The 72,089-nt window shown below is 47.1% G+C and overlaps 1 protein-coding gene and 1 pseudogene across 1 annotated transcript; one reads left to right on the top strand and one right to left on the bottom strand.

The window, feature by feature from the left end:
* Positions 1–29,324: 29,324 nt before the first annotated feature.
* Positions 29,325–31,801, bottom strand: LOC141042694 (uncharacterized). Its single transcript, XM_073511571.1, has 2 exons — positions 30,655–31,801; positions 29,325–30,550 (listed from the first exon to the last, which is right to left on the bottom strand). Exons 1-2 carry the CDS (start codon positions 31,799–31,801, stop codon positions 29,325–29,327), a joined length of 2,373 nt encoding a protein of 790 aa, XP_073367672.1.
* An 818-nt stretch (positions 31,802–32,619) lies between these two features.
* LOC120975539 (uncharacterized) lies at positions 32,620–52,464 on the top strand (annotated as a pseudogene).
* The last annotated feature ends 19,625 nt before the right edge of the window (positions 52,465–72,089 follow it).

Raw genomic sequence — 72,089 nt, 5'->3', positions numbered from 1 at the left:
CCCATAGTTTTTTCATGGGAGGGCAAAGACTATCTTCATGGATATGGATATGGATTTGGTATTTTTCAACCGGTCCAAACCCGACCCATTGCCATCCTTATGTAGGCTCCTCCTCAGGGCATTGCAGAATATTTAATTGACTCAATTAATATCAACTTAGCATGAGCTATGGAGGCATCCATAGGGTATACCCAAACTTTTAAATCTAGGCTGATACGACTGATATATCACTTTTGGGGCTCTACTGATATAAACATAACATATCATTTTGTAAATATCATTTTCAAACATATCATCCGATATGGACCGAAATATCAATCGATATGGCCAATATCTAGCCCGATATGTCCACCGATATAAAACGTAGATGGAATTTTTGAATCTAGTGATATAAGATTATGCATTTACAACTTCATTATATATTATCAAAGTCATGCACACTGTTTCGTACAAATGCATATATATCTGATACGTATTCAGCGTATCTATATTTTTTGATTGTTCCATGTTGTTATATTATCATTCTTGGATGTTTTACAATCATTTTATAGCAACTTTATATCATTTTTGGGACTAACCTATTGACATGGTGCCCAGTGTGAGTTGCTGTTTTTTGCTTGTTTTTTACTTCGTAGAAATCAATATCAAATGGAGTCCAAATGCAGTGAAACTTTTTGGAGATTTTTTCTGGACCAGAAGACACTTGTTGGGCCAAACAAGTACCAGAGGGGGGCTCCGAGGGGAGCACAACCCACCAGGGTGCGCCTGGGGGCCCAGACGCGCCCAGGTGGGTTGTGCCCACCTCGGTCACCTCCCGCACCGCCTCTTTGCTCTATAAATACCCAGAAAATCCAAAAACCCTAGGGGAGTCGACGAAACACAATTCCAGCCGTTGCAAGTTTTAGGAACTACATAGCCAATCTGGACATCATCACGGAGGGGTTCATCATCCTCATTGTAGACATTCGGGTCCGTAGTTAGTAGCTAGATGGCTTCCTCTCTCTCTCTCTCTCTCTTGATTCTCAATACAATGGTCTCTTGGAGATCTATTTGATGTAACTCTTTTTGTGGTGTGTTTGTTGGGATCCGATGAACTTTTAGTTTATGATCAGATATATGTTTTTGTCCATGAAAGTTATTTGAGTCTTTTGATCTCTTATATGCATGATTACTTATAGCCTCGTATTTCTTCTTTGAATCTTTTGTTTAGTTAGGCCGACTATATCAATTTTTCTTGCCATGTGAAGAGGTGCTTTGTGATGGGTTCGATCTTACGGTGCTCAATCCCAGTGATAGAAGGGGAAATACATGTATGTATCATTGCTATTAAGGATAACAAGATGGGGTCTATTCCTAAATGGATAGATCTTGTCTACATCATGTCATCTTCCTTATTGCATTAATCCGTTTTTCCATGAACTTAATATACTAGATGCATGCTGGATAGCGGTCGATGTGTGGAGTAATAGTAGTAGATGCAGACAGGAGTCGGTCTACAAATCTTGGACGTGATGCCTATATAATGATCATTGCCTGGATATTTTCATAATTGTTTGAAGTTATATCAATTGCCCAACAGTAATTTGTTTACCCGCCGTATGCTATTTTTCTCGAGAGAAGCCACTAGTGAAATCTACAGCCCCGGGTGTATTTTCTCATCGTATATTTTCAAATCTATTTTGCTATTTGCCTTTTATTTTATTTGTCACTTTTATTTCAGATCTATATTATCAAAAACCCAAAAATACCTCGCTGGGTTTTATTTTCCGTTATTTGCATCTATCAATCTATTACAACTTTCTCCCGTCCACGTGACAATTTCTGGCACCGTTACCTGAAAGGGATTGACAACTCCTTTAACACGTCGGGTTGCAAGTATTTGTTCTTTGTGTGCAGGTACCGTTTACATAGTTTTTCTTGGTTCTCCTACTCGTTCGATAACCTTGGTCTCATCACTGAGGGAAATACCTACCGTAGTTGTGCTGCATCATTCCTTCCTCTTTGGGGAAATACCGACGTAGTTCAAGCCGCATCAAAAGTAATTTATGGCGCCGTTACTGGGGAGACATCATCAACATCTATCAGGTTCCTAATCACAAATCTAATCTCCTTGCAATTTACATTATTTGCCATTTGCCTCTCGTTTTTATCTCCCCCACTTCACAAAAAATTGTCGTTTTATTCGCCCCTTTTTTCGTCCGCTGTTTTCTCGTCCGATCTGTTTTTGAGTGCAATCTTGTTGGCGTAGTCATGATGACTCAAGAGAACACCAAGTTGTGTGATTTCTCCAATAATAACAACAAGGATTTTATTAGCACTCCGATTGCTCCTCCCGCCACTAGTGCAGAGTCTTGTGATATTAATGTCGCTTTGTTGAATCTCGTTATGAAAGATCAATTTTCCAGTACACCTAATAAGGATGCTGCATCCCATCTTAACACATTCGTAGAATTATGCGATATGAAAAATAAAAAAGAGGTGGATAATGATATTGTGAACTTGAAATTATTCCCGTTTTCTTTGCGAGATTGTGCAAAAAATTGGTTTTCTTCTTTACCTCGCAATAGTATCGATTCTTGGGATAAGTGCAAAGATGCTTTAATTACTAAGTATTTTCTGCCAGCAAAAAATATTTCTCTTTGGACTCAAATCATGAACTTTAAGCAACTTGAGCATGAACATGTTGTGCAATCTTGGGAAAGAATCAAATTGATGCTAAGAAATTGTCCTACTCATGGTTTAAATCTTTGGATGATCATACAAATTTTTTATGTGGGATTGAATTTTGTCTTTAGAAACCTTTTAGATTCTGCCGCAAGGGGGTACTTTTAGGGAAATTACTTTGGTTGAAGCTACTAAATTGCTAGACAATATTATGGTAAATTATTCACAATGTCATACCGGAAGGGGACCTACTAATAGAAAAATTAATTCGGCTGAAGAAATTAGTATTTTGAGTGAAAAAGTTGATGCTCTTATGAAATTGGTTGCTAATAAAGGTGGTTCTATTGATTTTAATGATGTGCCCTTGTCTACTTTGATTGAGAAAAATAGTGATGCCGTAGATGTGAATTTTATCTCGCGAAATAATTTCAATAACAATGCTTATAGAGGTAGTTTTAATCCTAGGCCTTTTCCTAGTAATTCCTCTAATAATTATGGTAATTCATATGGTAACCCTTCTTACAGTAATAATAGGAACACCTCTAATCTTGAGAATAATATTAAAGAATATATCAATACTCAAAAGGTTTTCAATGCTACGATAGAAGAAAAGTTGAATAAGATTGATGATATGTCTAGAAGTATTGATAGAATTTCTCATGATGTAGAAAATCTCAAGAAGAAATTGTTTGTTCCTAAGGTTTAGGAATCAATTAAAGCCTTATATGTTTCTATGGATGAAATAAGAAAAGAACCGCTATACCTAGAGCTAAAAGAGATTTTTTTTTAGAAAAAGCAGTTTTTAGTGATCGATTTCATAAAAGTGATGAAGATCTTAAAGTGATTGGTGTTTCCTTTATTGATTCCTTGTTTAGTAAGATTAATATTAATGATTAAGGGACTGGAGAAGATTCAACTTAGCTAGAAGGCGTCCCAATGATTCGGAGGGTGAAAATCTTGTTGAGAAAATTGATAAAAGTGAGTTTGGAGAGGTCAAAACTTTAACTAGTGATGTGCCCACCCTTTTGGATTACAAAGACTTTAATTATGATAGTTGTTCTTTGATTGATTGTATTTCTTTGTTGCAATCCATGATTAATTGATCCCATGCTTATGAGCAAAATAAAGCTTTTACTAAACATATTGTTGATGCCATGATGAAAGATTTTCAAGAAAAGTTGGAATTAGAGATTTCAATTCCTAGAAAATTACATGATGAATGGGAACCTACTATCAAAGTCGAGTAAAAATTATGAGTGTTTTGCTTTATGTGACTTGGGTGCTAGTGTTTCTACAATTCCGAAATCTTTATGTGATGTGCCTGGTCTCACCGATATTGAAGAATGTTCTCTTAATTTGCAATCTGAGCATTCTACTATTAAAAAGCCTATGGGAAGAATTATTGATGTTCTTATTCTTGCACATAGGAATTATGTACCAAGTATAATTGGACAAGACAAGCCATGGTAAAGTTATGAAACAGTAGATATAATGCAATAACAAAATCTGAATGGGTTTTCTACAATACTTAAAGTAAAGATTGGTTTTCTTATACTAACAGATCTCACGAAGGTTTTGTTGAGTTTTGTGTGATTGATGTTTTCAAGTTTTGGGTGAGATCACGATGGATGAAGGAATAAGGGGTAAGAAGAGCCTAAGCTTGGGGATGCCCCATGGCATCCCAATCTTGGGGATTCCCCATGGCATCCCAATCTATTATCTAAAAGAGAAGCAAGCAACTAAGCTTGGGGATGCCCCCGAGTGGCATCCCCTCTTTCTTCTAACGATCATCGGTATTTTACTTGGAGCTATATTTTTATTCGTCACATATCATGAGTTTTGCCTGAAGCGTCTTGGATTATATGAGTCTTTACTTGTTTTGCTTTTTATTTAGTGTCATCTATCCTTGCTGGACACACCTATTTCAGAGAGCCAAAATTATGTTATGATTTGTTAGAATTGCTTTATGTGCTTCACTTAAATTCTTTATGAGGTATGGAATTGCGCTAGTGCTTCACTTATATCTTTTTGAGCACGGTGTGCTTTAGTATTTTTTTGAAGAAATGCTCTCATGCTTCACTTAGATTTATTTGAGAGTTAGTAAATTTTTAAGAAATTCTCTCATGCTTCACTAAAATTATTTCTGAGAGAAGAAATTTTTTATGTTCATGTTCTTCACTTAAATTTGTTTGAGCTATCAAAAGCAACTTACAAAATTAGTCCCAAAGTGATAGATATTCAAGAGGGATATAATAAAAAAATTCATGAAGATCATTGGACAAAATAAACTTGATTCTTTGTAATAGTTTTGTGATATGATGATATAATATGTGAGTCATGTTGATGAGTAATTGTGCTTCAGTAAGAATATTGGTTTTAAGGTTTGTGATTCCGTATGCAAGCACGAAAGTCAATAGTTATGCAATGAAATTACATCCTACTTGTGGTGCATTATTCGGTGTTAGTTATGCTTAATGCTTGTTTATGTGATTTTTTGTTTCTTGGTTGGATGCTTCTCAATCTTTTGCTAGCCTTACTTATACTAAGTAGAAATACTACTTGTGCATCCAAAATCCTTAAACCCAGTTTTGCCACATGAGTCAACTATATCTACCTATATGCGGTATTTCCGTGCCATTATAAGCAAATTTGTATGTGCCATCTCTAATTTTCAAAATAAATTTCCTTTTTGTGTGCTCGTATCGCTCATGAAGTGGCAGGGGATGGCCAATATTTTCCATGCTAGATGTGTTATTCTCAAGATGAGTGTTTATTCACTTGTCATTGCACAAGAGTACGACAAAGGTATTAGGGATGCCCTGTCCCGAAATGAAAAATGAATTTACTTTATGTTGTCAAATAATAAATTCCTTGGAAAGTGTTGGTATGGACAGCACTCGTGGATTCGGTTAGCTGTGGAATGTGAAAGTATGGTGGAAAAAGGAATAAACTTTATTTTCTCTTTGGGAACCGCCTATGATGTATCTAGCATGGAAAGTGTTGGGAATTACTCGGTCGTTTTCATTTACAGGAAAAGCATGCCACCCAAAATGTTTTATCTCTATCTTTTTCGCTTTGAGCTCTGGCACCTCTACAAATCCCTACTTCCCTCTGCGAAGGGCCTTTCTATTTACTTTATGCAATTTTTATTTTTATTTGAGTCTCCATCTTCTCTAATAAAGCACCAACTAAGGGGCACAATGATCGTACTTGAGCATTGAGTGTAGCTAATATGCGAGTGTGTTTCATGAATGGGTCAATGATTGAACATAATGGGCTAGGGATAACTTGCTTTAGTGTTGATATTTTGAAAGACATGGTTGCTTGTTGATATGCTTGAGTATTGAAGTCTTCATGTCAAAACTAGAGTATTGCTTTGAATCATATAAAAGTCCAAATGACCATGCTACAAAAGAAAATAATATGTGATGAACATGTTAGGCAGCATTCCACATGAAAAATTCTATTTTTATCATTTACCTACTCAAGAACGAGCAGAAATTAAGCTTGGGGGATGCTGATACGTCTCCAAAGTATCTATAATTTTTTATTGTTCCATGCTATTATATTATCATTCTTGGATGTTTTACAATCATTTTATGGCAACTTTATATCATTTTTTGGGACTAACGTATTGACATAGTGCCCAATGCCAGTTGTTGTTTTTTGCTTGTTTTTTACTTCGCGGAAAATCAATACCAAATGGATTCCCAACGCAGTGAAACTTTTTGGAGATTTTTTCTGGACCAGAAGACACCTGTTGGGCCAAAGAAGTACAAGAGGGGGGTTCCGAGTGGAGCACAACCCACCAAGGTGTGCCTGGGTGCCCACCTCGGCCGCCCCCGCACCGCCTCCTTGCTCTATAAATACCCTGAAAATCCAAAAAGCCTTGGGGAGTCGACGAAACACAATTTCAGCAGTCGCAAGTTCCAGAAACCACAGATCCAATCTAGACACCATCACAGGGGGGGTCATCTTCCTCATTGGTGCCTCTCCGATGATGCGTGAGTAGTTCATTGTAGACATTCGGGTCCGTAGTTAGTAGCTAAATGGCTTCCTCTCTCTCTCTCTCTTGATTATCAATACAATGGTTTCTTGGAGACCTATTTGATGTAACTCTTTTTGCAGTGTGTTTGTTGGGATCCGATGAACTTTGAGTTTATGATCAGAACTATGTTTTTATCCATGGAAGTTATTTGAGTCTTTTGATCTTTTATATGCATGATTACTTATAGCCTCGTATTTCTTTTTCGAACCTTTGGTTTAGTTAGGCCGACTAGATCAATTTTTCTTGTCATGGGAAGAGGTGCTTTGTGATGGGTTCGATCTTATGGTGCTCAAACCCAGTGACAGAAGGGGAAATAACAAGATGGGGTCTATTCCTACATGAATAGATCTTGCCTACATTATGTCATCGTTCTTATTGCATTACTCCATTTTTCCATGAACTTAATACACTAGATGCATGCTGGATAGAGGTCGATGTGGGGAGTAATAGTAGTAGACGCAGGCAGGAGTCGGTCTACTAATCTTGAACGTGATGCCTATATAATGATCATTGCCTGGATATCGTCATAATTATTTAAAGTTCTATCAATTGCCCAACAGTAATTTGTTTACCCACTGTATGATATTTTTCTCGAGAGAAGCCACAAGTAAAATCTACGACCCCCGGGTCTATTTTCTCATCATATTTTTTTAGATCTATTTTGCTATTTGCCTTTTCTTTTATTTGTCACTTTTATTTATAGATCTATATTATCGAAACCCAAAAATACCTCACTGAATTTTATTTGCTGTTGTTTGCATCTATCAATCTATTACAACTTTCACCCGTCCATGTGACAATTTCTGGCACCGTTACCCGAAAGGGATTGACAACTCCTTTAACACGTCGGGTTACAATTATTTGTTCTTTGTGTGCAGGTACTATTTACATAGTGTTGCTTGGTTCTCCTACTGGTTCGATAACCTTGGTCTCATCACCGAGGGAAATACCTACCGTAGCTGTGCTGCATCATCCCTTCCTCTTTGGGGAAATGCCAACGTAGTTCAAGCCGCATCAATATCTTATTGTTTTTAATCATAGAGTAAGGTTTTGTGAATCTTTCCTTAGTAGTTTCTTAATCAACAAGTTAATAACTCGAAATAGGCTTTCGCCCCGCTTTATAAATAAAGCAACTTAATAACTAGGAATCCAAAAGTGTCATGTTAAAGCATTGACATCATACATTTTGTTTTACTAAAAATAAATGTTTTGAACAAGAATAATGAAAAGAAACTAGACATGTTTTCTCCAATATATCTACATATCGTCCGATATATCACCCGATATCTGACATCCGATATGTCGAAGCCAAACCAATACGAACTCGGTATCGGATATTTTGAAGCTTGGGTATACCCCCATCCTCTCCACCAGTAGTACTTCAAAATAAACACTCAATGCAATAGTTGTATCATTAGGGTTTGTACTCTCTCTCCCTTCACGTTATTTTTCATCGCATGGATTGAGAGTTTGCCTACTTCATGCCAGTACATGCTCAACTTTCTCAGCTCCCCCTCCTCCTCTCCCCCGCCTTTCTCGCCTTTTTGCTCCTTTTTCAAAGCGGCGTCGGCCTCCTATGCAGGCATTGGTTTTTAATCCGCAGAAAACACATCGAGCTGTTTTGGACCACCTGAGTGGACGTTGATAGCTGGAGCAGCTGTCCACAGTAGAGCATTGGCCTTGCCCTTATAAACAACTAGATAATGCCCCGCGCGTTGCTGCGGGAACCTTTGTAAAACATATGCATATAGATGCTAAGAAAACTAAGGCTATTACAAAAACAAGTTTCAGAATGCCCTCGGGATATATTTTGGAAACAACAAAGCATATGAAGCATATCACAAAATGTTGTATGAAAAGATAACTCTATTAGATTGAAGTCAAAAGGGGTGCCATTTTTAACAAAAGTGTGTAACATGACCTACATATATTTGCTCCAAGTGTCCAACATACAAATATATGTAGTCATGCTACAAAAAATGTGTAACATGATAGTCTATGTTGCTGCCCATAAAAATTAGTGAAACAAAGCTATGCATGATTGTTGAGGTGGGCATGGTTGCATGAATAGATTAGTGCACAAATTGTAACTGATGACCGCATCCATGACTTGATGATGTGGCATAGTTGCATAAACAGAAAAAATAGGTAGTGGTTTGCAACTATGTAAGAATAGAGGATAAAGGTGCCCAAGAAACCGGAAAAATGAGGTCACGAGACAATGCTGGCTATTTTCAGGCTGGCTTGGTGAATGTCTCGCATTCCATCACAATTGTGCGACTGCGCGCCCGCGAGCTAAAATCACGGTTCAGACCGTGCCGTGCTCACTACCAGAATAACTGTTTCTACCGACGGCCCCCGTCGGCATAGATGGCGGTATGCTGACGGCCACAGGAAGACCGTAGGCATAGAAAAGCCGTCGGCATACCTCCATCTATGCCAACGGGGGCCATCGGCGTAGAAAGGCGTCAGTGTATCTTCCGCTATGCCGACGGGGGCCGTCAGCGTAGAGAGACCGTCGGCACATACATGGATAGAGAGAGAGGGGGAGAGAGAGAGAGAGAGAGAGAGAGAGCTCGTTCTCTAAAGTTTCAGAAAATGAATCGAAATGGAGAATTTTTTTACGCAAAATTGGGTGTTGATGAGAATTCAGGTCGAGAAACCCCAAATCCGGGCTTTTTGATGGAAAAACAGTGCGGCTACTCCATAGGAATGCCCTATATGGCCCAACTAACGCAGCCCCAAAACCCTTGCTGAGTCTGTCGTCTTGATCGCTCGCTAGATCTCCTCTTTGATCGCCAGTAGGCGGCACTGGCGGGGGTCGAAGGCAACATTGTGAGCGACATCCTCTGAATCCACCGTGCTCTGCGTCGCCTACTTCTCCCTGTCTTTTGCTTTTCAATCTGCTCCGGCTGGGTGTTGGGTTTCGGTGCGAGGCTGGGTAGATCTACAAGAGGATGTTGATCAGTTCACGGTGGATATCATCATAATCATAACTGAATGCTTACTGGTGCCTCGTAAGATAGGAACATAACAATGTTATTAAATGAGTTTGCCCAAATCTTGTCTCATATACAAACATGCAGTCCTACCTTTTGATATATAACTAGCAGAGTCGTCTGTGGCGGCGCTAGACTCACAACCTTGTGATGCCATATCATCTGAACTCTTGGTGTTTATATTTTGTCATAAATATACAATTTGGTAAGAGGGGTTGGCACACTATGTGATGCGTGTTGACATCGCAGACATTGCAAAGTATGTGTAGCGCCGTCACCGAGGAGAGTGGTCTGCTGCATATTGTAACATATCGACTTTATATTGTGATACTTGGTATTTGTTAACAGGTTGAATTTTAATTCTCTGCTACACTGACACTGCTATATCGTTTGAAGTATATAAAAAGTTATACTCCCTCCGTTCACTTTTGTAAGACGTATCTGAAATGTACACAATGGTGGAAAAAAATGCAAGGTTGGAATTTGAGATATTTCTTTCGGTCAAATGTTGCGATTACTTTGCATATCATCTAAAGTTTTCATTTTGATTTAGTGGAACTGCTTGCGTGGTTGTGCAAATTACCTTGTGGTTTACCCTTCACGTTTTCAAATTGACCACTAATCTGCTGAAGTTACTGCCATATGGGGATCTCTTTGCTAGTGGGTACAATCTACAGAAATGTTGTTGTTGTTCCATCTATGAGAAACAACAAACAACTACTGGAAAACTTTTTTTCCTTACGAAACTGATATATGCATATTTCTGGCCAAGTTCTGTCATTTTGTAAGAACTGAACTACTGGAACAGCTGTAAAGTCTGAAAGTATAGTTGACTTCATCTTACTCCTGGCAGGCAGCAAGAACCAGATAGTTGAGAAGAAACATAGGGAACTAATCAATAGCATGGCTGTTGGCCCGAACTACTAGTGGTGTACTGATCTATATGAACGATAGTGGATCGACCAAAGCACTGCAGCTAGTGCAGTCTATAAAATGCACACACACAAGCACCAGAGTGGAGTACTAGAGGCTGATTGCCTTGCTTTGATTGGAATGGGATGAGTTACAACCGAGGGGGCTCGGGTCCTTCTATAGATGATTCAAACAGACTATAGGGCTAAGATATTTCTACTAGCTGGCCACCTCATCTCACTACCGGAAAAGAGTCCTACCCCGACGGCCAATGCAATGCCGACAGCCGCCGTCAACCTATTTTGAGCTATGCCAACAGCCACGTCCTGGCCGTCGGGCTAGCCCTATCTAAGCCGACGGCACCCGTCGGCACCAAATGGCCGTCGGCCTAGCTGAGAACACGCCGACAGCTGCCGTCGACATAAACTAGCCGTCGGCACACCCGTGGGCCCGGCGACCCCGCCCGTGACCAGCGGCTAACGTCGTCAAATCTATGCCGACGGTGGGGACGGGCGGCCGTTGGCATATCTCCGTCTGCCACGTCACCGATCCGCGGCGCACCGTCCAGCAAGTATGCCGACGGCGGCCGTCGGCATACACGCCATGTCAGGGATCCGCGACACGTCGCCCGCCTAAACCCTGCCGTCTCTATGCCGACGGCAATGCCGTCGGCATAGTTATTTTTATGCTTTTTTATGTTTTATTATATTAACAGACATGTAGCATATGCTTTTTATGTATTATTACATGAATATATATGTAGTTTTGTAAATTTATTCATAGATTATGAATATATATATAGTTTGTATTTTTTTCGAGCACGTTAATAATGTGCCATCATGTTCTTTTGAATATAGGTCCTTATATTTTATTAAAATCAAAAACAACTATGCCGACAGAAGTTTTGTGGCGGTTGCAAACGCCTGGCACCCGTCTCCGGAGTGTGACCCCCTCACGTCCGTGGTGTGCCCCCCTCACGGACGGCGCCGCCACCGGCACCTAGAGGGCGGAAACAGCCGCATCGGGTCTATACGGAGGGGACGTTGCTCCCAAGTGTTTCTATGGGATGACCTACCACAACCGGGTGCTGTTGTGGCATGTCCGAAGAGGCGGCACGCATCTCCGGGGCGTGGCCCCCCTAACGGACGGCGCCGCTGCCGGCACCTGGAGGGGGGAAACAGATGAGTCGGGTCTACACGGAGGGGATGTACCTGTGGGTGTGGCCCGGATGTTGCTCCCAGGTGTCCCTTTGGGCTGACCTGACACAACCGGGTGGAGAGGTCCACTGGTCAAAGCCTGTCCGTGGAATGTCAAAGGACTAGATCTCGTGGTCAACCGCTCCAGGGTTAGGCGGGACGGGGCCCTGGGGGTAGCGATGCGACCGGAGCGTTGCACCGGCCCCTCATACATGTGGGGTGGTGTTGTGGCATGTCCAAAGAGGCGGCACGCATCTCCGAGGCGTGGACCCCCTAACGGACGGCGCCGCCGCCGGCACCTGGAGGGGGGAAACGGACGCGTCGGGTCTACACGGAGGGGATGTACCTGTGGGTTTGGCTCGGATGTTGCTCCCAGGTGTCCCTCTGGGCTGACCTGACACAACCGGGTGGAGATGTCCACTGGTCAAAGCCCGTCCGTGGAATGTGAAAGGGCTAGATCTTGTGGTCAACTGCTCCAGGGTTAGGCGGGACGGGGCCCTGGGGGGGGGTAGCGATGCGACCGGAGCATCGCACCGGCCCCTCATACATGCGGGATGGTGTTGTGGAATGTCCGAAGAGGCGGCACGCGTCTCCGAGGTGTGGCCCCCCTCACGGACGGCGCCGCCGCCGGCACCTAGAGGGGGGAAACGGACGCGTCGGGTCTACACGGAGGGGATGTAGCTGTGGGTTTGCCTCGGATGTTGCTCCTAGGTGTCCCTCTGGGCAGACCTGACACAACTGGGTGGAGAGGTCCACTGGTCAAAGCCCATCCGTGGGAAGTCAACGCGCTAGATCTCGTGGTCAACCGCTCCAGGGTTAGGCGAGACGGGGGCCCTGAGGCGGTAGCAATGCCACTAGAGTGTCGCACCGGGCCCTCATACATGCGGGGTGGTGTTGTGGCATGTCCAAAGAGGCGGCACGCGTCTCCGGGGCGTGGCCCCCCTAACGGACGGCGCCGCCGCCAGCACTTGGAGGGGAGAAACGGACGCGTCGGGTCTACATGGAGGGAATGTAATTGTGGGTTTGGCCCGGATGTTGCTCCCAGGTGTCCCTCTGGGTTGACCTGACACAACCGGCTGGAGAGGTCCACTGGTCAAAGCCCGTCCGCGGGAAGTCAAAGGGCTAGATCTCTTGGTCAACCGCTCCAGGGTTAGGCGGGACGGGGGCCCTGGGGGTCGCAATGCCACCGGCGCGTCGCACCGGGCCCTCATACATGCGGCGTGGTGTTGTGGCATGTCCGAAGAGGCGGCATGCGTCTCCGGGGCGTGGCCCTCCTCACGGACGACGCCGCCGCCGGCACCTGGAGGGGGGAAACGGACGCGTCGGGTCTACACGGAGGGGATGTAGAAGTGGGTTTGGCCCGGATGTTGCTCCCAGGTGTCCCTCTGGGCTGATCTGACACAACCGGGTGGAGAGATCCACTTGTCAAAGCCCATCCGTGGAAAGTCAAAGGGCTAGATCTCGTGGTCAACCGCTCCAGGGTTAGGCGGGACAGGGGCCCTAGGAGGGTAGCGATGCGACCGGGGCGTCGCACCGGCCCTTCATATATGCGAGGTGGTGTTGTGGCATGTCCGAATAGGCGGCACGCGTGTCCGGGGTGTGGCCCCCCTCACGGACGGCGCCGCCGCCGACACCTGGAGGGGGGAAACGGACGCGTCGGGTCTACACGGAGGGGATGTAGCTGTGGGTTTGGCTCGGATGTTGCTCCCAGGTGTCCCTCTGGCCTGACCTGACACAACCGGGTGGAGAGGTCCACTGGTCAAAGCCCGTCCGTGGGAAGTCAAAGAGCTAGATCTCGTGGTCAACCGCTCCAGGGTTAGGCGGGACGGGGGCACTGGGGTAGCAATGCCACCGGAGCGTCGCACCGGGCCCTCATACATGCGGGGTGGTGTTGTGGCATGTCCAAAGAGGCGGCACGCGTCTCCGGGGTGTGGCGCCCCTCACGGACGGCGCCGCCGCCAGCACCTGGAGGGGGGAAACGGACGCGTCGGGTCTACACGGACGAGATGTAGCTGTGGGTTTGGCCTGGATGTTGCTCCCAGGTGTCCCTCTGGGCTGACCTAACACAACCGGGTGGAGAGGTCCACTGGTCAAAGCCCGTCCGTGGAAAGTCAAATGGCTAGATCTCGTGGTCAACCGCTCCAGGGTTAGGCGGGACGGGGCCCTGGGGGTAGCGATGCGACCGGAGCGTTGCACCGGCCCCTCATACATGTGGGGTGGTGTTGTGGCATGTCCAAAGAGGCGGCACGCATCTCCGAGGCGTGGACCCCCTAACGGACGGCGCCGCCGCCGGCACCTGGAGGGGGGAAACGGACGCGTCGGGTCTACACGGAGGGGATGTACCTGTGGGTTTGGCTCGGATGTTGCTCCCAGGTGTCCCTCTGGGCTGACCTGACACAACCGGGTGGAGATGTCCACTGGTCAAAGCCCGTCCGTGGAATGTGAAAGGGCTAGATCTTGTGGTCAACTGCTCCAGGGTTAGGCGGGACGGGGCCCTGGGGGGGGGGGGGGGGTAGCGATGCGACCGGAGCATCGCACCGGCCCCTCATACATGCGGGATGGTGTTGTGGAATGTCCGAAGAGGCGGCACGCGTCTCCGAGGTGTGGCCCCCCTCACGGACGGCGCCGCCGCCGGCACCTAGAGGGGGGAAACGGACGCGTCGGGTCTACACGGAGGGGATGTAGCTGTGGGTTTGCCTCGGATGTTGCTCCTAGGTGTCCCTCTGGGCAGACCTGACACAACTGGGTGGAGAGGTCCACTGGTCAAAGCCCATCCGTGGGAAGTCAACGGGCTAGATCTCGTGGTCAACCGCTCCAGGGTTAGGCAAGACGGGGGCCCTGGGGCGGTAGCAATCCCACTAGAGCGTCGCACCGGGCCCTCATACATGCGGGGTGGTGTTGTGGCATGTCCAAAGAGGCGGCACGCGTCTCCGGGGCGTGTCCCCCTAACGGACGGCGCCGTCGCCAGCACTTGGAGGGGAGAAACGGACGCGTCGGGTCTACATGGAGGGAATGTAATTGTGGGTTTGGCCCGGATGTTGCTCCCAGGTGTCCCTCTGGGTTGACCTGACACAATCGGCTGGAGAGGTCCACTGGTCAAAGCCCGTCCGCGGGAAGTCAAAGGGCTAGATCTCTTGGTCAACCGCTCCAGGGTTAGGCGGGACGGGGGCCCTGGGGGTCGCAATGCCACCGGCGCGTCGCACCGGGCCCTCATACATGCGGCGTGGTGTTGTGGCATGTCCGAAGAGGCGGCATGCGTCTCCGGGGCGTGGCCCTCCTCACGGACGACGCCGCCGCCGGCACCTAGAGGGGGGAAACGGACGCGTCGGGTCTACACGGAGGGGATGTAGAAGTGGGTTTGGCCCGGATGTTGCTCCCAGGTGTCCCTCTGGGCTGATCTGACACAACCGGGTGGAGAGATCCACTTGTCAAAGCCCATCCGTGGAAAGTCAAAGGGCTAGATCTCGTGGTCAACCGCTCCAGGGTTAGGCGGGACAGGGGCCCTAGGAGGGTAGCGATGCGACCGGAGCGTCGCACCGGCCCTTCATATATGCGAGGTGGTGTTGTGGCATGTCCGAAGAGGCGGCACGCGTGTCCGGGGTGTGGCCCCCCTCACGGACGGCGGCGCCGCCGACACCTGGAGGGGGGAAACGGACGCGTCGGGTCTACACGGAGGGGATGTAGCTGTGGGTTTGGCTCGGATGTTGCTCCCAGGTGTCCCTCTGGGCTGACCTGACACAACCGGGTGGAGAGGTCCACTGGTCAAAGCCCGTCCGTGGGAAGTCAAAGAGCTAGATCTCGTGGTCAACCGCTCCAGGGTTAGGCGGGACGAGGGCACTGGGGGTAGCAATGCCACCGGAGCGTCGCACCGGGCCCTCATACATGCGGGGTGGTGTTGTGGCATGTCCAAAGAGGCGGCACGCGTCTCCGGGGTGTGGCGCCCCTCACGGACGGCGCCGCCGCCAGCACCTGGAGGGGGGAAACGGACGCGTCGGGTCTACACGGACGAGATGTAGCTGTGGGTTTGGCCTGGATGTTGCTCCCAGGTGTCCCTCTGGGCTGACCTAACACAACCGGGTGGAGAGGTCCACTGGTCAAAGCCCGTCCGTGGAAAGTCAAATGGCTAGATCTCGTGGTCAACCACTCCAGGGTTAGGCGGGACAGGGGCCCTAGGAGGGTAGCGATGCGACCGGAGCGTCGCATCGGCCCTTCATACATGCGAGGTGGTGTTGTGGCATGTCCGAAGAGGCGGCACGTGTCTCCGGGGTGTGGCCCCCCTCACGGACGGCGCCGCCGCCGGCACCTGGAGGGGGGAAACGGACGCGTCGGGTCTACACGGAGGGGATGTAGCTGTGGGTTTGGCTCGGATGTTGCTCCCAGGTGTCCCTCTGGGCTGACCTGACACAACCGGGTGGAGAGGTCCACTGGTCAAAGCCCGTCCGTGGGAAGTCAAAGGGCTAGATCTCGTGGTCAACCGCTCCAGGGTTAGGCGGGACGGGGGCCCTGGGGGGGGTAGCAATGCCACCGGAGCGTCGGACCGGGCCCTCATACATGCGGGGTGGTGTTGTGGCATGTCCAAAGAGGCGGCACGCGTCTCCAGGGTGTGGCCCCCCTCACGGACGGCGCCGCTGCCGGCACCTGGAGGGGGGAAACGGACGCGTCGGGTCTACACGAAGGGGATGTAGCTGTGGGTTTGGCCCGGATGTTGCTCCCAGGTGTCCCTGTGAGCTGACCTAACACAACTGGGTGGAGAGGTCCACTGGTCAAAGCCCGTCCGTGGAAAGTCAAAGGGCTAGATCTCGTGGTCAACCGCTCCAGGGTTAGGCGGGACGGGGGCCCTGGTGGGGTAGCGATGCGACCGGAGCGTCGCACCGGCCCCTCATACATGCGGGGTGGTGTTGTGGCATGTCCGAAAAGGCGGCACGTGTCTCCGGGGTGTGGCCCCCCTCACGGACGGCGCCGCCACCGGCACCTGGAGGGGGGAAACGGACGCGTCGGTTCTACACGGAGGGGATGTAGCTGTGGGTTTGGCTCGGATGTTGCTCCCAGGTCTCCCTCTGGGCTGACCTGACACAACCGGGTGGAGAGGTCCACTGGTCAAAGCTCGTCCATTGGAAGTCAAAGGGCTAGATCTCGTGGTCAACTGCTCCAGGGTTAGGCGGGACGGGGGCCCTGGGGTAGCAATGCCACCGGAGCGTCGCACCAGGCCCTCATACATGCGGGGTGGTGTTGTGGCATGTCCAAAGAGGCGGCACGCGTCTCCGGGGTGTGGCCTCCCTCACGGACGGCGCCGCCGCCGGCACCTGGAGGGGGGAAACGGACGCGCCGGGTCTACACGGAGGGGATGTAGCTGTGGGTTTGGCCCGGATGTTGCTCCCAGGTGTCCCTCTGGGCTGACCTAACACAACCGGGTGGAGAGGTCCACTAGTCAAAGCCCGTCCGTGGAAAGTCAAAGGGCTAGATCTCGTGGTCAACCGCTCCAGGGTTAGGCGGGACGGGGGCCCTGGGGGGGCTATGCGACCGGAGCGTCGCACCGGCCCCTCATACATGCGGGGTGGTGTTCTGGCATGTCCGAAGAGGCGGCACGCGTCTCCGGGGTGTGGCCCATCTCGTGGTCAACCACCCACCCACCCTCTCTCCTTCCCCGATTCATTCATTCATTCCCATTCCCATTCCCATTCCCGTAGCCAACCATCTCCCTCCGACGGACTTGGATCCGCCGCCGCCCCCACCCCCACCCCCACCGTAGACGACCCCCTCCCCCTTCACTCAGCTGACCTACTAAGCTCCAGATCGAGCACGCGAGGTGGCGGCCATGGCGCTCCCAGACCCACGGCCAGGCCACGGCCTCGGCGGACGAAGCTGCTCGAGTTCGGCGCCTCCCCTCCCCTCCCCTATGTGTGGTTCCGGGAGAGGAGAGGGCCGAGCGGTTAAAAAAACATTAAAAATCTATTTGAAATTATAATACATATAAAAGGGCAAATAGAACTATAAAAAACATTAAAAATTCTATATGAAATAATAATACATAAAAAAGGAAAAATATAAACTATGAAAAACATTAAAAAAGTAAAATGTAACTATGCCGACGGCAAAGCCGTCGACATAGTTGCGGCCATAGGGGACGTGTCACCATAGGCCACGTGGCATCTTCACCGTCGGCATAGATCTTCTTATCCACTCTGGGTCGAGCCATGACCACTCATTCTCCTCCCGTGCCTCATCTCCACTCCCACCTCCACCTGCGCCGCTCCCCGCCGCCCGCCGCCGCCGCCGCTCCACCGGCGCCCCTCCCCTTCCCTCGCCCCTCCCCGCCTCCACCCGACCCTCTCCGCACCCTCCTCGCATCACCGCCGTCGCCACCTGGACTCCACGCCGCCGTGGCCACCACTCGCCCCACCCGCGCTCGCCGCTGCCGCCCACTCCACCTCGTCCCCTGCCGTCGCCGCCGCCCCACCCCACCACAACCCCACCCCACCCGTCACCCCAGTCTGTCCTTCACTGGCCCCGGCCCCGTCCACGGCGCCCCGACCCTGCGCCCCCTCCCTCTCCTGCTCGGGCCTCCGCCGGCCTTCGCCGCGCCGGCCCAGGCTTGGAGACTCCTCCGCCGATGCCCTGCAGCCGCCCCGACCCCGCCCCCTCCTGCAGACGCCCCGACCCCGCCCCCTCCCGCAGCCGCCCCGACCCCGGAGAGCCTTCTCTTTTTTTCATTTTTTTCATTTGTTAGATGAATGCCACTGTTAGATGCATGAATGGATATTAGATGCATATACTAGATAGATGTATATTTTTTTTTGTGTAGTTTTATTAGGTTTTTAGATACATAGTAGATAGTTTTTATTAAGTTTTTCAATGGATTTTAGTCAAGTTAACAAATGTTTTAGTTTCTAAAATATAGATGAATAGATGTTGGTTAAGTTTGTGATAGAGGGATGGATATTGGACAAGTTAGTGTTAGGTCATGTTGATTCATAAGAAGCAATTCGAGACACTTAGTTTCTAAAATAGATAACGAATTTTTTTTGCAATTTGACACGTTGTTTCATGTTGATGCATAATGTTGTGCCAGTGCTTAATGTGAGGTGATGACCTAATTTTTTTTCACTCGGTGGAACTAACAGGATTTGTGGTGTTCCATCTTTGTGGAGTGATCGTCGACATTTGAGGCGTTGATCCATGATCATCCCTCTCCTTTGATCGACTACATCGTCTACATCGGAGGGTGAGCAACAATTTCATGACCTTGTCCCTTTTTTCCATGCCAGTAGATTAAATTTTCACATCAAGTCGCGTAACCTAGGCGTCTCCCGTCCGAAAGGTTGCATCGATAAATATGCATTCAATTGCATATTTATCACCGCAGCTCTTTCGGATTGTCCAGCACCTTATACGGACAGCCCGAGAATGTGTAGATTGGGTACGTTGTTCATGCTCTACCCCGTTCCGAGACAGGATTTCGGCGGCGCCTCCCTGTTGTTCTCCAGATGCACATTCTCTTGGCATTTTGCCGAGACGTGTATTTGGAGAACAGCGGGGAGGTGCTGCCGAAATTTTGTCTCGGAATGGCGTAGCATGGACAACGTACACAATCTACACATTCTCGGGTGGGATTAGGACCCATCTTTACCTATTAGAGATGTAGGTGGATTAAATGTCGTTTCTCATCAACACTGTAAAAAATAAAATATTGATGTGAGTAATTCAAATGAATCCTTAATTTTGTTGTGTGGCTTCCAATAAAGCAGAGATGGCAGATAATCAGTGGATGTATAGTGGGTTTTACCGTCGGAATCAAGTAACAATAGAGTGGGTCAAAAAAACTGATGTGTTTTTGAAAGAGATATTCCGTAGTCCAACGAGGATGGTGCCAGAATGCCCGTGTGCCAAATGTAAGAGATGTATCCGCAGAGATAAGAGTGAGATGACTAAGCACCTTCGCACGCATGGATTTATGCCTGATAAACTTTGCCCAGCGGGACCGTGGTAGAGAGGAGGTGATACGACAACGCGTCACTGGTTATGAGGACGATGGGGTTAGAGTCATGCTAGATGATGTCTTTGCTGCACAGCCGACACCTCCGTCAAATTCAGCGAATGAACCGGAGGAGCCGGAGGAAACCACAAAGGCCTTCCTGGATATCTTGGCCTCGTCAAAGAAACCTCTTTATGAGGGTGCCAAGCTGTCTGTGCTGGATGCCATCTCGCAACTGATGGCAGTCAAGGCTGAGTACAGCTGTAGCCGAGGTTGCTTTGAAGCATTTCTGGGAGTATGGGCTAACAGCCTGCCTGAGGGCCATGAACTGCCGAAAACCATGTACGCTACGAAGAAAATCATGAAGGCGCTCTCCATGGACATGAGAAAATACATGTTTGTCCAAAGAATTGCCTTTTGTTTAGGCATGAGTATGCGGATGACAACTACTGTAGGAAGTGCGGTTCCTCTCGGTATATTGAGGTGGTCGATGAGCATGGTCAGAAGCGGCAGCTAAAAATCCCTGTGAAGGTTCTTCGGTATCTTGATTTTATAAAAAGACTGCAGCCCCTTTTCATCACCGTGGAGTCTGCCAAAATGATGAAGTGGCACAAGGAAGGGAAAAGGTACTATCCAAAAAAATTGTACATCCATCAGAAGGTGAAGCATGGAAGTCATTCGATATAGAGTACCCGGAGGAAGCAGCCGAGGCTGGGAATGTCAGAATTGTTATAACAGGTGATGGGTTCAATCCATATGGTATGTCGTCTAATCCATACAGCTGCTGGCCCGTATTTGTTATTCCGCTCAATCTCCCTCCCGGCGCCATAATGCAACGCAAGACCATGTTTCTGTCGCTTATAATTCCTGGGCCTGAATATCCGGGGAAGAATTTGAGTGTGTTTATGCAGCCATTGGTGGATGATTTGCACCATTCTTGGTACTTCCCGAGGTTGACATACGACCGACATCTGCAGAAAAATTTCTTGATGAAAGTTTGGCTACAATATTGCATGCATGACTTTCCCGGCTATGCCCTGTTCTGCGGATGGTGTACAAGTGGAAAGATTCCTTGCCCAGTGTGCATGCAGGCCTTGATTTTCATTTGGCCGAAGAAGGGTGGCAAGTATGTTGCCTTTGACCTACATCGAAAGTTCCTCCCTCCAGACCATCCTGATAAGGAAGACAAGAAGAACTTCACAAAAGGCAAAGTTGTCCATGAAGTAAACGAGATTCCAACGTTTTCTGGTGCGGATGTTCTTGCTCAGCTGAAAGCTCTTATGCCTGCCGGTGAAGGGAAAGGCAAAGGCAAAGGCAAAGCCACAGGCGAAGACGAGGCGAGGGCAAAGGAAAAGGTAAATGGAAAAAATGTTTTGAAGCTTATGGTGAAACGCACAACTGGACTCACATTACCCCCTTCACGCAACTTCCCTATTTTAAGGACCTCAAACTTCCATACAACATCGACATGATGCACACCGAAAAGAATGTCGCAGAGTCCCTTTTTTGCACGATCCTCAACATTCCTCGTAAGACAAAGGATAATGTTAATCCTAGAGTCGATCAACAGAATATTTGTGATAGACCACGTCTACACATGCAGCCTCCCACAAGCAGTCAAAAATCTTGGTTCAAGCCAGATGCTAACTTCGTACTTAAAAAGGATCATAAGATGGAGGCATTGAAGTGGCTGAAACACATCGTGAAGTTCACTGATGGTTATGCGTCGAATATAAGTAAGGGGGTCAATCTTCCAACGGGCAAAGTGACCGGGCTCAAGAGTCATGACTATCATGTATGGATTGAGCGGATTATGTCGGTGATGGTTCGGGGCTATGTTCCCGAGCGTGTCTGGCGTGTGCTTGCGGAGTTAAGCCATTTCTTCCACACGCTTTGTGCTAAAGAAGTATGTCCTGAGAAGATAAAAGAAATGCATAAGAAGGCGCCGGAGTTGATATGCAAGCTAGAGAAGATCTTCCCGCCAGGCTTCTTTACTCCGATGACACATCTCATTTTGCACCTCGCGAACGAGGTATTGTTGGGGGGCCCTGTGCAGAATCGTTGGCAATACGGTCCTGAGAGACAGAACAAGCATTTGAGACAGAAATGTGGAAACGAAGCTAAGATTGAAGCTTCCATAGCTGAGGCAGTTATCCTAGAGGAGGTAGCAGACCTCAGGACGGCCTACTATCCGGACCATGTTCCCACGTTGCACAATAAGGTGTCTCGATACAATACAGAAGAACCCAAGTATAAACCCAAGCTGCCTCTATTCATCGGGCAAGGTGGCAGGGCTGGATGCTCGACACCTTATCTCATGCCACGAGATGAGTGGGAGGATGTCATGTTCTATAGCTTGCACAACATCTAGGAAGTTGAGGATGAGTGGATGAGGTAATACCTTTGCACCATTCATTTAGTCAATTCGTTATGCTCACTTTGCCTAGTTCTTATACCGCTTCTCTTATTGTAGTCGATTCGTTGATGAAGAGTGGACGGGAATGCTTCCTCCTACTGAAGCGGAGGCACTTGCTCTTCTCCGAAAGGGTGCTGATGGAAGGAAAAATTTCGTTGCGTGGTTCATGGAGAAAGTAATTTTTCACACTTCCCTATTACCTATTTCACCGTACAATTCCAATTAAACTCATGCACCCTATAATTTCAATTAAACTTGTAGGGAAACGATCCGAACGAATCAATGGATGAAGAATTGAGATGGGTTTCCATGGGTTTTGACCCTACCGTCATGACATGCCAAAAGTATGATGTGAATGGGTATCGCTTCCATACAGAGGAGCACCAGAACAGTCGGCCTGATCCCAAAACCATAAATACCGGAGTCTTCACCGAAGGAGATAATAAAGTAGATTACTACGGAAGGGTAGGAAAAATATACGAGCTTACATTCAAACGTGGCCGCGAACACCTAAGTCTCACTGTGTTCAAATACCGATGGTTCAACCCCAAAAAGGGTCTGAGACATACGCCTTCTGTTGGTTTAGTTGAAGTTAAACCATCAACCGTCTATGCCTAGGGATGGGCATATAAACCGAAAATCGATGTCCCGAACCGACTTAACCGGTACCGAAGCCGAAATCACTGAAACCGGGAACTTCGGTTGTATGTCCGGTTTCCATTTGATGAAAACCGAATTTAGTCCGATGAATTCAGGTTTATTGCAGGGGTAACCGAATAGACCGAAACCCGAAAAAACATAGGGGTCCGACCTGCGCGTCTATTGCTGTACTCAAGTGCTCTTTCCACTGCTCGAGTGCACTGAGTCCAATGGCTGCATCGGGAAGAGGCGAACCTGAGTAGTACCACAGTGAGCCACCGTCGCTATATATTTTGTGTAAAAGACAAAGTACTAGTAGTACTTCTCTGGGGTAGTAGACTAAAGGAGATGCCACCGCTAATTTTATAGAGTAAAGTTTCGCTCGGGAGAATCAATAGCAGTAGTGGCTACTAGTAGCTAGTACGCAGACCTACAAGCACTGTACATCAGAATAAAAGTATAGATGCTCCTGCTGCTAGTACGTGTACTGTACATTCATCAGAAGAGAGGCAGTGATTCTGTCTGTTCTTTACTCGGTGCTGTTTGGTAGAACCGACGATCGAGCCGAAATTTCGGTGCAGAGAATCACCTGTTAGCTAATATTCTACTGACCGATCGGTCTGTGCTTTGCCAAAACCAAAATTTTGGATTGACCGAGGAACCGACTCGATCGGTTCGGGGGAACCGAACGCCCAGCCCTATCTATGCCGGAGCTGACCTCTTTATCGCCGCTACCCAGGCCACAGAAGTATATTATCTGCCTTACCCATGCCAGAAAGAGTACCTAAAGGGTTGGGAAGTTGTGTTCAAGGTGTCGCCACATGGTAAGCTACCGGAGCCGAACGATGATGATTAGTACAACATAAACCCCATGACATACGAGGGAGTGTTCTTTCAAGAGGAACATGATGACGTGGTCCGAAACAAGGAGGATGATGAGTTGGGTTATGTTGACCTGGACCCAAATGACAACGACGCACGGATTGATGGTGAGGCAGTTGTGAATCAAAGAGACATAATTATGCTTGAAAAGTTAAATGAAGACGCTGACGATGAGGAAGAGCCTCCACCTCCATCAGACAACGAAGAAGATATGCGGGATAGTGATGATGAGACCGGTCGGCAAATAGATTACAATAGTGATGATTCATATGGGTTCTAGAAAATGTAAGTTCTTTTAATGATCATTACAATAGTATGCTTAATGTGCTCTTCTGTTATTAATGTCTTTCCTGTATGCTTGTTTATTTGATATCCTTACTAATTGTTTATTCTCTTCTCAATGCAGGTTTGCTAATCGTGGGCAAGTCCAGCGGCGCCAGTTTCCTTAGTAAATTCAAAGGACTTACTCAGAGTGGACGAGCCCACAAGGTTCCCTCCCAACTATGCGAGGATGGCACCTCACAGGGAGGTGGAGGGGTCGGGGGAGGAGACCCTAGAGGAGGAGGGGTGGGGGGAGAGCCCCTAGAGGACGAGGAGGTGGGGGGAGAGGCAGCCGGGGCAAAAAACTTCGGGCCGTGTCTGAAATAGGAGGGTCTTCTTCGATGCCCTCTTATGCTGAGGCACCTTCTGAGTCTGAGGAGGAGGAGTATGTTCCTGATGGTGAGGAGGAGGAGGGTGAGGAGGAGGAGGGCAAGGAGGAGGAGGCCGAGGAGGAGGGTGAGGAGGAGGGCGAGGAGGGTGGTGGAGGGGAGGTTGACCCCGATTTGTGGGGTGACTTGCCACCGGGTGCTCCGCAGGGGTGGCTGCGTGGTACTGCCGGAGTACCTACACCACCTTCTATCGAGGCGCACAAGTGGCTCATTGAACCTACGGGGGTAGAGTAAGTGCCTCTCAATCATATTTTCAACACATAACAACATTTTCTTATTGTACACATGACAATCCTTTCACTCTTTTGCAGGAACTGGATCCTTCACGGTAAGGGTCGTAAACCAAACGGCCTTATCACTGTCTTGTTGAAGGAGTTTTGGCCAGGCCTATTCTGCCCGCGGCCAGACAGGGACCCGCAGCAGCGGGTTTTGGCCACGAGCTGGGCCCACTACGAGGCTTCCAGCCGCGCGGAGTACGGGACGGCCGCTAAGGCCGTGATCACCAAATTTTGGGTAAGTTCTCTTGTGAATCACTTGTCTTGAGTTTCGTTCATAGTTTATCATTGAATCACTCAATTCTTGCCTTGTTTGCTTCTGGTTTATGCATGATTGCAGCAACTCTATAGAGTTCTTGACGAGCACAAGGCCAGAGCCGACGTGGTCTTGCTTGCGGCTGCGAAGAAGAAAGCTCGTCAATTGCAGTACGAGGTGCGCTGGGTTGCCATCTCGCAGTACTCCACATCTACCTTCATCAAAAGATGACCAAATCTCAAGCGCAGAGGTAACGACTTACCTTGAGCAGGGAGCAGTTCATGAAGGTAACTATTACTGACTTTTCATTGTTTCAAGCAGTCAACTATATGTTTCGTGCTCACATGTCATTTTTCCAAAATTTGCATAGGTTGTTCCTCGTTGGTGCTATGGAAGGGATGATGGATGGGCGAGTTTGGTGGATAGGTGGCTCGGCGATGATGCGGAGTTTGCTGCCAAGAGCAGCAAGGCCCGGGCTAACCGTGGAAGAGACGGGACACACGACCAAGGAAACAGGAACCACTGGGGCTTCAAGGCCATGAAGGTATATCTATATGCATGATGCATTTTTGTTCTTCTTTACCGTCATGTTCTTATGTATGGCTAACTTATGTTTGATGTTGCAGGAGGACAAGTTGAAGAGGCCGCTCTCAGACATTGAGTCGTGGAAGCTGGCCCGCGAGCAGAGTGATCGCAAGGAGGGTGAGAGCTAGTACTACGGAAAGACCGAGGAGCACCTAGAGTCTTACACTCAGCAGTTTGAGAAGTTGCATCCGGATGTTCCGGTTCCTCAGGTCGCCCAGCCTTAGATCGACGACACGGCGGTGGTGGCCATCCAGGGGAAGCCCCATGGCCGGTATCTGTGTTTCGATGGCTTGATCACTCCTTCGGTCTCGTACACACGGCTTCGGGCTACCAACCTGAGCCCGTTAGAAAGTACGGGGCATTCGCAGCCTCCGTTAGCCCGCCAGCGTGCTGTAAGTACTTCCCCTTATCTTCTTTGTCTCTAACTTTCTCAGTTTATTTTTAGCACTGCCCACTTAGAAACAACCTCAATTTTGTAGGCATATCAGGCCTTTCTCGAGCATAGGCATATTGAGGTGCGCGAGTACTTGCAACGAGTGAAGGAAAACGATGATTACAACCGTCAAGCGATGACGGTTTGTTTTGCCCTCTTAAAACCAAGCTAAAATTTGCACTTTCATTCCTTCTGACCTTCTAGTTTGCTTGTTTAACTAACATCGAGGCTATGTTGGCGTCTTGGACTAACCGCACGGAGCCACCACAAGTTGGACCCCCACCACCACCTGCGGGAGAAGCCCCACATATTCCCACGTTCGAGGAATGGGTGGCACTAGGCGGTGATAGTCCGGTTAGTACATTTGCCTAACTACTGACAAACTAGTTCTCGTTCATTCAACACTATCATATCATATTTACCGTTAGAATCTTCTCTCAAACATGTAGGGGACTGGTGGCTCGACTCCTGCTACGTCGACCCCAGTCACTCTGATCTGGCAGAGTGATCCTGGTCTTGGCGGTGGTGGTTTTGGCGGAGGTGGTCTTGGCGGTGGTAGTTTTTGCGGAGGTGGTCTTGGCGGTAGTGGTTTTTGCGGAGGTGGTCTTGGCGGTGGTGGTTTTGGCGGCAGTGGTCTTGCTTGATGTCGTGCCATACCTTTCATGTTCTTACTTTGAAATGATGTTTCATGTCTTGCACTACTTATGTTCATGAACTTTCGCCGGTGATGATCTTTAGATGATGAACTTGAGTATGTTTAAATGATGATGATGAACTTGAGTATGTTTAGATGATGAACAGTCATATTTCTGCATAATCCCATATTTTCAGCTTTCAAATGCTGTCAAAATGAATTGAAAAAGAGAAAACAGGGAAAATTAAAAAAACTATGGCTACGGCAAAGCCGTCGGCATAGATTCCGCCAGGAGGCACCAGAGGACGCCACGTGGCAGGGCTATGCCTACGACAAAGCCCTCGGCATAGATGCCGCCCGGAGGCACCACGGGGAGCCACGTGGCATAGGTATGCTGACGGCCTAGCCGTCGGCATAGCTATGCCACGTGGCTTCCCGTGATTCGTCGGCGCTTTTTACGGCGCCGTCCGTTGCCTTCAGGCAAAAAACACCGCCGACGGCCGAACGGTAGCCGTTGGCATAGGCCCCTATGCCGACGGCAAAACTATGCCGACGGTCTGACAAGACTACGCTGACGTGATCTATGCCGACGGCTGCCGTAGGCATAGATCTATGCCGACTGGAAATGACCTATGCCTTGGGCCGTCGGCATAGGCCGCGAGTCCGATAGTGTCTCATACGTGTACTAGACTAGAAACTACTAGTAGTTACGTACAGGTCAACATCAGCTAGCTAGCTTGCCTTAACTGGTAAGCCACGCAAGTGTTATCGACTTGCCGACATGCCGATTTACTTCGTAGGTAATTAATTTGGTGCTGCTGCCACTGCATGCACTGGAAGACCAAGGTTGACTCAACATTCTCACCCTCAACCTTGTCGAAGGAGCTTGGTGTCGATGATCCCGACCTTTTCGCGCAGCTCCTGGAACCGGACACGACCAAGTGACTTGGTCAGGATGTCCGCCTTCTGCTCACCAGTCCTGGTGAACTCCACGATCACCGTGCCTTTCTCGATGCAGTCATGTATGAAGTGATAGCGGAGATCGATGTGCTTGCTGTGGTCGCGAAGCACTGGATTCTTGCAGAGGGAAATCGCCGACTTGTTGTCGACGAAGATGAGTGCAAGGGCGGTGTCCTGATTCAGCATCTCACCGAGAAGGCGAGCAAGCCAAATGCCTTGCCAGGCCGCTGTAGCTGCCGCGATGTACTCCGCCTCGCACGAAGAAGCGGCGACAACCTTTTGCCTCACTGATTGCCAGCTGACGGGACTATTCCCGAGAAGGAATAGTATGCCCGAGGTGCTCTTTCGGGAGTCCACATCACCAGCGTGGTCGGAGTCGCTGTACCCGACCAAGCTCTCGCCGTCGCCACGGTGATACACGCATCCATGCGTGAGCGTACCCGCAATGTGTCAGAGCAGATGCTTGACAACAGCGAGGTGATCGCTTGCCGGGGCTTCCATGAACCTACTCAGGTACTCGACAACGAACGTGATGTCCGGTCGGGTGTGCACGAGGTACCTGAGGCTCCCATTGATGCTGCGGTAGAGCGTAGCATCCACCGCCTTCTCGGAGCTATCCTTGCTGAGCTTCAGTCGTGCCTCCATTGGAGCGTGCACGGCATGGCGGTCCTTCATGCCTGCTCGCTCGAGCATCTTGGTGGCATAGGCCGTCTGCGTGATCGTGATGCGACCACACTCCTGGTTCACCTCCAGCCCGAGGTAGTACCGGAGCAGCGCAAGGTCGCTCATGCTAAAGAGACGATGCATCTCTCCCTTGAAGCGTTGAACCTCTTCAGGCTCTGCCCCGGCGATGACTAGGTCATCGACGTAGATGCCGACGATGAGCAGCATGTTCGCGGTGCCACGCGAGTACACACCGTGCTTAGAAGCGCTGCGTGAGAACCGAAGGGATGCGAGGCTTGCATCGAGCTTGGCGTTCCACGCCCTTGGGGCTTGCCGGAGACCATACAGGGCCTTGTGTAGTCGGTACACGCCTTGCTCATGGCTGGGAGACGTACACCTCCTCGTTAACGTCGTCGTTGAGAAACGCCGACTTGACGTCCATGTGGTGTACCTCCCACCCGCGGTGAGCAGCCACCGCAAGGATGAGCCGAGAGGACTCCAGCCTTGCCACCGGAGCAAAGACTTCCTCGAAGTCCACTCCCTCACGCTGCACGTAGCCCTTGGCGACGAGGCGCGCCTTGTGCTTGACAATGGCGCCGTGCTCGTCCTTCTTCACCTTGAACACCCACTTGAGCCCGATGGCTCGGTGCCCCGCAGGCAGTGTGGTGAGTGTCCAAGTGGCGTTGTCGTTGATCGACGCCAGCTCGTCCAGCACCGCGTGGCGCCAGCACTCCTCTTGCTCGGCCTCCGCGAACGTGGTCGGCTCCTCGCCGGCCATCAGATGCAGGACCTCGTCGTCATCAGCGTCCTCATCCTCGGGATGTTGCGGTGTTGCCGCAGCCTTGCCGAGGAGATCCCCCATGCGCCGAAACCTGTGGGGGGCGCCAACGCTGTCGTCGGCGTTGAACAGCTCCGACCTTGCCGTTGGCGGGGTTGCAAACTGCCTCCCGGGACCGACCTTGCTTGACGTCATGGTATCCAGCGACACCGTACCCGGGGACGGTGTTCTCGGGTTTGCTGTTCCCGGATCCACACCTCCTGAGCTTCCCGAGGTCTTGATTCCCGGGGTTGTAGAGTACATCAGGACTCCACAATGAAGGAGCTGCTTGTCGGGGCTTCCCCCGACGCCTCCCAAGTCCATCGCGCGTCTTCATCGAAGATGACGTCGCGAGAGACATGCACACGCTTTGAGATGGGGTCGTACATCTTGTACGCCTTAGAGCCCGTCTCGTAGCCCATGAACACCATTGGGGTGCTCCTGTCGTCGAGCTTCTTCAGTTGTGGGCGCGTCGTCTTGACGTGCCCGACGCAGCCAAAGGTACGGAGGAAGCGTACATCGGGATTTCTCCCATACCACACCTCGTAAGGCGTCTTGCCGTCGACGCTCCTTGTGAAGGAGCGGTTGAGGATGAAGACGGTCGTGAGCACGGCCTCCCCCCAATACGTGCTCGGCACCTGCTTTGCCTTGAGCATGCAGCGTGCCATCCCGAGCACCGTCTGGTTCCTCCGCTCGACGACGCTGTTCTGCTGCGGCAAGTAAGGGGTTGTGAGGTGACGCTGCACCCCTTGCTCATTGCAGTGCTTGTAGAACGTGGCCGACGTGAACTCGCCGCCACAGTCCGTCCGCAGCACTCGCAGCTGGTGGCCACACTCGACCTCTGCTGCCGCTTGCTTCTTGACGATGGCTCGCTCCGCCTCGTCCTTGGAGGCGAGGAGCAGCACCCACATGAACCTGCTATAGTCGTCGACTAGCAGCAGGATGTAGCGACGCCCTCCTGGCGTTGTCGGGGTGATTGGGCCGCAGAGGTCCCCGTGAACCAGCTCCAGGGGTTTCTGCGCCCGATAGTGTGCCTTCTCTGGAAAGGGCAGGTGCCGCTGCTTCCCGGCAAGACACGCATCGCACAGCTCGTCGGCATGCTCGATGTGAGGTAGCCCACGAACGAGGTTGCCACGCGCCATCTTCCGCAACCCGTCGAAGTGTTGGTGTCCTAGCCGGGCATGCCAACGCCACGCGTCGGAGACATGATCCACGGCAAGGCACACAGGATGCACGGGTCGAAAGAAGAACTTATGGTGGCGGTTCGGTGACTGGGTTACCTCGATGAGCAGCCTCTTCTGCTGGTCGCGCACGGTAAGAACACCGCGCCGGATGCCGATGCTGAACCAGCCCTCGTCGAGCTGTCTGACACTCACGATGCTGCTCTTGAGCGCCGGGATGAAGTAGACGTCCGTGAACGCCCTGTGGTCACCCCCTTTGTCGGCGAAGACGACGGTCCCATGCCCGTGGATCTCCACCACGGATCCGTCTGCGAACCGCACCTTCCCGTGATTGAGCGGTCCAGCTCCGCGAACGCGTCGGCCGAAAGAGTCATGTGGTTCATGGCGCCGGTGTCGAGGAACCAACCCTTACTTTGCTTGCCGCCTGCAAGCGTGGGTGTGGTCACGGCTCTCTCCTCGTTGAAGAAGATGAAGCCGCACGCACATGCTGTTGTCGGGGAGCCATCTCCCGCCAACGCAGTAGACCCCGAACAACTCATTGTCAGGGTGTGGGTGACCTGAGTCTCCGTGTGCTCCTGCACAGAGTCGATGGTCGCCAGCATCATGGTCGGAACATGGTCCGCCATATGCGTCGTTGCCGCACCAACTTGCGCGACATCGTTGAGCCCCGAGCTTGTCGGGGACGCCGTTGCCGGGGTGTGGCTCCCCCACACCCGGGCCTTCATCGCCTCCCAGTCGACAGGCCCCGAGAACGTCATTGTCGAGGTGTGGCCTGTCACTTGAGTGATTGTTCCCATGGACGGGCTCCGTGCCTGCTGCACGGAATGGGTGGTTGTCGGGGCCGTGGTCGCGGGAGACGCTGAGCTCTCCTGCACGGGCTCGACTCTTGCTAGCATCATTGCCGACCCGCCGTCCACGTCAGCCTGGACGAGGTTTGTCGTTGCCACGGCTGCCTCGTCGGCTTTCCTCCTGTGGCAATCCCGGATCCAGTGACCCGGCATGTCGTAGTAGCGGCACTTGCCACCGTTGCCAGCGCCTCGCCCTGCCCGGCTTGGCTTGCGACTGCGGTTGCCGCCACCACTCTGGGTGCGGCCTACGCCTCTGCCACGACCTCTACTTCCCGTGCGGGCGCCTCCCCCACTGCCGGAAGAGCCGTCGCGGCCGCGCTGCTGAAGCTGTGCGTCGCACTGCTCCCTGGTGAGCAGCAGTTCACCGCCGGCATGGTTGTCGGCTTCGTCGTCGTGCTCCTCGACAACCTTCAGCTGCCCGACCAGCTCTTCGATCGTCATGGTGGAGAGATCCACCAAGCTCTCGATGGACCAGGCCAGTTTCTTGTACTGCCTGGGGACGACGCGGAGGAACTTTAGAATCACCATCTTGTTGTCGATGGGATCTACGAGCGTTGCGAGCTCGGTGACGAGACCTTCCAGCCGCAGGGCAAAGTCGTCGACTTGTTCACCGGCCTTGAACCGGATCTCCTCGTACTGGAGGCGCAAGGTCTGGGCCTTCGACTCCCGTACGCGCTCCACGCCGATGCGTAGAGTCTTGATGGTGCCCATGCTTCCTTGGCCGTCTTCTTGGTGTCAAGGGTGAGCACCATCTCCTGTGGGACGGAGCGCAAGATTGCCTCCATCGCCAGCCGATCCTCCTCGTACTCGACAACGCCGGTTTCCACGACTTTCCACATATGCCGCGCCTCCATGATGACTTTCATCAGGAGCGACCAACTGGGGTAGTTGGTCCGCGTGAGAAGAGGGAAGGAGGTACTGGACATGCCCACGTCTCGCACGGAGCGTGGCGCACCCAGCTCACCGCCCGGCCTGCCTCGCAGCGCCAGCGCATCCGCCGCACGGGCCTCCTCACTCGAGCTCTGCTCGGCGTTCTTGGAGCCATCGCAGGCAATGCCTTCCTTCGGCATATGCTTCGGCATAACCTGAGGCTCTGATGCCAATTGTTAGCCCGAACTACTAGTGGTGTACTGATCTATATGAACGATAGTGGATCGACCAAAGCACTGCAGCTAGTGCAGTCTATAAAACGCACACACACAAGCACCGGAGTGGGGTAGTAGAGGCTGATTGCCTTGCTTTGATTGGAATGCAATGAGTTACAACCGAGGGGGCTCGTGTCCTTTTATAGATGATTCAAACCGACTATAGGGCTAAGATATTTCTACTAGCTGGCCGCCTCATCTCATACGTGTACTAGACTAGAAACTACTACTAGTTACGTACATCTCAACATCAGCTAGCTAGCTTGCCTTAACTGGTAAGCCACGCAAATGTTACCGACTTGCCGACATGCTGATTTACTTCGTAGGTAAGTAATTTGGTGCTGCTGCCGCTGCATGCACTGGAAGACCAAGGTTGACTCAACAATGGCCACCACCGACGAGTTATCGATGAAGCTCCTGATCGACACCAAGTCTCTGAAGGTGTGCTTTGCCGAGGCCGGCAGCGACGTCGTGGAGTTCCTCTCCGGCCTCCTCTCCCTGCCGCTGGGTACCGTGACCACCCTGCTCACCAAAGAGCGCATGGTAGGCAGCATCGGCAATGTGGTCGGCAGCATGGAGAAGCTGGACGCCAACTACAAAAGCAAGGAGCTGCGCCTCAGCCCGAAAGTCGGCCACGCCACGCTCTCCCGCCTGCAGCAGCTGCTGAGCCCTCAGCTCACCAACGGTACCGGCAACGGCAGCCTCTTCACACGCCGTAACACTAGAAACTCAGGCGCGTACAATGAGCATAGCAGTGAATACGTGGCCGCGATGCTCGCCGCCGCCAGAGCCAACGGGAACGTGGCTCCTGCCGTAGCAGCCACGACCACGGTGCTGCCCGCGTCCACATACACGGTCGGGGACGACCTCTCGGTGACGCCGACATCTTTTTTCACGACCATCCCGATGCTGGGCATCACGCCACTACCGGAACGGGACTCAATGCCGACGGCCGAAGATATGCCGACAGCCCCCGTCGGCCTACTATGGGCTATGCCGACAGCCAGGTCCAGGGCGTCAGGTTTGTAAGGCCGTCGGGCTACCCGTATGTATGCCGACGGCCCCCGTCGGCACAGAAAAGCCGTCGGCCTATATGTGCGTACACCTACACCCGCCGTCGTCATACATGGGCCATCGGCATAGGTGTGGGCCAGGCGACCCCTCTCATAACCGACGACTAACGACGTTTAAACTATGCCGATGGCACAGACGGGCGGCCGTCGGCATAGATTTGCACGCCACGTCATCGATCAGAAGCGCACCGACCAGCGTCTATGCCGACGGCTGCCATTGGCATAGCTGCCACCTCATCGATCTGCGGCGCACCGGCCACCTACCCCCTACCGCATTATCATTGATCAAACTTGTGCACCTGCTAGCATTGACACTTCATAAATTCTTTCTTTTATCATTTACCTACTCGAGGACGAGCAAGAATTAAGCTTGCGGATGCTGATACGTCTCCAACGTATCTATAATTTATGAAGCATTCATGCTATTATATTATCTATTTTGGATGTTTATGGGCTTTACTAAGCACTTTTATATTGTTTTTGGGACTAACCTATTAACCGGAGGCCCAGCCCATATTGATGTTTTCTTGCCTATTTCAGTGCTTCGAAGAAAAGGAATATCAAACGGAGTCCAAACGGAATGAAACTTCGGGAGCATTATTTTTGGAACGAACGTGATCCAGGAGACTTGGAGTTGAAGTCAAGAAAGCTTCGAGGTGGCCACGAGGCTGGAGGGCGCGCCCCCCCTACTGGGCGCGCCCCCCTATCTCGTGGGCCCCTCGAGCATCCCCCGACCGACTTCTTTCGCCCATATAAGTCCATATACCCTAAAAACTTCGGGGAGAACAATAGATCGGGAGTTCCGCCGCCGCAAGCCTCTGTAGCCACCAAAAACCTCTCGGGAGCCTGTTCCGGCACCCTACCGGAGGGGGGATCCCTCACCGGTGGCCATCTTCATCATCCCGGCGCTCTCCATGACGAGGAGGGCATAGTTCACCCTCGGGGCTGAGGTTATGTACCAGTAGCTATGTTTTTTATCTCTCTCGTGTTCTTGATTTGGCACCATCTTGATGTATCGCGAGCTTTGCTATTATAGTTGGATCTTATGATGCTTCTCCCCCTCTACTCTCTTGTAATGGATTGAGTTTTCCCTTAGAAGTTATCTTATCGGATTGAGTCTTTAAGGATTTGAGAACACTTGATGTATGTCTTGCCGTGCTTATCTGTGGTGACAATGGGATATCACGTGATCCACTTGATGTATGTTTTGGTGATCAACTTGCGGGTTCCACCCATGAACCTATGCATAGGGGTTGGCACACGTTTTCGTCTTGACTCTCCGGTAGAAACTTTGGGGCACTCTTTGAAGTACTTTTGTGTTGGTTGAATAGATGAATCTGAGATTGTGTGATGCATATCGTATAATCATGCCCATGGATACTTGAGGTGACAATGGAGTATCTAGGTGACATTAGGGTTTTGGTTGATTTGTGTCTTAAGGTGTTATTCTAGTACGAACTCTATGATAGACTGAACGGAAAGAATAGCTTCGTGTTATTTTACTACGGACTCTTGAATAGATCGAGCAGAAAGGATAACTTTGAGGTGGTTTCGTACCATACCATAATATCTTCGTTTGTTCTCCGCTATTAGTGACTTTGGAGTGACTCTTTGTTGCATGTTGAGGAATAGTTATATGATCCAATTATGTTATTATTGTTGAGAGAACTTGCACTAGTGAAAGTATGAACCTTAGGCCTTGTTTCCTAGCAGTGCAATACCGTTTGTGCTCACTTTTATCATTAGTTACCTTGCTGTTTTTACAATTTCAGATTACAAAAACCTATATCTACCATCTATATTGCACTTGTATCACCATCTCTTCGCCGAACTAGTGCACCTATACAATTTACCATTGTATTGGGTGTGTTGGGGACACAAGAGACTCTTTGTTATTTGGTTGCAGGGTTGTTTGAGAGAGACCATCTTCATCCTACGCCTCCCATGGATTGATAAACCTTAGGTCATCCACTTGAAGGAAATTTGCTACTGTCCTACAAACCTCTGCACTTGGAGGCCCAACAACGTCTACAAGAAGAAGGTTGCGCAGTAGACATCAAGCTCTTTTCTGGCGCCATTGCCGGGGAGGTGAGTGCTAGAAGGTATATCTTTAGATCTTGCAATCGGATCTTTTAGTTTCTTGTTTTATCACTAGTTCAGTTTATAAAAGAAAACTACAAAAAAATGGAATTGAGGGTACCTCATATGCTTCATCTTTTTAATGTCTTTCGTGAAAATAAGGATTCCGATAATTGTGCTCAAGTGCTAGAAGAAGAATGCATTAGAATGTTTGGCACTAAATATTTGAATGATGAGCATGATTGCAATGTTGTTAGTATGAATTCCTTGAATATCCATGGTGCTAATGATATGCAAAGCCACAAGCTTGGGGATGCTATGTTTGATGAAGATGATATGTTTAGTCCCCCAAGTTTTGATGAGCAAATTTATTATGATGAAAGCATGCCTCCTATTTATGATGATTATTGTGATGACACGTATGCTATAAAGAAGAAAGATAACCATGAAACTTGCCATCGGGATTTTAATTTCCAATTGGATTATGCTTCACATGATAGTTATTTTGTTGAGTTTGCTCCCACTATTCCGAAAGAGAAGAATTTTGCTTATGTGGGGAGTAATAAAATTTCTATGCTTGTAGATCATCAAAAGAATGCTTTATGTGGTAGTTATATTGTTGAATTCATTCATGATGCTACTGAAAATTATTATGAGGGAGGAATATATGCTTGTAGGAACTGCAATAATTTCAAGTTTCCTCTCTATGTTCTTAAAATCTTGAGGTCATGCTTGGTTTGCCTTCCTATGCTAGTTGATTATTGTTCTCATAAGTCATATTCTTCATGATGCTCTCTTTATGTTTCAATTCTTATCTTTTATGTGAGCATCATTGAAATCATCATGCCTAGCTAGGGGCGTTAAACAATAGCGCTTGTTGGGAGGCAACCAATTTTATTTTTGTTTCTTGCTTTTTGGTTCTGCTTAGTAATAAATATTTCATCTAGCCTCTGGTTAGATGTGGTTTTATGTTTTAATTAGTGTTTGTGCCAAGTAAGACCTATAGGATCTTCTTGGATGATAATTATTTGATCTTGCTGAAAAAGACAGAAACTTTCTGCTCACGAAAACAATTGTTAAAAATCAACAGAACGTGATAAAATACTGATTCCAATTGCAGTAGATCAATAAACAAATTATCTAGGTCTTCCTAGTTTGGTAGAATTTTTTGAGTTCTAGAAGTTTGCGTTAGTTACAGATTACTACAGACTGTTCTGTTTTTGACAGATTCGGTTTTCTATGTGTTGTTTGCTTATTTTGATGAATCTATGAGTAGTATCGGAGGGTATGAACCATAGAGAAGTTGGAATACAGTAGATATTACACCAATACAAATAAATAATGAGTTCATTACAGTACCTTGAAGTGGTGTTTTGTTTTCTTTGGCTAACGGAGCTCACGAGATTTTCTGTTAAGTTTTGTGTTGTGAAGTTTTCAAGTTTTGGGTAAAGATTCGATGGACTATAGAATAAGGAGTGGCAAGAGCCTAAGCTTGGGGATGCCAAAGTCACCCCAAAGTAATATTCAAGGACAACCAAGAGCCTAAGCTTGGGGATGCCCCGGATGGCATCCCCTCTTTCGTCTTCGTTCATCGGTAACTTTACTTGGAGCTATATTTTTATTCCCCACATGATATGTGTTTTGCTTGGAGCGTCATTTTATTTTGTTAGTATTTGCTTTCTGTCATTTATAATAATGTTTTGCATCTCTATTTTCAATAAAAATGTCAAGGATAGCCTTTACCATACTTATTTTGCAAGTATACATGTTGCTGTTTCAAAACAGAAAGTTTACCGCTGTTGCAAAAATTCCCTAGAAAAGTCAGAATGTAATAAAATATTGAAACCTTTTGCATAATAAGCTATGATAAATTTACTACAGTTGGAATTTTTTTTTTCATAATTTTTGGAGTTAGGGAAGTATGATGAATCTTGCATTCTTTTACAGACTGTACTGTTTTGGCAGATTGCTGTTATGTTTGCATTGTTTGCATATGTTTGCTTGTTTAATGATTCTATTTGAGGATAGGAGTATTAAATATGCAGAGACATTTAGTATGAAATGTTGAATAATAATTTTAGTGATTTGCTACACTATAGTATGATAAGGTTTTTGCATTGGTTTATACTAACTTATCTCACGAGTCCTTGTTGAGTTATGTATGGATGAAGCTTTTGAGATTTAGGAAGACCGAGATATAAAAGGAATTAAGGAGACACAAAACCTCAAGCTTGGGGATGCCCAAGGCACCCCAAGATAATATTTCAAGAAGTCTCAAGCATCTAAGCTTGGGGATGCCCCGGTAGGCATCCCACCTTTCTTCTTCAACAACTATCGGTTAGTATCGGTTGAGCCTAAGTTTTTGCTTCTTTACATGAGTTGTGCTATCCTTGCAATGTCATTTTATTTTGTTTTTCTTGCTGCTTGAATAAAATACCACGATCTGACATTCTTAAATGTTAAAGAGTCTTCACATAGTTACATAATTATTTAACTACTCATTGATCTTCACTTATATCTTTTTGGAGTAGTTTGTCATTTACTCGTGTGCTTCACTTATATTTTATGAGTAAATGGTTGAATGAGTTGAATGTCATAAATCTGAAATTATATATGTTTCATATGCCTTTCCCATGGGGAGTAATGACTTCACATATAAGAAGTAGAGGTAGTAAATTTATTGAAGGTTAGCAAACATTGTATTGGTCACTTGAACAATTCATGAAAGAATATTGAAGGAAGAGAGATTTCACATATAAATATACTATCTTGGACATCTTCTATGATTGTGAGCCCCATTAATTATTTTCAAACCTGAGCAAATTAGTTGAAGTTGGACAAGGAAGACAACGTAATGAGTTATGCTTGGGTATATTTGTATAGAAGTTATATTGTTATAGATCCTCCAACATGTGGTGCTTGCTTTTTAGAATCCTTTGCTAGCCAAAATATCTGTACTAAGAGGGAATACTGCTTGTGCATCCAAATTCCATGAACCAAGTTTCTTCCATGAGTGTCCACCATACCTACCTATATGCGGTATTTACCTGCCGTTCCAAGTAAATTTGCATGTGCCAAACTCTAAAACTTCGAATAATAATCTGTTGTGTATGCCCGAATCGCTCATGTAGCGACTAGGGGCTGTCAGTATCTTCCATGCTAGGTGGGTTATTCTCACGATGAGTGGACTCCGCTCATCATTCACGAGAAAATGGCTGGTAACTGGGATGCCCAGTCATATGATCAAAAGATCAAAATCAAATCAAAAATAATTGCAAACAAAACACCCCAGGATTGATGTTAGTTGGAGGCACCCGGTGTTTCGGGCAAGCCATGGATTGATGATTGTTGGTGGAGGGGGAGTAAAAACTTTACCATTTTGTTTGGGAACCGCCTATAATGTATGTAGTATGGAAGATATTGGGAACTCTTGGTTGTTATGTTGACAATTAGATCATACCTCTGAAAATTATTTATCTCTATTTCAAAATCGAGCTCTGGCACCTCTGCAAATCCCTGCTTCCCTCTGCGAAGGGCCTATCTTTTACTTTTATGCAAGAGTCATTAGTATTCCTTCTCATTCCTACCTACTCTTTAGTTGGCAAGCATCGTGTGTTGGGGAAAGATCTATGCATATATGGCCATGCAAATATATTTGATCATGAATTATTATTGTTGACAATTATCTATATAATAAGTGAGTTGGGAGGCGAAACACTAAGCCCCTATCTTTCTCTGTGTTCGATGGATGCTATTTGTTCTAAGAATATGCTTTGAGTGGTAGCAATCATGGAAGACTATATGATAGTTGAGTATGTGGAGTTTGCTAAATCAAAGCTCTGACATAGACCATTCCTGAAAATAAGATGAATTGTAATTGTTTGATGACTGAGAATGAAGTTTGCTAGTTTTCAAGAAAGTTTATGGTCTATGCTTTAACATGTGAATAGCTTGTTACTTGATCTTGAGAAGTTTTATAGATGAACTACTGCTATGATATATAATCACGCTAGAAAAGGTGATTGAAATTATCATTGATCAAACTTGTGGACCGGCTAGCATTCACAATTCATAAATTCTTTCTTTTATCATTTAACTACTCGAGGACGAGCAAGAATTAAGCTTGCGGATGCTGATACGTCTCCAACGTATCTATAATTTATGAAGCATTCATGCTATTATATTATCTGTTTTGGATGTTTATGGGCTTTACTAAGCACTTTTATATTCTTTTTGGGACTAACCTATTAACCGGAGGCCCAGCCCATATTGATGTTTTCTTACCTATTTCAGTGTTTCGAAGAAAAGGAATATCAAACGGAGTCCAAACGGAATGAAACCTTCGGGAGCGTTATTTTTGGAGCGAACGTGATCCAGGAGAGTTGGAGTTGAAGTCAAGGAAGCTTCGAGGTGGACACGAGGGTGGAGGGCGCGCCCCCCTACTGGGTGCGCCCCCCTATCTCGTGGGCCCCGCGACCGTCCCCCTACCGACTTCTTTCACCTATATAAGTCCATATACCCTAAAAACTTCGGGGAGAACAATAGATCAGGAGTTCCGCCGCCGCAAGCCTCTGTAGCCACCAAAAAAATCTCGGGAGCCCGTTTCGGCACCCTGCCGGAGGGGGGATCCCTCACCGGTGGCCATCTTCATCATCCCGGCGCTCTCCATGACGAGGAGGGCGTAGTTCACCCTCGGGGCTGAGGGTATGTACCAGTAGCTATGTGTTTGATCTCTCTCTCTCTCTCGTGTTCTTGATTTGGCACGATCTTGATGTATCGCGAGCTTTGCTATTATAGTTGGATCTTATGATGCTTGATGTATGTTTTGGTGATCAACTTGCGGGTTCCGCCCATGAACCTATGCATAGGGGTTGGCACATGTTTTCTTCTTGACTCTCCGGTAGAAACTTTGGGGCACTCTTTGAAGTACTTTTGTTTGGTTGAATAGATGAATCTGAGATTGTGTGATGCATATCGTATAATCATGCCCACGGATACTTGAGGTGACAATGGAGTATCTAGGTGACATTAGGGTGTTCGTTGATTTGTGTCTTAAGGTGTTATTCTAGTACGAACTCTATGATAGATTGAACGGAAAGAATAGCTTCGTGTTATTTTACTACGGACTCTTGAATAGATCGAGCAGAAAGGATAACTTTGAGGTGGTTTCGTACCCTACCATAATCTCTTCATTTGTTCTCCGCTATTAGTGACTTTGGAGTGACTCTTTGTTGCATGTTGAGGGATAGTTATAGTGAAAGTATGAACCTTAGGCCTTGTTTCCTAGAATTGCAATACCGTTTGTGCTCACTTTTATCATTAGTTACCTTGCTGTTTTTACAATTTCAGATTACAAAAACCTATATCTACCATCTATATTGCACTTGGATCATCATTTCTTCGCCGAACTAGTGCACCTATACAATTTACCATTGTATTGGGTGTGTTGGGGACACAAGAGACTCTTTGTTATTTGGTTGCAGGGTTGTTTGAGAGAGACCATCTTCATCCTACGCCTCCCATGGATTGATAAACCTTAGGTCATCCACTTGAGGGAAATTTGCTACTGTCCTACAAACCTTTGCACTTGGAGGCCCAATAACGTCTACAAGAAGAAGGTTGTGTAGTAGACATCAATAGGCATCACGTCCGTGACAAGTAGACCGACTCCTGCCTGCATCTACTACTATTACTCCACACATCGACCGCTATCCAGCATGCATCTAGAGTATTAAGTTCATAAAGAACAGAGTAACGCATTAAGAAAGATGACATGATGTAGAGGGATAAACTCATGCAATATGATATAAACCCCATCTTTTTATCCTCGATGGCAACAATACAATACGTGCCTTGCTGCCCCTGCTATCACTGGGAAGGACACCGCAAGATTGAACCCAAAGCTAAGCACTTCTCCCATTGCAAGAAAGATCAATCTAGTAGGCCAAACCAAACTGATAATTTGAAGAGACTTGCAAAGATAACTTAATCACACATAAAAGAATTCAGAGGAGATTCAAATATTTCTCATAGATAAACTTGATCATAAACTCACAATTCATCGGATCTCGACAAACACACCGCAAAAGAGTTACATCGAATAGATCTCCAAGAAGATCGAGGAGAACTTTGTATTATGATTCAAAGAGAGAGAAGAAGCCATCTAGCTAATAACTATGGACCTGAAGTCTGTGGTAAACTACTCACAACTCATCGGAAGGGCTATGGTGTTGATGTAGAAGCCCTCCGTGATCGATTCCCCCTCCGGCAGAGCGCCGGCGAAGGCTCCAAGATGGGATCTCGCAGATACAGAAGGTTACGGCAGTGGAAATAGTTTTTCGTGTGCTCTTCTGATGTTTTCGGGGTACATGGGTATATATAGGAGGAAGGAGTAGGTCGGTGGACGCCCGAGGGGCCCACGAGATAGGGGGGCACGCCTAGTAGGGGGGGCGCGCCCTCCACCCTCGTGGCCGCCTCGATTGCTTCTTGACTTCCACTCCAAGTCCTCTGGATCACGTTTGTTCCAAAAAGATCGCTCCCGAAGGTTTCATTCCATTTGGACTCCGTTTGATATTCCTTTTCTTCGAAATACTGAAATAGGCAAAAAAACAGCAATACGGGCTGGGCCTCCGGTTAGTAGGTTAGTCCCAAAAAAATGATATAAAAGTGTAAAGTAAAGCCCATAAACATCCAAAACAAGTAATATAATAGCATGGAACAATAAAAAATTATAGATACGTTGGAGACGTATCAAGCATCCCCAAGCTTAATTCATGCTCGTCCTCGAGTAGGTAAATGATAAAAACAGAATTTTTTATGTGGAATGCTACCTAGCATAATTCTCAATGTAATTTTCTTTATTGTGGCATGATTGTTCAGATCCAAATGATATAAGATAAAAGCTTATAAAACATAAAAACAATAATACTTCGAAGCATCCTAGCAAATAATCATGTCTTATCAAAATAGCATAGCCAAAGAAAGCTCATTCCTACAAAATCATATAGTTAGGCCATGCTTCATTTTCATTACACAAAATACTCCCATCATGCACAACCCCGATGACGAGCCGTGCAATTGGTTCAAACTTTTTAACGCGCTTCAGCTTTTTTCAACTCTTACGCAATACATGAGCGCAAGCCATGGACATAGCACTATGGTGGTATATGGTGGTGGTTGTAAAGACAAAAAGGGAGAAGATAGTCTCACATCAACTAGGCGTATCAACGGGCTATGGAGATGCCCATCAATAGATATCAATGTGAGTGAGTAGGGATTGCCATGCAACGGATGCACTAGAGCTATAAATGTATGAAAGCTCAACAAGAGAAACTAAGTGGGTGTGCATCCAACTCGCTTGCTCACGAAGACCTCGGGCATTTTGAGGAAGCCCATCATTGGAATATACAAGCCAAGTTCTATAATGAAAAATTCCCACTAGTATATGAAAGTGACAACATAGGAGACTCTCTATCATGAAGATCATGGTGCTATTCCGAAGCACAAGTGTGGAAAAGAGATAGTAGCATTGTCCCTTCTCTCTTTTTCTCTCATTTTTTTATATATTTCTTTTTCCTTTTTTATTTCTTTTTTTTCTTTCTCTTTTTTTTATTTTTTTTTCTTGGTGGGCTTCTTTGGCCTCTTTTATTTTTATTTTTATAAAGTCCGAAGTCTCATCCCGACTTGTGGGGGAATCATAGTCTTCATCATCCTTTTCTCACTTGGGACAATGCTCTAATAATGAAGATCATCACACTTTTATTGATTTACAACTCAAGAATTACAACTCAACACTTAGAACAAAATATGACTCTATATGAATGCCTCCTGCGGTGTACCGGGATATGCAATGAATCAAGAGTGACATGTATGAAAAATTATGAAGGTGGCGTTGCCACGAATACGATGTCAACTACATGATCATGCAAAGAGCAATATCACAATGATGGAGCGTGTCATAATAAACGGAACGGTGGAAAGTTGCATGGCAATATATCTCGGAATGGATATGGAAATGCCATAATAGGTAGGTATGGTGGCTGTTTTGAGGAAGGTAAATAATGGGTGCAAGATACCGCCGAAAGTTGCGCGGCATAATAGAGGCTAGCAAAGTGGAAGGGTAAGTGTGCGTATATCCATGGACTCACATTAGTCATAAAGAACTCATATACTTATTGCAAAAGTTTACTTAGACCTCGAAGCAAAGTACTACTATGCATGCCCCTAGAGGGATAGATTGGTAGGAAAAGACCATCGCTCGTCCCCGATTGCCACTCATAAGGAAGACAATCAAAAGAGCACCTCATGCAACAAATTTGTCACACAACTTTTACCATACGTGCATGCTACGGGACTTGCCAACTTCAACACAAGTATTTCTCAATTTCATAATTACCCAACTAGCATGACTCTAGCAATACTACCTTTATATCTCAAAAGAATTATCAAGCATCAAATTGATCCTAGTGTTAAATGCACTTTCTATGATAGTTTTTATTATACTCAACTTGGATGCTCATCATTCTAGGACCAAATTTATAACCATAGCAAATACCATGCTGTTATAAAAGACTCTCAATAATATAAGTGAAGCATGAGAGATCAACAATTTCTTCAAAATTAAGCCACCGCAATGCTCTAAAAAATATAAGTGAAGCACTAGAGCAAAAACTATCTAACTCAAAAGATATAAGTGAAGCACATAGAGTGTTCTAATAAATTATAATCATGTGGGTTTCTCCCAAAAGGTGTGTACAGAAAGTATGATTGTGGTGATCTAAAAAGCAAAGACTAATATCATACAATATGCTCCAAGCAAAACACATATCATGTGCCGAATAAAAATATAGCTCCAAGTAAAGTTACCGATAAACGAAGACGAAAGAGGGGATGCCTTCCCGGGGCATCCCCAAGCTTAGGCTTTTGGCTATTCTTGAATATCTTGGGGTGCCATGGGCATACCCAAGCTTAGGCTCTTGCCACTCCTTATTCCATAGTCCATCAAATCTTTACCCAAAACTTGAAAACTTCACAACACAAAACTCAAGAGAAATCTCGTAAGCTCCGTTAGCGAAAGAAAACAAAACACCACTTCAAGGTACTGTAATGAACTCATTCTTTATTTATATTGGTGTTAAACCTACTGTATTCCAACTTCTCTATGGTTTATAAACTATTTTACTAGCCATGGATTCATCAAAATAAGCAAACAACACACGAAAAACAGAATCTGTCAAAAACAGAACAGTCTGTAGTAATTTGTAACTAACGCAAACTTCTGGAACTCAAAAAATTCTACCAAAATAGTATGACCTAGATAATTTGTTTATTGATATACTGAAATTGGAATCAGTATTTTATCACGTTCTGGTGATTTTAAACAATTGTTTTCGTGAACAGAAAGTTTCTGGAATTTTCAGCAAGATCAAATAACTATCGTCCAAGAAGATCCTATAGGTTTAACTTGGCACAAACACTAATTAAAACATAAAAACACATCTAAGCAGAAGGTAGATGAAATATTTATTCAACAACAGAAAGGAAATATATTGGGTTGTCTCCCAACAAACGTTTTTCTTTAAAGCCTTTTAGCTAGGCATTGATAATTTTAATGATGCTCTCATAAAAGACAAGAATTGAAGCGCGAAGAGAGCATCAGGAAACACGTGACAAACACATCTAAGTCTAACATACTTCCTATGCATATGCATATTATAGGCAAACAAATTATCATAGCAAGCAAAAACTAGCATATGCATGGAAGCGGAAAGAAACAATAGCAATCTCAACATAACGAGAGGTAATTTATTATCATGAAAATTTCTAAAACAATATTTTCCTCTCTCATAATAATTACATGTGGGATCATAAGCAAATTCAACAAAATAGCTATCACATAAAATATTTTCAACACGATCCACATGCATGCAAAGTTGGCACTCTTCCAAAATAGTGGGATTAACATTAACTAAAGTCATGACCTCTCCAAACCCACTTTCAATATTATTGCAAACACTATTATCAATCTCATATTCATCATGGGGCTCAAATAAATTTTCAAGATCATAAGAAGAATCACCCCAGTCATGATCATTGCAACAAGTAGTGGACATAGCAAAACTAGCATCCCCAAGCTTAGGATTTTGCATATTATTAGCACAATTGACATCAAGAGAATTTATAGTAAAATCATTGCAATAATGCTTTTTATTCAAGGAGCTATCGTGAATCTCTTCATAAAGTACTTCATCACAATTTTCAGATTCACAAATTTCAAGCAAAACTTCATAAAGATAATCTAGTGCACAAAACTCACTAGCAATTGGTTCATCATAATTGGATCTCTTAGAAAGATTAGCAAGCAGATGAGGATCCATAGATCTTAGCTTCTCTGTTTAGCAATAAATACTCAACTATTCCAACCAAACGAGCAAACGAGCCGAGTAAGAATTAAGGCAAACAAAAAGACGAACAGAAGAAGCGCGAATAAAACGGCAAGGGTGAAGTGGGGGAGAGGAAAACGAGAGGCAAATGGCAAATAATGTAATGCGAGGGAGATGAGTTTGTGATGGGTACTTGGTATGTCTTGACTTGAGCGAAGACCTCCCCGGCAACGGCGCTAGAAATCCTTCTTGCTACGTCTTGAGCTTGCGTTGGTTTTCCTTGAAGAGGAAAGGGTGATGCAGCAATAGTAGCGTAAGTATTTCCCTCAGTTTTGAGAACCAAGGTATCAATCCAGTAGGAGGCTCCTCAAAAGTCCCACGCATCTACACAAACAAACAAGAACTCGCAACCAACGCAATAAAGGGGTTGTCAATCCCTTCACGGCCACTTGCGAAAGTGAGATCTGATAGAGATAATATGATAAGATAAATATTTTTGGTATTTTTATGATATAGATTGGAAAAGTAAAGATGCAAATAAAAGTAGATGGCAAACTTATATGATAAAAGATAGACCCGGGGGCCATAGGTTTCACTAGTGGCTTCTCTCAAGATAGCATAAGTATTACAGTGGGTGAACAAATTACTATCGAGCAATTGACAGAAAGCGAATAATTATGAGATTATCTAGGCATGATCATGTATATAGGCATCACGTCCGTGACAAGTAGACCGACTCCTGCCTGCATCTACTACTATTACTCCACACATCGACCGCTATCCAGCATGCATCTAGAGTATTAAGTTCATAAAGAACAGAGTAACGCATTAAGAAAGATGACATGATGTAGAGGGATAAACTCATGCAATATGATATAAACCCCATCTTTTTATCCTCGATGGCAACAATACAATACGTGCCTTGCTGCCCCTGCTGTCACTGGGAAAGGACACCGCAAGATTGAACCCAAAGCTAAGCACTTCTCCCATTGCAAGAAAGATCAATCTAGTAGGCCAAACCAAACTGATAATTCGAAGAGACTTGCAAAGATAACTTAATCACACATAAAAGAATTCAGAGGAGATTCAAATATTTCTCATAGATAAACTTGATCATAAACTCACAATTCATCGGATCTCGACAAACACACCGCAAAAGAGTTACATCGGATAGATCTCCAAGAAGATCGAGGAGAACTTTGTATTATGATTCAAAGAGAGAGAAGAAGCCATCTAGCTAATAACTATGGACCTGAAGTCTGTGGTAAACTACTCACAACTCATCGGAAGGGCTATGGTGTTGATGTAGAAGCCCTTCGTGATCGATTCCCCCTCCGGCGGAGCGCCGGCGAAGGCTCCAAGATGGGATCTCGCAGATACAGAAGGTTACGGCGGTGGAAATAGTTTTTCGTGTGCTCTTCTGATGTTTTCGGGGTACATGGGTATATATAGGAGGAAGGAGTAGGTCGGTGGACGCCCGAGGGGCCCACGAGATAGGGGGGCGCCCTCCACCCTCGTGGTCGCCTCGATTGTTTCTTGACTTCCACTCCAAGTCCTTTGGATCATGTTTGTTCCAAAAAGATCGCTCCTGAAGGTTTCATTCACTTTGGACTCCGTTTGATATTCCTTTTCTTCGAAATACTGAAATAGGCAAAAAAAACAGCAATACGGGCTGGGCCTCCGGTTAGTAGGTTAGTCCCAAAAAATGATATAAAAGTGTAAAGTAAAGCCCATAAACATCCAAAACAAGTAATACAATAGCATGGAACAATCAAAAATTATAGATACGTTGGAGACGTATCAGGTGCCGCCGCCAGCACCTGGAGGGGGGAAACAGCCGCATCGGATCTATACGTTGGGGACGTTGCTCCCAGTTCTATCTATGGGCTGACCTACCACAACAGGGTGGTGTGGTGGCATGACTGAAGAGGCGGCACGCGTCTCCGGGGTGTGGCCCCCTCACGGACGGCGCCACCGCCGGCACTTGGAGGGTGGAAACGGCCGCGTCGGGTCTACATGGAGGGCATCTTGCTGTGGGTTTTGCCCGGACATTGCTCCCAAGTGTTCGTATGGGCTGACCTAACCCAACCGGGTGGAGAGGTCTACTGGTCAAAGCCGTCCGTGGCAAGTCAAAGGGCTTGATCTCGTGGTCAAACGCTACAGGGTTAGGCGGAACGGGCCCCTGGGGGTAGCAATGCCACCGGAGCGTCGCACCGGGCCCTCATACATGTTGTACGGTTTGGTGGCATGTCTGAAGACGCAGCACGCGTCTCCGGGGTGTGGCCCCCTCACGGACGGCACCGCCGCCGGCGCCTAGAGAGGGGAAACGACCACGTCGGGTCTACACGGAGGTGATCTTGCTGTGGTTTTGGCCCGGTCGTTGCTCCCAAGTGTTTCTATGGGCTGAGCTAACACAACCGAGTGGACAGCTCCAGTGGTCAAAGCCCGTTCGGCGAAAGTCAAAGGGCTAGATCTCGTGGTCAAACACTACAGGGTTAGGCAGGACAGGGCCTTGGGGGGTAGCAATGCCACCGGAGCGTCGCACAAGGCCCTCAAACATGTCGCACAGTGTGGTGGCATGTCCGAAGAGGCGGCACCCGTCTTCGGGGTGTGGCCCCCCACACGGACGGCGCCGCCGCTGGCACCTGGAGGGGGAAAACGACCGTGCCGGGACTACACGGAGGGGTTATTGTTGTGGGTTTGCCGTGGATGTTGCTCCCAAGTGTTCCCTATGGGCTGACCTACCACAGCCGGGTGGAGAGGTCCAATGGTCAAAGCCCGTCTGTGGAAAGTCAAAGGGGTAGATCTCGTGGTCAAACGCTACAGGGTTAGGCGGGACGGGGCCTTGGGGGTGGCAATGCCACCGGAGCGTCGCACCTGGCCCTTATACATGTCGTACGGTGTGGTGGCATGTCCAAAGAGGCAGCACGCGTCTTCGGGGTGTGGCCTCTCTCACGGACGGTGCCGCCGCCGGCACCTGGAGGGGGGAAACGGCCGCGTCGGGTCTACACGGAGGGGTTCTTGCTGTGGGTTTGTCCCGGACATTGCTCCCAAGTATTCCTATGGGCCGACCTACCACAGCCGGGTGGAGAGGTCCACTGGTCAAAGCACGTCCGTGGAAAGTCAAAGTGCTATATCTCATGGTCAACCACTACAGGGTTAATCAGGCGGGACGGGGCCCGGGGGGTAGCAATGCCACCGGAGCGTCGCACCGGACCCTCATATATGTCGTACGGTGTGGTGGCACGTTCGAAGAGGCGGCACACGTCTCCGGGGTGTTGCCGCCCTCACAGACGGCGCCGTGACCGGCACCTGGAGGGGGAAACGGCCGCGTCGGGTCTACACGGAGGGGTTCTTGTTGTGGGTTTGCCCCAGACGTTGCTCCCAAGTGTTTCTATGGGGTGACCTACCACAACCGGGTGGAGAGGTCCACTGGTCAAAGCCCGTCCGTGGAAAGACAAAGGGCTAGATCTCATGGTCATCCGCTAGAGGGTTAGGCGGGACGAGGTCCCTGGGGGTAGCAATGACACCGGACCGTCGCACCCAGCCCTCATACATGTCGTACGGTGTGGTGGCATGTCCTAAGAGGTGGCACGCGTCTCCCGGGTGTGGCCCCTCTCACAGACGCCACCGCCGCCGGCACCTGGAGGGGGTAAACGGCCGCGTCAGGTCTACACGGAGTGGTTCTTGCTATGGGTTTGCCCCGGACATTGCTCCCAAGTGTTCCTATGGGCTGACCTACCACAGCCGGGTGAAGAGGTCCACTGGTCAAAGCCCGTCCGTGGAAAGTCAAAGGGCTAGATTTCGTGGTCAACCGCTACACGGTTAATTAGGCGGGACGGGCCCTTGGGGGGTAGCAATGCCACCGGAGTGTCCCACCGGGACATCATACACGCCGTACGGTGTGGTGGCATGTCCGAAGAGGCGGCACGACCGCTAAGGCCGTGATCACCAAATTTTGGGTAAGTTCTCTTCTGAATCACTTGTCTTCAGTTTCGTTCGTAGTTTATCATTAATTCACTCAACTCATGCTTTGTTTGCTTCTGGTTTTATGCATGATTGCAGGAACTCTATAGATTTCTTGACGAGCACAAGGCCAGAGCCGACGTGGTCTTGCTGGCGGCTGCGAAGAAGAAAGATCGTCAGTTGCAGTACGAGGTGCGCTGGGTTGCCGTATCGCACTACTACCACACCTACCTTCATCAAAAGATGAGCAAAACTGAAGCGAAGAAGCAACGACTTACCTTGAACAAGGAGCAGTTCATGAGGGTAACTATTACTGACTTTTCATTCCAACATATAAGCAGTCAATTTAATTGTTTCGTGCTCACATGTCATGCTTCCATTTTTTAGGTTATTCCTCCTTGGTGCTATGGAAAGGATGACAGATGGGTGAGTTTGGTGGATAGGTGGCTCGGTGAAGATGCAGAGTTTGCTGCCAAGAGCAGCAAGGCCCGGGCTAACCGTGGAGAAGACGGGACACACGGCCAAGGAAACAGGAACCACTGGTGCTTCAAGGCAATGAAGGTATATGTATATGCATGATGCATTTTTTTCTTCTTTTTACCGTCATGTTCTTATGTATGGCTAACTTCTATTTCACGTTGCAGGAGGACAAGTTGAAGAGGCTGCTCTCAGACATGGAGTCGTGGAAGATGGCCCGTGAGCAGAGTGATCGCAAGGCCGGCGAGAGCGAGTACTATGGCAAAACCGAGGAGCACCTGCAGTCTTACACGGAGCAATTTCAGAGGTTGCATCCTGGTCCGGATGCTCCTGACGTCGTCCAGTCTCAGATCGACGACACGGCGGTGGTGGCCATCCAGCCGATGTCCCATGGCCGGTACCCGTGTTTCGATGGCTTGATCACTCCTTCGGTCTCGTACACACGGCTTCGGGCTACCAACCCGAGCCCGTTAGAGAGTATGGGGCGTTTGCAGCCTCCCTTAGCCTGCCAGCATGCTGTAAGTACTTCCCCCTTATCTTCTTTCTCTCTAACTTTCTCAGTTTATTTTCAGCATTGCCCACTTAGAAACAACCTAAATTTTGTAGGCATATAAGGCCTTTGTCGAGCATAGGAATCTTGAGGTGCGGGAGTACTTGCAACGAGTGAAGGCAAACGATGATTACAACTGTCAAATGATGACGGTTAGTTTTGCCCTCTTAAAACCAACCTAAAATTTGCACTTTCATTCCTTCTGACCTTCTAGTTTGCTTGTTTAATTAACATCCAGGCTATGTTGGCGTTTTGGACTAACCGCACGGATCCACCACAAATGGGATCCCCACAACCACCTGCTGGAGAACCCCCACACATGCCCACGTTCGATAAATGGTTGGCACTAGGCAGTGACACTCCGGTTAGTACATTTTCCCTTACAATCTCTTCATTCAACACTGTCATGTCATATTTACCATTACAATCTCTTCTCAAACATGTAGGGCACCGGCGGCTCAATTCCAGTCACTCCAATCTGGCAAGGAGGTGGCGGTCTTGGCGGTGGTGGTCTTCGTGGTGGCGGTCTTGGCGGTAGTGGTTTTGGCTGTGGTGGTCTTGCCTGATGTCGATGATGATACCCGTGCCTGTGGCCGTCGTGCCATACTTATCATGTTCCTACTTCTTAGTTTCTTTAGATGACGATGATGATGTTCCATGTCTTGCATTACTTATGTTCATGAAGTTTCGGCAATGATGATCTTTAGATGATGAACTTGAGTATCTTTAGATGATTATGATGATCTTGAGTATCTTTAGATGATGAACTTGATGATGATCTTGAGTCTCAGATGATGATCTGTCATATTTCTGTGTATATATGCATACTGTCATATTTTGTGTCTTTGAATGTTGTCAAACAGAATGAAAAGAGAGAAAACAGAGAAAAAAAACAGAACAGATCTATGCCGACGGCTAGGCCGTCAGCATAGATATGGCCAGGAGAAACCAGGAGCTGCCACATGGCACTGGTATGCCGACGGCCTGGCGTCGGCATACCCCTCTGTCAGGAGCGACCAGCGGCTGCCGCGTGGCACTGGTATGCCGACGGCTAGGCCGTCAGCATAGATTTCGATCTATGCCGACGGCCAGGCTGTCGGCATACCAGTGCCACACGGCAGCCCGTGGTTGGCCAGTGTGTTTGACGGCGCCGTCCGTTGCCGTCTGGTGAAAATCTGCGCCGACGGTGTTTCTATGCCGATGGCCGTACGAACGTCGTTAGCATATACGTCTATGCCGACGGCTTTTCTATGCCGACGGTCTGACACAACTACGCTGACGTTATCTACGCCGACGGGGATATGCCGACGAGGTCGTCGGCATAGAGCTAGGCTGACGGCAATGGGCCTAAGCCGATGGCTGGAGGCCGTCGGCATAGGGTGTTAGTCCGGTAGTGCGCGGTTTGCGCAGTGCGGCGTCAAGGACTTCAGCGTGATGTAGGAGAAGACAGTGAAGATCGGCAAGGAAGAGGTTCTTCTACTTGGTGTAGTGCCTAAATTTCTTTCGAGCCTTTGAACTTTAGGTGGTGATTTTTCCCTGAACTGGACCGATGATTGATTTTAGTGCATTGGGTTTTGAAATGTAGGCACTGGCGATACTCGTTGCTTCCCTCAAGTCGAAGACCGTTCTGACTGACGTCTTCCTGCCGAAGAAGAATGCTCGCTGCAAGAGGGAACCTCCCGAGGAAGTCATTCAGTTATGACTTATGAACGAGTACACAAAGTTTTCTGAAAGAGTTACGAGAGAAATGAGATAGATTTCCATATGACTTGGTACTGTTAGTACTTGCTTGTTTAGCTGTGATGAATTAATGAGAAGACATCTTGCTTCTTTGGTTTCTGCTATCATTCTGCAAAAGTGCATATGAATACAAGGACCTACCAATAATCCTAGTTAGAACCTTTGCTTGGTGATGAGCATTTTGTCAGAATTGTCAATTGACTCGAGATTTGAACTATATTCCAACCATTTTACTATGTTTTAATAAAATTAGGGCAGGTTTTTCTCCGGTTCCATTAATCATGAAACCTTCCTCAATTCGCACCAGTGCGAGTTTAAGTGCACAGCCATGAGGAGGAGAGGGATATAACAGAAAAGCAAGCTATCCTATTACATGCCAAATTTTCGGGCAACACATATCAGCATATCTAGATACTATACCTTTGTGCTTCATACTGAAGTTGACTGGAAGCACGCTCGGGGTCAGGGGTTTAGAAGAAAACCGGTTGGTGAGTAGGAGCTGCTTAAGGGATGCAGTTTTTTACATTCGCGTTCCGTATGCCGCGGGAATCCCAGACACTCATCAGGAATGCAGTCCAATCAATTGGCCGAGCGATGCAGCAACCGTATTGCTCATGATTTGACCGCATCTGGAGCCCCAGGCTATAGATTCGTTTTCTCGCTAGGCATGCCTTGCGCCCTTTTCCCTCCATGCTCGTGTTTAAGTGGCAGATCAGCCCCATGATTTTATCTGGTATTCATAATTAACGTCGCTAATTACTGTGGGATGATTATATGTTAATTCATGAAACCACTAATCATATAGTAAAAGCGCTAAAATAATCATCTGCGTGCAATATTTATGAAGGTCTTGTCCAGAGTTTATCACAACTTCACAAGTATAATTTTCTTAAGAACTCTATGAAAGATGTGTCTGAACTTTGCAATAAAATTAGAAGAACTTTTCAAAAACCAATAAAGACCCAAAGTTTTTTGAGTTTTGATGATAAAGTTCCACAAAGGTTTTAATAAAATTCTTTAACTATTTTTCAGATGTTACGAACTATGCTAGATTTTATGAAAAGTTCTTCTGTTTTTCATGGCAAAGTTCAGATACCAATTGAACAAAATTTGGTTCACTTCGAAACTATTTAAAGAACTTCTTTCAGAACAATTTAAACAACAGGATATTTTAATTTTGGTACACGTTAGAATTACTTCTAGCAACATAGGCTAGAGAGATAATCACAGGAATTAATTCTATAGCCGAGGGGATAAAATGAATCTAGCTAGCTACAGCTCCACCTACTACCTGACATGACTACCCTGGGTCCTAGCATGCCCTTGTGAGCTTTCTCACATGCATCATGGGCAGGTTTGGGCGGTGGAGATAAGCGTTGTGAATGTAACGCGAAGGTAAAGGCCTTTTTCCCTGCTCAAGTAGCTCTCCAAAAGTCCATTCTATTCTCAGAGAAAATGCATAAGCGAATCTAGAAAGAAAATGAAGACTGGGCTCAAAATTAACACCTAAAAAACCAAACGTTATTTGAAGGTAAATAGCCATTATCTCCTAATCATGTTATCCAAGTAAGCTCAAAACATTTCAGATTACTACTAGAAACATGTACTTTTTTGAAAAAAAAACATAATTATCAAAATTTGAACCAAAAATTTGGATATGTCGCAAGCTTGCCAACATCACTCAATTTGTTGTCAAAATAAGCTCAAAATTTCCTAGATTGCTATTTGGGAACATGTAGTATTTACTGGAGTTTTTTGAAAAATATCTATTTTTGAATCAAAACTTGGGTCTGTCTAGCAAAAATAGCAAATATCTCCCAAACTTGTTATCCAAATAAGCTGGAAATTTTGCAGGCTGCTACTCCAAACATGTATTATTTGATTTTCTAGATTTTTTTAGACATCAAATTTCTAAAAAGAATTTGAGTCCATCTAGCATCATTATCTGATAATCTTTTTGCCAAATAAGCTAAAATATTCATAGATTGCTAAAGGGAACATGTCATACTTACTGGATTTAAAAATAGCAATTTTTGTACTAACAATTTGCTATTGCCAATTTAAACAATGAACATCAACGGCCTCGAGAGGGTCGGTGAGGTTGGCTCCTGTTGCTCTACCCTCCGGGGTGGCGGGGTCCTTGAGTCTATCTCTGAGGTGGTGTCCTTTTTTCACGACATCATCATCACAATTCTTCCTTGAGAGATGCTTCGACCTCGATTGGGTGGGGCCATCTAGCTTGATGGGTTTAGACGACTTCAAATTATGGTGAGGATTCGCTATGGTCAGCGCCAATGTCTTCATTGTTATGGTGCATGATTGGTGATTATTAGGACCGCCCGCTACCGGTGGCCCTGGAATTGATTGGAACCAACTCGATAGGTTGTGTTTGGAGGTTGCTGCCTCCGTTTGGAGATTTAGGTTTGTCCTGAGTAAAATTATTTAGTTTTGATAAGTTTCTAGGAGAATTACGAATATCTATAGCATCAAATGTATATAGTATAAAATTATATTTTATGATGGATCTAATGAAATTAGTTTGGTAGTTGTAGATCTTTGGTATTCTTCTATATGGCCTGGTCATACATAAAGAAGTTTGCGAAATCACTATTTAAGGAGTACTCGTTGCGAAGATCACTCCAACTTCCTAGGTTGCGACAAGTGGCGCGCTGCATGTGCGCCACTTGTCACAACGTGGGGTTTCCCCTTTTTCGTAGATCCGTTTATTCAAAACGTTTTATCTTTTAAACCGTGCGTCCAAATCTCGAACCGCTTTCGTCGTTGGATTCCTCGCGCCGAGATCTTCAAAACTAGATCCCATGTTGATAGGTTTTGACAAACTTTTTTTTCACGAAAAATGTGACAGCCTGGATTTTGCCTTCTCTCTTTTGCCGGACTTGCCTTCTCTCTTTTTCCGGACTTGGTTTTCGCCGTGGTTTTTGCCCTGATTTGATTTGGGTTTTGAATCATTTTCAAATGGACTTGTCACTTGGGCATATCCTTGGCTTTCACCCAAGTGACCTATCTACCTTATTCCTCCCACAAATTCCCAAAATAATCCAATGAATATTTTTCTTTCTCTCTGGAATTCACTTCAGAACCTTGTGCTCCAAAGCAACCCCAATTTTTCTTGCTCAAAAAAATCTGATATAATTGCTAAATATTCTTAGAACCCTAGCACACCTTCCCATGCAAAAATATTGCATCACTTTTTGTAATATTTTTGCTGTAGAACATCTTTTCACTTCTGAACCAGAAATGCACTTTGTACAACAAGTGCATTTTTCCTTTAGCTTTTGGCCTTGAGCTTTCCTGAGCTTAAACACCTTCCTAAGAAACCCTAAAACCCAGGAGATCCGCCCTAATGGCCTTCCAGAAGGTGGCCTAACTTGGCGACCATGTTTCTGACCAGAAAATTGCCAGCTCGGTAGAGTCAAGTCTGGTCGGCCTGGGTATGATCCATCACCTCCCCTAGACTAAACACTGCACGGTCGAACGCGTAGACAAGGTTTGGCCGCTCCTAGGCGTCGTTTTGACCATGACAGCTTGGTGACCGCGCGTGGACACGGTGCCTGGCAAGCGTCTCGACACGCTCTGGCTGGCGCCTTGCGCTCTGTTTCGCGCGTGCCCGTTCCAGTGCTCGCCTCCGACTGCCGCCCCATGCCACAACCCTCGACCCATCAAGCTTGACCCCTCCCTGGCGCTCCCCGACGCCGGAGCCGCCGCAGCAAACACGGACGCGTCACGGCCAAAACGCCACAGTGTGCGCGTGTGCTTGTCTGCTTCCCCAACCGCCTCCTGTGCGTGTCCGCAAGCGTGGGCAAGCCCCTGAGTCGACGCAGCACCTTGCCCCCCTCGCATTGGAGCTCCTCGTCGACGTTCGCCCCGTGTCTAGAGCGCTCCGGCGGCGACACGTCCCCCCCCCCCCCCCTCTTGCTCCGGCTATATAAAGCCACCCCGACTCGAATCCTGGCCACGCACCACTCCACACATCCACCACGAACACGTAGAACGACCGCAGTTCGGTCGGGCAGGCCTCTGGCCGTCGCCCCGCCCCAAGGACTCCGGCGATCCCCGCAGGCCAGCTGCCGCTCTCCAGGACCTCTCGAGCTAAGGAAACTGCTTGGGCAGGGCCTTGGTGGTCTGTTGGTGCTGCTTGGAGGCCGCCAAGCCCTCGGAGCTGGCTCTAGCCGCCGTCTTCAACCTCTCCGGCGAACCCCGTACGCCACCGAAGCTTGCGAGCTCACCCCGAGCTGCTCAGTCCACCTCTCGCCAAGCCACAGTTACAGGCAAGTGCGCCTCGAGACCCGCTTCAATCCTATCCCTCAAGCCTAGCCCCAAACCCCCTCGTCGCTGGCGTGAGCTCCGGCGAAGCGCCGCCCCTCCTCTGATCTCGATCCTGAAGGAAATATGCCCTAGAGGCAATAATAAAGTATTATTTATTTCCTTATATCATGATAAATGTTTATTATTCATGCTAGAATTGTATTAACCGGAAACATAATACATGTGTGAATACATAGACAAACAGAGTGTCACTAGTATGCCTCTACTTGACTAGCTCGTTAATCAAAGATGGTTATGTTTCCTAGCCATAGACATGAGTTGTCATTTGATTAATGGGATCACCTTATTGGAGAATGACGTGATTGACTTGACCCATTCCGTTAGCTTAGCACTCGATTGTTTAGTATGCTGCTATTGCTTTCTTCATGACTTATACATGTTCCTATGACTATGAGATTATGCAACTCCCGTTTACCGGAGGAACACTTTGTGTGCTACCAAACGTCACAACGTAACCGGGTGATTATAAAGGTGCTCTACATGTGTCTCCAAAGGTACTTGTTGGGTTGGCGTATTTCGAGATTAGGATTTGTCACTCCGATTGTCGGAGAGGTATCTCTGGGCCCACTCGGTAATGCACATCACTATAAGCCTTGCAAGCATTGTAACTAATGAGTTAGTTTTTTTTGACTGGGAATTGTAGGGGAAACCCGCACAGCATATCAAAACTTTATTGATAAAAAGAGAGCCAGTACAAGCATAATGGGGGATTACAAGAGGTAATCAAAGTAAGCTAGGGGAAGAAGGAGAATTAACTAGTTAAGAGTTACAAACGTAACTAATGAGTTAGTTGCGGGATGATGTATTACAGAACGAGTAAAGAGACTTGCCGGTAACGAGATTGAACTAGGTATCGAGATACCGACGATCGAATCTCGGGCAAGTAACATACCGATGACAAAGGGAACAACGTATGTTGTTATGCGGTTTGACCGATAAAGATCTTCGTAGAATATGTGGGAACCAATATGAGCATCCAGGTTCCGCTATTGGTTATTGACCGGAGAGTTGTCTCGGTCATGTCTACATAGTTCTTAAACCCGTAGGGTCCGCACGCTTAACGCTACGATGACAGTTTCATTATGAGTTTATATGTTTTGATGTACCGAAGGTTGTTCGGAGTCCCGGATGTGATCACGGACATGACGAGGAGTCTCGAAATGGTTGAGACATAAAGATTGATATATTGGACGACTATATTCGGACACCGGAAGTGTTCCGGAGAAGTTTCGGAAAAAACCGGAGTGCCGGAGGGGTTACCGGAACCCCCCGGGGAAGTATTGGGCCTTAGTGGGCCTGAGGGGAGAGAGAGGGCAGCAGCCAGGAGGTGGCGCGCCCCCTCCCATGAGGAGTCCTAATTGGACTAGGGGAGGGGGCGCAGCCCCTCTTTCCCTCTCCCTCTCCCTCTCCCTCTCTTTCCTTCCCCCCCTCTCTTCCTAGTAGGACTAGGAAAGGGGAGTCCTACTCCTACTAGGAGGAGGAATCCCCCCTCTCCTTGGCGCGCCCAAGGCAGCCGGCCTCCCCCTTGCTCCTTTATATACGGGGGCAGGGGGGCACTCTTTACACACAATTGATATACGATATTTTAGCCGTGTGCGGTGCCCCCCTCCACCATATTACACCTCGATAATATCGTTGCGGAGCTTAGGCGAAGCCCTACGTCGGTAGAACATCAACATCGTCACCACGCCGTCATGCTGACGAAAAACTCTCCCTCAACACTCGGCTGGATCGGAGTTCGAGGGACGTCATCGAGCTGAACGTGTGCTGAACTCGGAGGTGCCGTGAGTTTGGTACTTGATCGGTCGGATCGTGAAGACGTACGACTACATCAACCACGTTGTGTTAACGCTTCCGCTTTCGGTCTACGAGGGTACGTGGACAACACTCTCCCCTCTCGTTGCTATGCATCACCATGATCTTGCGTGTTCGTAGGAATTTTTTTGAAATTACTACGTTCCCCAAAAGTGGCATCCGAGCCTGGTTTTATGCGTTGATGCTATGCACGAGTAGAACACAAGTGAGTTGTGGGCGATATAAGTCATACTGCTTACCAGCATTTCATACTTTGGTTCAGCGGTATTGTGAGATGAAGCGGCCCGGACCGACATTACGCGTACGCTTACGCGAGACTGGTTTCACCGTTATGAGCACTCCTTGCTTAAAGGTGACTGGCGGGTGTCTGTCTCTCTCACTTTAGTTGAACCGAGTGTGGCTACGCCCGGTCCTTGCGAAGGTTAAAACAGCACCAACTTGGCAAACTATCGTTGTGGTTTTGATGCGTAGGTAAGAACGGTTCTTGCTAAGCCCGTAGCAGCCACGTAAAACTTGCAACAACAAAGTAGAGGACGTCTAACTTGTTTTTGTAGGGCATGTTGTGATGTGATATGGTCAAGACATGATGCTATATTTTGTTGTATGAGATGATCATGTTTTGTAACCGAGTTATCGGCAACTGGCAGGAGCCATATGGTTGTCGCTTTATTGTATGAAATGCAATCGCCATGTAATTGTTTTACTTTATCACTAAGCGGTAGCGATAGTCATAAAAGCAATAGTTGGCGAGACGACAACGATGCTACGATGGAGATCAAGGTGTCGAGCCGGTGACGATGGTGATCATGACGATGCTTCAGAGATGGAGATCACAAGCACAAGATGATGATGGCCATATCATATCACTGATATTGATTGCATGTGATGTTTATCTTTTATGCATCTTATCTTGCTTTGAGTGACGGTAGCATTATAAGATGATCTCTCATTAAAATTTCAAGATAAAAGTGTTCTCCCTAAGTATGCACCGTTGCGAAAGTTCTTCGTGCTGAGACACCACGTGATGATCGGGTGTGATAGGCTCTACGTTCAAATGCAACGGGTGCAAAACAGTTGCACACGCGGAATACTCAGGTTAAACTTGACGAGCCTAGCATATGCAGATATGGCCTCGGAACACGGAGACCGAAAGGTCGAACGTGAATCATATAGTAGATATGATCAACATAGTGATGTTCACCATTGAAACTACTCCATCTCACGTGATGATCGGACATGGTTTAGTTGATTTGGATCACGTAATCACTTAGATGATTAGAGGGATGTCTATCTAAGTGGGAGTTCTTAAGTAATATGATTAATTGAACTTGAATTTATCATGAACTTAGTACCTGATAGTATCTTGCTTGTCTATGTTAATTGTAGATAAATGGCCCGTGCTGTTGTTCCGTTGAATTTTAATGCGTTCCTTGAGAAAGCAAAGTTGAAAGATGATGGTAGCAATTACACGGACTGGGTCCGTAACTTGAGGATTATCCTCATTGCTGCACAGAAGAATTACGTCCTGGAAGCACCGCTAGGTGCCAGGCCTCCTGCAAGAGCAACACCAGAAGTTATGAACGTCTGGCAGAGCAAAGCTGATGACTACTCGATAGTTCAGTGTGCCATGCTTTACGGCTTAGAACCGGGTCTTCAACGGTGTTTTGAACGTCATGGAGCATATGAGATGTTCCAAGAGTTGAAGTTAATATTTCAAGCAAATGCCCGGATTGAGAGATATGAAGTCTCCAATAAGTTCTATAGCTGCAAGATGGAAGAGAATAGTTCTGTCAGTGAGCATATACTCAAAATGTCTGGGTATAACAATCACTTGATTCAACTGGGAGTTAATCTTCCGGATGATAGCGTCATTGACAGAATTCTTGAATCACTGCCACCAAGCTACAAGAGCTTCGTGATGAACTATAACATGCAAGGGATGAATAAGACAATTTCCGAGCTCTTCGCAATGCTAAAGGCAGCGGAGGTAGAAATCAAAAAGGAGCATCAAGTGTTGATGGTCAGTAAAACCACTAGTTTCAAGAAAAAGGGCAAAGGGAAGAAGAAGGGGAACTTCAAGAAGAACAGCAAGCAAGTTGCTGTTCAGGAGAAGAAACCCAAGTCTGGACCTAAGCCTGAAACTGAGTGCTTCTACTGCAAGCAGGCTGGTCACTGGAAGCGGAACTGTCCCAAGTATTTGGCGGATAAGAAGGATGGCAAGGTTAACAAAGGTATATGTGATATACATGTTATTGATGTGTACCTTACCAATGCTCGTAGTAGCACCTGAGTATTTGATACTGGTTCTGTTGCTAATATTTGCAACTCGAAACAGGGGCTACGGATTAAGCGAAGATTGGCTAAGGACGAGGTGACGATGCGCGTGGGAAACGGTTCCAAAGTCAATGTGATCGTGGTCGGCACGCTACCTCTACATCTACCTTCGGGATTAGTATTAGACCTAAATAATTGTTATTTGGTGCCAGCATTGAGCATGAACATTATATCTGGATCTTGTTTAATGCGAGACGGTTATTCATTTAAATCAGAGAATAATGGTTGTTCTATTTATATGAGTAATATCTTTTATGGTCATGCACCCTTGAAGAGTGGTCTATTCTTAATGAATCTCGATAGTAGTGACACACATATTCATAATGTCGAAGCCAAAAGATGCAGAGTTGATAATGACAGTGCAACTTATTTGTGGCACTGCCGTTTAGGTCATATCGGTGTAAAACGCATGAAGAAACTCCATACTGATGGACTTTTGGAATCACTTGATTATGAATCACTTGGTACTTGCGAACCGTGCCTCATGGGCAAGATGACTAAAACACCGTTCTCCGGAACTATGGAGAGAGCAACAGATTTATTGGAAATCATACATACAGATGTATGTGGTCCAATGAATATTGAAGCTCGTGGCGGATATCATTATTTTCTCACCTTCACAGATGATTTGAGCAGATATGGGTATATCTACTTAATGAAACATAAGTCTGAAACATTTGAAAAGTTCAAAGAATTTCAGAGCAAAGTTGAAAATCATCGTAACAAGAAAATAAAGTTTCTACGATCAGATCGTGGAGGAGAATATTTGAGTTACGAGTTTGGCCTACATTTGAAACAATGCGGAATAGTTTCGCAACTCACGCCACCCGAACACCACAGCGTAATGGTGTGTCCGAACGTCGTAATCGTACTTTACTTGATATGGTGCGATCTATGATGTCTCTTACTGATTTACCGCTATCGTTTTGGGGTTATGCTTTAGAGACGGCTGCATTCACTCTAAATAGGGCACCATCAAAATCCGTTGAAAAGACACCCTATGAACTATGGTTTGGCAAGAAACCAAAGTTGTCGTATCTTAAAGTTTGGGGTTGCGATTCTTATGTGAAAAAACTTCAACCTGATAAGCTCGAACCTAAATCAGAGAAATGTGTCTTCATAGGATACCCAAAGGAGACTGTTGGGTACACCTTCTATCACAGATCCGAAGGCAAGATATTCGTTGCTAAGAATGGATCCTTTCTAGAGAAGGAGTTTCTCTCGAAAGAAGTGAGTGGGAGGAAAGTAGAACTTCATGAGGTAACTGTACCTGCTCCCTTATTGGAAAGTAGATCATCACAGAAATCAGTTTCTGCGACACCTACACCAATTAGTGGGGAAGTTAATGATAATGATCATGAAACTTCAGATCAAGTTATTACTGAACCTCGTAGGTCAACCAGATTAAGATCCGCACCAGAGTGGTACGGTAATCCTATTCTGGAGGTTATGTTACTAGACCATGACGAACCTACGAACTATGAAGAAGCGATGGTGAGCCCAGATTCTGCAAAATGGCTTGAGGCCATGAAATCCGAGATGGGATCCATGTATGAGAACAAAGTATGGACTTTGGTTGACTTGCCCGATGATCGGCAAGCAATTGAAAATAAATGGATCTTCAAGAAGAAGACTGACGCTGACGGTAATGTAACTGTCTATAAAGCTCAACTTGTTGCAAAAGGTTTTCGACAAGTTCAAGGGATTGAATACGATGAGACCTTCTCAGCCGTAGCGATGCTTAAGTCTGTCCGAGTCATGTTAGCAATTGCCGCATTTTATGATTATGAAATTTGGCAAATGGATGTCAAAACTGCATTCCTGAATGGTTTTCTGGAAGAAGAGTTGTATATGATGCAACCGGAAGGTTTTGTCGATCCAAAGGGAGCTAACAAAGTGTGTAAGCTCCAGCGATCCATTTATGGACTGGTGCAAGCCTCTCGGAGTTGGAATAAACGCTTTGATAGTGTGATCAAAGCATTTGGTTTTATACAGACTTTTGGAGAAGCCTGTATTTACAAGAAAGTGAGTGGGAGCTCAGTAGCATTTCTAATATTATATGTGGATGACATATTGCTGATTGGAAATGATATAGAATTTCTGGGTAGCATAAAGGGATACTTGAATAAGAGTTTTTCAATGAAAGACCTCGGTGAAGCTGCATATATATTAGGCATTAAGATCTATAGAGATAGATCAAGACGCTTAATTGGACTTTCACAAAGCACATACCTTGACAAAGTTTTGAAGAAGTTCAAAATGGATCAAGCAAAGAAGGGGTTCTTGCCTGTACTACAAGGTGTGAGATTGAGTAAGACTCAATGCCCGACCACTGCAGAAGATAGAGAGAAGATGAAAGATGTTCCCTATGCTTCAGCCATAGGCTCTATCATGTATGCAATGCTGTGTACCAGACCTGATGTGTGCCTTGCTATAAGTTTAGCAGGGAGGTACCAAAGTAATCCAGGAGTGGATCACTGGACAGCGGTCAAGAACATCCTGAAATACCTGAAAAGGACTAAGGATATGTTTCTCGTTTATGGAGGTGACAAAGAGCTCATCGTAAGTGGTTACGTTGATGCAAGCTTTGACACTGATCCGGACGATTCTAAATCGCAAACCGGATACGTATTTACATTGAACGGTGGAGCTGTCGGTTGGTGCAGTTCTAAGCAAAGTGTCGTGGCAGGATCTACGTGTGAAACGGAGTACATAGCTGCTTCGGAAGCAGCAAATGAAGGAGTCTGGATGAAGGAGTTCATATCCGATCTAGGTGTCATACCTATTGCATCGGGACCAATGAAAATCTTTTGTGACAATACTGGTGCAATTGCCTTAGCAAAGGAATCCAGATTTCACAAGAGAACCAAGCACATCAAAAGACGCTTCAATTCCATCCGGGATTTAGTCCAGGTGGGAGACATAGAAATTTGCAAGATACATACGGATCTGAATGTTGCAGACCCGTTGACTAAGCCTCTTCCACGAGCAAAACATGATCAGCACCAAGACTCCATGGGTGTAAGAATCATTACTATGTAATCTAGATTATTGACTCTAGTGCAAGTGGGAGACTGAAGGAAATATGCCCTAGAGGCAATAATAAAGTATTATTTATTTCCTTATATCATGACAAATGTTTATTATTCATGCTAGAATTGTATTAACCGGAAACATAATACATGTGTGAATACATAGACAAACAGAGTGTCACTAGTATGCCTCTACTTGACTAGCTCGTTAATCAAAGATGGTTATGTTTCCTAGCCATAGACATGAGTTGTCATTTGATTAACGGGATCACCTCATTGGAGAATGACGTGATTGACTTGACCCATTCCGTTAGCTTAGCACTCGATCGTTTAGTATGCTGCTATTGCTTTCTTCATGACTTATACATGTTCCTATGACTATGAGATTATGCAACTCCCGTTTACCGGAGGAACACTTTGTGTGCTACCAAACGTCACAACGTAACTGGGTGATTATAAAGGTGCTCTACAGGTGTCTCCAAAGGTACTTGTTGGGTTGGCGTATTTCGAGATTAGGATTTGTCACTCCGATTGTCGGAGAGGTATCTCTGGGCCCACTCGGTAATGCACATCACTATAAGCCTTGCAAGCATTGTAACTAATGAGTTAGTTTTTTTTTTGACTGGGAACTGTAGGGGAAACCCCCACAGCATATCAAAACTTTATTGATAAAAAGAGAGCCAGTACAAGCATAATGGGGATTACAAGAGGTAATCAAAGTAAGCTAGGGGGAGAAGGAGAATTAACAAGTTAAGAGTTACAAACGTAACTAATGAGTTAGTTGCGGGATGATGTATTACAGAACGAGTAAAGAGACTTGCGGGTAACGAGATTGAACTAGGTATCGAGATACCGACGATCGAATCTCGGGCAAGTAACATACCGATGACAAAGGGAACAACGTATGTTGTTATGCGGTTTGACCGATAAAGATCTTCATAGAATATGTGGGAACCAATATGAGCATCCAGGTTCCGCTATTGGTTATTGACCGGAGAGGTGTCTCGGTCATGTCTACATAGTTCTCGAACCCGTAGGGTCCGCACGCTTAACGCTACGATGACAGTTTCATTATGAGTTTATATGTTTTGATGTACCGAAGGTTGTTCGGAGTCCCGGATGTGATCACGGACATGACGAGGAGTCTCGAAATGGTCGAGACATAAAGATTGATATATTGGACGACTATATTCGGACACCGGAAGTGTTCCGGAGAAGTTTCGGAAAAAACCGGAGTGCCGGAGAGGTTACCGGAACCCCCCGGGGAAGTATTGGGCCTTAGTGGGCCTGAGGGGAGAGAGAGGGCAGCAGCCAGGAGGTGGCGCGCCCCCTCCCATGAGGAGTCCTAATTGGACTAGGGGAGGGGGCGCAGCCCCTCTTTCCCTCTCCCTCTCCCTCTCCCTCTCTTTCCTTCCCCCCCTCTCTTCCTAGTAGGACTAGGAAAGGGGAGTCCTACTCCTACTAGGAGGAGGACTCCCCCCTCTCCTTGGCGCGCCCAAGGCAGCCGGCCTCCCCCTTTCTCCTTTATATACGGGGGCAGGGGGGCACTCTTTACACACAATTGATATACGATATTTTAGCCGTGTGCGGTGCCCCCCTCCACCATATTACACCTCGATAATATCGTTGCGGAGCTTAGGCGAAGCCCTACGTCGGTAGAACATCAACATCGTCACCACGCCATCATGCTGACGAAACTCTCCCTCAACACTCGGCTGGATCGGAGATCGAGGGACGTCATCGAGCTGAACGTGTGCTGAACTCGGAGGTGCCGTGCGTTCGGTACTTGATCGGTCGGATCGTGAAGACGTACGACTACATCAACCGCGTTGTGTTAACGCTTCCGCTTTCGTTCTACGAGGGTACGTGGACAACACTCTCCCCTCTCATTGCTATGCATCACCATGATCTTGCGTGTTCGTAGGAAATTTTTTGAAATTACTACGTTCCCCAACAGATCCCCCTCTCTCTCCTCACTAGTGGGGCCCAGTGTCAGTCTCACCACTCGCGCCTGAAGTGGTACGAGTGGAGGCGCACTCCCGTTTTACGTCTTCGACGTCACCCCCCCCCCCCCCAGATTTTCTGTTTATTCAAATTTAATTCAGAAATTTGACTAAACTTTGACCAGCCACCATTTCTAAACCATAAGTCCAAATGAATTGATTCTTTTTGCATTGTCCTTGTTATAGAAAGCTCTAGCATCACACCAAAAGGTGGATTTTTCCTTGCTGTCTAGAATTTCTGGTGATTTTCATAATGTGTTTTGACATTTATTTTTGTGGTTTAAATTATTTTTTCAGAAGGAGAAGCTTGTCTTGAAGCAAACCAAGAGGGGTGTGATCCTCCTCTACCCTAAGGCAAGCCACACCAGCATTTGGATGGTGTTATTTCAATATCTATGATTTTATACTTGAATATGAGTTCTTATTTGCATTTAAAATTTGGTAAATCATTTTGGTAACCTATTAGTTACTCTATTCTGTTAGAAATGCTTGCTTTAGTTACTAGTTGCATGCAATGAACTTGTTTGGTTAAGTAGAGTAAGATATTGCACTATGCATATTGCTATGGTAATTAATGGTAGAAATTTTACTAAGTGATATTTCCAGTTAAATAAAGAACTAATAAAAATGTTACTTGCTGATAAGAATGAGTTATAAATAGAGAGTTTTGATCTTTAGTGTTGCAAGGTAATTATGTGGTTAAGTTTGATCCATGAACATGAGTTGTTTGCTTTGCATGGCGAGTAGTTGCATGAAAATTATTTTTCATATCATGTTTCTGATAAATAGTTTTTATCAAAGTTAAACCTGATTAAGCTCAACTTGAATATGATGTTGATCACATCATGGTGCCACTGAATCGGGTTTTAGTTCAGTGCGACCACATTTACCTAATGGGAAGGTGTTTATTCAGTCCTTTGTTGTGGCTCTCACCGGTGCCTCCCGCGAGGGAAGATTATGGGCGTGCATACCCTGGCCCGGTAGGCAGACATAACCTTGTGTGCTCCTTTTTGTTTTTATGGTACCTTGTCCCCGTTTAGGACCATTTTGCCATTTCGGTGGCCGTTGGTGTCTTTGATAAACACGGGGCCACCCAAGACCTAGCCCTGAGAGGGAGATGGTCGGAGTGGCCGGGGAGAGTGCATGACAAAGGAAGGGTTTCATCAGAATATTTTGGTCCACCCGAATGGGAGCGCGAGGCCAGGTATTCCGTAGTCTGGGTAAAGTGCGCTACCTCTGCAGAGTGTATTTAATCTATCAATAGCCGCGCCCTCGGTTATGGGCAAGACTCGGGAGTAAGTCACACCATGGATCAACTTTTATAATTAATCTTGCAAACCAAGAGATTGTTGTGATGCATTGTTTCGTGGTGAACCATGAACACTCGAGGTGTTCATGGGTTGTTGGTTGCATGTGTGACCCCGGTGTGGTCACCGTTTGGTTACGAGGTAACCGTCTGGTAAGCGAGTCCGCGTGAATCGGTGCACTGTTTGGCTGCATTGCATCTGTAGTATTTCTTGCATTAATTTAACTTGATTAATTATCATGATATTGTCTGTCATCGTGCTTATGTTTGCTGTGAGCTTGCAAGTACATTCAATGTACTGACCTGGCGTGTTATGCCAGCTTTCAGGCAAGTCGATTCGTACCGGAGCGCATCTCGTGTCTAGGCCGTGTCCACGTCGGTGTCCCTGTGCTATGGATTTTCACTTCGTCGTTCTTCCGCTGCCGCGTAGTTTCGTGTGATCGAGGCCCCAGCCATGTTCATTAAATAATGTACATACTGTCCGGCAGCACCGTGTGTGCCGCTTGGCCTCGCATCTCGATGTAATATCAGACCTTTGTATCCCGCTAGTACCAATAAAGCGGTTATTTCTGTACCATGTTGTTGTGTATTGCCAGAAGACTCGATCTCTGGGCTGGCAATGCAGGGTAAACCGGTTGCTCTAAGCCAGGGTGCCACAACGCTTGGTATCAGAGCCGTGCTGATTGTAGGACACGCTAGACCGGTAGTGTGTTAGTAAAACAGTAGATAGTTTCGTTTGAGTGCCGGTAGTCATAGAAATTGGTTGTTGCATTGCATGCATGTTCAATTGTTGTTATTACTAACCGTATGGTTTGTGAGTGTAGATGGCACCAGTACCGATCTTGTACCATCCTGAGCCAGCTCCGTGCACATCGCCGCACTTGCTTCAGAATGTGTGGCGACAACTCTATCCAGAGGGTGCTGATCCAGAGTATCGGGTGTATCGCAAGCATCTGGCCGGTGCATTGTATGAGTATTATGCTGAGGTCACTCTACACCAAAGTTCCCCATCCGGCGCTTACACTCATTCATCTAAGGGTGGTCTTGCTTCTACGTCATCTCAGGCGGTTCAGTTTGCTGCTATCGAGGATCTTGTAGACTTGCGCTACAATGAGGTTCGCATGCACACCCACCCTGGTCTTTTCTACTACCCATCTCTGCACGAGAATGGGCGTATCCGCTTTCCTTTGATTAATCTGGCATGCGATCGTCCCACTAGCCACCTTGCACGCTACATCACCGCTAGTTATCTCCTTAACTACGAGTTAGCTCGGGAGCTCTCACGCGCTCGCGCCGCTCTCGCTGCTGCTCGTATAAGGAACCCTCTTCCAGCTGTCATCTACACTTCTGCTCCTCCCACCTCCGTTCCCCCGATGACCTCGCAGGGTACCGTTAACCCTCTGACGGTGAACCCGCGCAGCGCTCCTGCTGCATGGTCTTCTCTTGTCACTACTCCTGCTGCTCCTATGCTTAGATCCCATTCCCCGCCTGCCCCTGAGGGAGAGCCCTCAAGGCAGCGCCAGCGCACCTCTCTTCCCCCGGAGGTCTCTACTATTAGTTGAGGATATGGGTCTGGCTCAAGAGGCGAGCCTGCAGCAGCACCATCCGAGCAGTAGACCGTTAGAGTATCGTGGTAGTCATGAGCATGATGTATGGCTGTAGTCGCACTTGTCATGATGCGTAGTTTCATGTACGAGGGTAGTAGACCCATTGCGATGTTTACTTTCATGTTGGGACTATGTATAATTATGTTGGACTCTTTTATTCGACTTGGTTTTCATTTGATGTTTTCTTCCGGGATTTGTCATTGGTTTTCCCCCATTTTGGAATTTTCTCATCATGGTTGCTATGTATTGAGAAAACGAAAAATAGGATGCCGCGTGGAGGCAGCAGCAGTCAAGCTGGTGAGGATGTCCCTGTCCATCGGTCCGCAAGACAGGCAGGACATTCCCCTGAGCCATACCAGGCACCCCCACCTCCACCGACACAACCGCCTTCCACCGAGCAAATCCTGCGAATGTTTGAAGAAAGAAGGAACAACGATCTGCTGGAAATACTGAAAAGTGTACAAGTTATGGTTGGGAAGAATGGAAACCAGAATGGCCATCATTCCAAGCTGTCAGATTTTCAGCGAACCAAGCCTCCCAGTTTCAGCCATGCTACTGATCCTTTGGACGCCGACGACTGGCTAAGGACTATTGAGAGAAAACTGGAAATTGCTCGCATAGACGAAGGAGACAAGGTTCCCTTCGCCACGCATTATATCGAAGGAGCTGCCGCTATATGGTGGGATAATGCCAAAGCAATATGGCCAGCAGACGAGGAAATTACTTGGACAAAATTCAAGGATCATTTCCGCAAGTATCATATTCCCACCGGAGTCATGAATATCAAGCAACAAGAATTTCTCACTCTCACTCAAGGCAGCATGACCGTCGCCGAGTGCCTGAATAAATTCAACCATCTGGCCCGCTATTCTCTCCATGATGTGGCCATAGAAGAGTGGAAAATCGATCGGTTCCTTGGAGGCCTGAATCAGCATCTCAGGTGCACTCTCAGCATTTTTGATTTCCGAGACTTCCTGACTCTGGTGAACTAGGCCCTCATCGCCGAAAGGGAACACAAGCTCCTGCACGACAACAAGCCAGCTGCTAGTGACCACAAGCGCAAATTCGAGCCAAAGAAGGATATGCAACCAGTGCAAAAGGCTCGTACTTGGCAACAGACTCACGTGGAGTACAAACCCAATTGGCAGCAGAATGTCAACAAGACTACTACACAAGTCAAGAATGTCGCGACCAGCCCGGTGCGCGACGATTGTCAGCGCAACAATTCGTGCTTCAGCTGTGGTCAAACTGGACACTACGCCCGACAGTGTCCCAAGAACACCAAGCACATAGCTCCATATCAGCCACAAGTCAACTACATGGAGCCGTATTCTGCCCCCGATATAATCCAAGGGAAAGTTCATCACATCTCCGCAGACGAAGCCCAAGAGGACCCGGAAGTCGTCATTGGTATGTTTCTTGTTAACGACATACCCGCTGTAATTTTGTTTGACTCTGGGGCTTCCCACTCTTTTATTTCGCGGAGTTTTGCTTCCCAAAACAATTTTTCTTGCTCGATTTTGGGAAAGCACATGCTGGTACAATCCCCAGGATCCATACTCAGAAGCAATCTCGGCTGCCGAAATTTGGAGATTGACATCAAGGGCGTCAAGTTTCCAACATCGTTGATCATCATCGATTCCAACAAGTTGGATGTCATTCTGGGCATGAATTGGTTAACCCAATACCAAGTCTGCATCAGCTGTGCGACCAGAGAAGTTACCCTGAAAAATATGGAAGGTCGCACCACAAGTTTTTATGCCCGCAAGCGCATCCCCACGAAGGGTATGGTTTTCGCAGCCGTGGCAGAAGAGGTGGAATTAATCCCAGTGGTCAGCGAGTATCCAGATGTATTCCCTGAAGAATTACCCGGCATGCCACCAGACCGAGAATTGGAGTTTGCTATTGATCTGGTGCCTGCCCGATACATAAGAAATATTATCGGATGCCCTCCTCAGAATTGGTGGAATTGATGAAACAACTGGATCAGATGCTGCAAAAAGGATACATTCGTCCAAGCTCTTCACCATGAGGATCACCAGCAATCTTCGTGGACAAAAAGGATGGCAGTCTACGAATGTGCGTAGACTACCGACAGCTGAATGATGTCACCATTAAAAACAAGTATCCACTGCCGAGGATTGATGATCTGTTTGATCAACTCAGTGGGGCCAAAGTATTCTCAAAGATTGATTTGAGGACGGGATATCATCAACTCAAGATAAAGAAGGAAGACATTCCTAAGACGGTGTTCACCACCCGGTACGGTCTTTATGAATACACCGTTATGTCCTTCGGCCTCACCAACGCTCCTGCATTCTTTATGCATATGATGAGCAAGGTGTTTATGGATTTCTTGGACAAATTCGTGGTGGTGTTCATTGACAACATCCTCATTTACTCCAAGAGCAAGGACGAGCATAAGGAGCATCTTCGGGCAGTTCTGCAAAGGCTTCGCGATCATCAACTGTATGCCAAATTCAGCAAATGTGAGTTTTGGCTCCAGCAAGTGGGATTCCTCGGACATATCCTCTCGGCAGAAGGAATCTCGGTGGACCCAAGCAAGGCAAAAGATGTACTTGATTGGTCCGCACCCACCACCGTCTCAGAAATCTGGAGTTTCCTTGGACTGGCCGGATATTATCACCGTTTTATCGAAGGATTTTCCAAGATCGTCAAGCCAATGACTGAGCTCCTCAAGAAGGACAAGAAGTTCGTATGGACTGAGGACTACGAACGAAGCTTCAATGAGTTAAAAACCAGGCTGACCTCGGCACCCGTATTAACTCTTCTAGACATCTACCGCAGTTTCGATGTTTACTGCGACGCCTCCAGAAAAGGACTGGGGTGTGTACTCATGCAAGATGGCAAAGTGGTGGCCTATGCATCTCGCCAACTACGGCAACATGAAGTAAATTATCATACTCATGATTTGGAATTGGGCGCAGTGGTGCACGCTTTGAAAATTTGGAGACACTATCTGATTGGAAAGAAGTGTCAGATATTCACCGACCATAAAAGTCTCAAGTATATATTCACCCAGCCCGACTTGAACCTTCGACAGCAAAGATGGCTCGAGTTGGTTAAGGACTACGACCTCGGAATAAATTATCACCCGGGCAAAGCTAATGTGGTGGCTGACG

This window comes from Aegilops tauschii, chromosome 3, assembly GCF_002575655.3.
Source record: "Aegilops tauschii subsp. strangulata cultivar AL8/78 chromosome 3, Aet v6.0, whole genome shotgun sequence".
Taxonomy (NCBI): domain Eukaryota; kingdom Viridiplantae; phylum Streptophyta; class Magnoliopsida; order Poales; family Poaceae; genus Aegilops; species Aegilops tauschii.
This window is presented reverse-complemented; position numbering and strand designations above follow the sequence as displayed.

What these genes read in the sequence shown, in the direction of transcription:
- LOC141042694 (XM_073511571.1), bottom strand. Translation starts at nt 31,801, where the DNA reads ATGGGCACCATCAAGACTCTACGCATCGGCGTGGAGCGCGTACGGGAG. An exon ending in GCTTGCAGGCGGCAAGCAAA is followed by an intron (nt 30,551 to 30,654) that starts GTAAGGGTTGGT and finishes TGCGGTTCGCAG; the next exon opens with ACGGATCCGTGGTGGAGATC.